General features: G+C 43.5%; 1 long non-coding RNA gene across 1 annotated transcript; it reads left to right on the forward strand.

Moving 5' to 3' along the window:
* The first annotated feature begins 493 nt into the window (after nt 1-493).
* On the forward strand, nt 494-59,971 carry LOC311246239. Its single transcript, XR_014620791.1, has 3 exons — nt 494-726; nt 3,139-3,279; nt 59,842-59,971. It is a non-coding gene; the product is annotated as an uncharacterized lncRNA (long non-coding RNA).
* Nucleotides 59,972-72,089: the final 12,118 nt, after the last annotated feature.

Raw genomic sequence — 72,089 nt, forward strand, 5'->3', positions numbered from 1 at the left:
GATCCCGCTGGCAGAGAAGAGGTGGGACCTCTGGCCAGAGACTGCAACACTGTATATACCATATACACTTATCTATATCAGTATGGATATATCTGCATATATACCTGTATACAATTCTGTACACTGTATATACATTATCTGTTACATTTACACTCTGGTTAGAACTTATTTTCATTCTACTGAACTTGTGCGGTATGATGATTATAAATCTGAATCTAATCTGATCTAGGACGTTTGTTGTGAGAGTCAGTGTGTCTGTTTAGAGAGAATAAAGCATATCCTCCAAAAATTACTTTGATTAGTCAGTGTTTTGTGCAAACCTCCCATTTGCTGCACTTCATTTTAGACTTACTGCACTTCGAGCGCCATCTGCTGGCCAAGTTAGAGATGGTCCCCGCCCCAGCGGAAATGACGTCAAGGCTTTGTGTAGCTTCTCCTCGTTGTATGTTGCTAACGGGCTAAAGCTAACTTGTGATTCTGAACAGATCTAGAATGTAGAGATCGTGTAAAGAACGGACTAATGCTAACTTGTGATTCTGAGCATAATATAATACATACACTATATATTATATAGAATGTAGAGATTGTGTAAAGAACGGACTAACTGCAGCTGCTGGAGAGATATGTGAAGTATTTGAATGGACTAAGGAGCAGTATGAACTAGAGTAGAGTTTGGTCGCCACCTTGAATGTTCTGACGTCTGAACGTGAGATGAAGAAACACCAAGTAAGTTTGTTAAATCACCAAAAGGTATTTTGGACTATATTCTTACACCACTTTTTAACAGGGATATGCTTTGAGGTTACATTATTTCACACTTTTCTACCATTTCTATTCTATTGTTAAGGGGATGCAGACCAGAGAAAGACGTTTGTCTTGTTTACATCAGGGTCCCCCATTTTCAATTCATAGTGACATTTATGACATACACAACATACAGGTATATAGTACTGTTACATTTGTGACATATCATATGTAAATATACAGTACTGTTACCCATAGATCCTGACAGATTATATACATATGATGGGGAGGAGACTGTACATTAGGGGGGGGGGGGGGTTGGACATTTACAGGGGCCAGTTTCGAATTAGCGGGTTTGAATGTGGGTAGTGATTCACATTCCTTTACAGCTGTGGGTAGGGCGTTCCACATTGATGTGGCATAATTGGGAAACGTGTTTAGTCCCTTGTTTGTGCCGAATCTGGGTTTAACATGATTTGTGGAACTCCCTCTGGTGTTGTGGTCGTGGTATTCACTGACAGGTTGTTACGACCCCTGTGAGTCTAAGGGTAAAGGGCTGTAACATATAGGGATGGGTACCTTCACATTTGAACCGATACCGGTACCTGTGAATCGATACCGGTACCTTTTTTCGGTACTTTAGTCTCAAGAAATTTAATTTACCTAACTCAGTCGTAAAAAAAAATCCTAACTTCAAATAACTACAATTTCGACAGTTTTCGGCTTGTCATTGCTCCGACTGCTTTGTTGTTGAATCAAGTCAAATCCTAGGTAAGCATATATTGTGCGTGTGAACGTTGACATGAAGAAAAAAGTTTAAAAAAAAAGTAATTTTTTTTTATTTTTTTTATTCGGTTTCTCACTTGATTCGATACTCTGTAGTACCGACGTGTTTCGGTTCGGTACCTCAAGTACCGAATTCGGTACCCATCCCTAGTAACATAAGTTGGTTGACAGAAAAGATGGACCACGTTTGTAAACAACAATGATATTTATTAATAGATGCAAAGGAAGCACATATAGCTCAAGGGTGAGCCCAGGCCAAAACAACAAACAAACAAACACCACTATACTCCAAATAAACCAATCTATGGTAAAAGAAATTACAGTACCTAAACTACCCTTACCTAACCAAAACAGGAGAAAACAATGTCCAAAGGAAATGGCAGCTCACCCCATCTGTGCTTCCTGAGAAAGAGAGAAAAACACATTAATGATACATACAACAAAGGCAGAATATACAAAAACAAGCTATAACTAACAATGCTCTCTCTGTGGCCATACACACACAAGGCAATTGCCACTAAGCACAAAGGCCAATAAACGAAATGCAATATTGTCAAGGTTACAAAATCACACTAGGCCTAGCCTCATGCCAGAGAGAGAGAAAGACTGAAGTGAGAAGCCATGTTTTAACAGGTGTGTGGTGATCCATGATTGGGTGGTGTTGATTGAGTGTTGGAGTCTGGAAAACCATCCACCAATCGGTGCTGTGTTGCTATAATGGAAGGGCAGGCCTGGCAGGGACCAATGGTGGAGGGAACAATGGCTGGAGGGAGGAAAACACACACACACATGGAGACACACTGGGGAATATATACATTGGGATGTAACACAGGTTGAATAGGTTGTCAAAGTGGTGTTGTGGTCGTGGTATTCACTGACCTTTGGGAAGTATTTTGACATGTACATGGGTACCTTAGTGGTGTAGTGTATCTTGTAGACCAGGCCCATTGCAAGTTGCTGTACTCTGTCGTCTACTCTAAGCCATCCTAGGTTGTCAAAGTGGTTAGGGGTGAGGTGGGTTCTAGGAGTAAGGTCAAGTAGTAGTCTGACCAGTTTGTTTTGTGATGTTTGTAATCTTGTTTTAGCGCCTTTGAGGTGCTTTGGTACCATGAGGTGCAAGCATAGTCGTAGTACCTTTGAATGAGTGCTCCTGCCAGAGTCTTCAGGGTATTCTTGTTTACCAGAGAGGAGATCCGGTACAAGAATCTAGTTAGTTGGTTGATTTTTTTTATTACCTTGGATGCCATGCCATGCTAAGGAGGCAGCGCTAGAAAGCAGTAGTTTGTTTACAAAGATGTGTAAGAGAGGAGCATAAAACGTATTCGAGGAATTCCTATAAAGGGAAGAGGAGAGACAGCAAACTGAAATTACCAGAATGGAGAGACATATCAGGAAAGTAAAGATGAAGATGCCCCCCCCCCCCACCTACAGAATCAAAACATGCATGTGGAAGAGACAAAAAGAGAGCGGAGAAACCTTAAACTTTGTTTACATACTTTATTAAATTATATATTACATTACTACATTTCTAGTGTACAATTGCTATATCCATACAGCCTAACTGAACATTTTCATCTGCTTTAAATTATGATCTTATGGACTTTACAGAGCCGTGTCCAGTGAAGATGTCCCAGGGAAAGAATGACCTCAGTGACGGCCCCAAGAAACATGCGAGAGCTGTTTCACCGGCTGCAGACAAGAAAGATGAGCACATACCCGGACCTAGCCAACACCATTATGCTCTCTGAGGTGGTATTATGCTTCAGTTGTTATGCTTATGGTTGGGCTATTATATCACTAGTGGATGAACAAAAAATCATGTGACCAGATCTTACTTAGGGTTGACGAGTGGATGAAAAAAAATACATCACATATCTTTCTTAGGTTTGACTGCAAGACTCCAGGGCCCTCATGCATCAACGTGTTCTACGCACAGATCTGTGCTTACCCTGTGCGTACGATCATTTCTAAGCAAAGAGTGGGATTCATCAATTTGAACTTGAACTTGACTTCGTGCTTACATCTACGCACAGTTCAGACCTGGCGTACCTAGCGCCCAGTGGTAGAATATATTATTACAACAAGGAAATGAGCTTCTGTGCATAATAACACTGGCACGTTCTGTACGAACCGTAGTTCATTATAGTTCATTGTAAAATAGCAACAGTAGTGTAATTATGGTCAAAACCCTATAAATAGCATTTGGAATAATAGATCTTTCTCTCAGAATGAATGCAGCATGGTTTATATAGCGTTATCGGAATATACGGGGTGTACTGACTGACTGCGCTCTGCGTAGCTTGATTGATTGATTGATTGAAAAGTTTATTAACAGAGTGCAGAATGGGTACAGTACAGTACAGCTCAGTACATACAATCGTTGATTGCGGATGCAGACCAACTTTCGTCTTGTTTACATCAGGGTCCCCCATTTTCAATTCATCATAAATCATAAAGCTCAACTCGTTATTATTCTGCGCAGACCGCAGAAACACGGGAACGTTTTGATTATATTTAAAAGGCTTTACGTTAAACGAAACAAGTGGAACTTCGAAGCTGTAAGCAGAATACAAGTCATATGAATATAGTGTTCTTCCCCCTTTTTACTGTATAAGAAAGAATAGAAAACGCATTGCAATGACACTATAGTGGACAGACTATGTATATGATGGGATTCAAGTTCGCGTTTTTGTTGCTCATAGGCATGCTGTCAGAGTATGATATCTTAATCAAACATTCTAGAACATTTGTCGTCACAGATCATGTCTTCTTCTTCTTCTTATTTGAATTTCCGGCAGTGTAGACGCATCGTGGCGTATTACTGCCCTCCACAATTCTTGCTTCGCCCACACTTGAGAAAGTTTACACTCCTCTTCTTCTTCTTCTCATCTTCAAAACACATTTCTATCGTCTCTGTCTCCTTCTTCTCTGCTCCTCTTGTCATACAATCACAATACAAACATCATCTCCTCTCTTGGAGGGCCCCCCCAAGAGGGGGAACCCTCCATCTCATCGCTGTTCATCTTCCCACACCCCACAGATCATGTCCTAATAGAACATAGGCTATGGCATGGATCGCGTGATATTGTGTGGACTGTTATTATTACTGTACCGGTACCACCCATTGTGACTACAGCCTTGTGAGTCCCGCACACAAACATGATGGAATTCAAGTTCATGTATTGAAAGGCAGGCTACATGCATGCAGTGAGATTCATTGTTCTTGTATATGCTCTCGTATTATTGTTTATATAGGCTACCCAATACTGACATCAAAATAGATTGTAGTATGCCTCTAGAAATCATATGCAGCAGGTAGAAAATTGACGGGAGATCCATCGCAATTTGGAATAAAATTGAGGAGAACTTTAATCCCTGGGGTATTAATCAAACAACACGGGAAAAGGCAGTCATATTCCAGCGCGGTCTTTATTAGCCGACAACGAAATAGATGCATCTAAAAATCATATAGCCAATCGAACACAACTAATAAAGGCATTCATATTACAGCACGGTTATAATGACACACAACCAACGCCAAACAGTGGTCAACGAACGGTCTTTATTAGTATTTTGAGCTGTCCAGGCAGAATTGCAGCAATGGTCTTAGGGAGCCGTTGATATCTGACATCACCGTTTACAAGTCCGCCTTTTATTATTTATCCCATAATACGCGATAGTGTCTTCTTGGTTCGACAGCAGTGAATTCTCCGTGGAGTTTCTAACGGGTCGGTCCATTATTTCACATCCCATGGGGGGTGTTTCCTCATTTTCATGACCATATATGGATAATCATGCACGAGCATTGACGGTAGAACAAAGTGGTATTCATCATGACAGGTGTGCGTAGAGCCTGCGTACGCAAGTGTGATGAATGCCGACTTCCCTGTGCGTGCGCTAGTTCTACATTCCGTGCTTACGTGTGGAAGTAGGTCAAGTTCTACGTCCACGTTGATGCATGAGGGCCCAGGACTCCAGGGTTGACTCCTCCACTCCAAATTTTTTTTTTAAATATTTTTTATTTAACCAGAAAAAGTCTCATTGAGATTAAACATATTTTACAAGAGTGTCCTGGCCAAGATAGGCAGCAGCACAGTTACAATTTCACATTTACAGATGAAAGCAATAAAATAAAAAAATAAAAACAATTAAAAAAAGCAATTAAAACATATAGCAATTAAAACAAAAAAAACAAGGACAATTCACAAGGACAATTCACAGAACCATTCATAGTCATTCAAAACATCTGCAGCCAGATGTGCTGGATTCCATATAACTTAGAAGTGTTTTTAAAAGCAACCAGTGAGAGCAGCTCATGCAAATTCAGGTGGTTTTGTAGCTGATTCCAGGTGGAGGGAGCTGCATACCTGAACGCCCTTTTTCCCAGTTCAGTATGGACCAGAGGGACAGTTAGTAAAAATAAGCCCTGGGAATGAAGACTATAACTGCCCACACTTTTTTGGAGAATGTACATCTGTAGGTAAGTTGGCAGCAGTCCAAGGATAGCCTTATAAATAAGGATATATGCCAATGGTTGATTCTGCGGGTGGACAGGGCAGACCATCCCACCCGAGAATACAAAGTACAGTGATGAGTAAGGACTTAAAAAATTTGTGATAAATCTCAGCGCTCCATGGTAGACAGAATCCAGCGAGTGTAGGCATTTTGAGGATGCATGCATCATGTATTTAACATCGCCATAGTCCAGCACAGACATAAAAGAGGCACCAACCAGCCTCTTTTTAGCCTCAAAGGAGAAACAAGCCTTGTTCCTAAAATAAAAACCCAGTTTAGACTTCAGTTTTTTAGCTAGTTGAGTGTGAGGCTTAAAAGAAAGAGAATCAATTATGAATCCTAGATACATATATTGAGATACAGTCTCAATCTCAAGGCCCTGAAAAGTGGCGATAGAGGGACGGTTCAGTGGCTTGGATTTAGCATTTAAAAACACCATAAGTTTAGTTTTGTCAGCGTTCAAAACAAGTTTTAAGTCACACAGGGTACATTGTACAATATTAAAAACAAGTTGTAGTTGACAAAGGGCCTGATGTAATGTAGACGCAGAGCAGTATATCAGAGTATCATTGGCATACAAATCTTAGTATTTGAGACATTTTTATCAAGACTGTTAAATATAAAATTAATAATAACAGTCCCATGACCGATCCCTGTGGCACGTCCTTGGATATAGCAATGATAGAAGTGGGCACATATTGGCCATTTTGGCTACAGAGCCACATCTGAGTTCACTTGTTTGGTCCAAGGAGCTTTCACACCACCCAAAACCAACCGGACTATCCGAGGAAACAAACCAGGGTTCGATTTAAAGCGGACCAAAGAGCTCAGGTGTGAAAGCGACCTTACATTTAGTCATTTAGCTGACGCTTTTATCCAAGTACGACAAGTCATCAGGAAGCGCACAACTCTATCAGCTGAGTAACAATGTTCATCAAAGTGTTGAGTGCTACAGTGTATGTAACTGAGGGGTACAATTCCCTGACTGTATTACTAGATATGATACTTACTACCACTACCTTTGTACTTAATATTCGGCCACCCAGTACTCGGCATAAATATATTATGATAAACACTCTCACGTAGATGAAACGGATCCAACACAAATGTACGAAGTCGAAGTATGTATTTATTCCTACACAGCAATGGTGTGTAGAGCAAGCACTTAATCACTTAATTACATTTATGAATTGAAATAGTATGCACTTTTATGGCAAAGAGTATTCGTCGGTATATCAATAGAGAATGTCCAATCTCTGATGGCGCAGGTGGTACATATACGACCTGGAATAGTTAAGGAATAACAGCAATGATACTTTAATGATTATAGAACTGGATACACTAGGGGGGAATTCCGGTCGCTTGTAAGACAACTGGAGAAGGGGGGGGGGGGGTAGAGTCTGGCTGTATCCGTCTGGCCGAGGGTATCCTGGGAGAACCCACGGTTGTGCGGCTCGGTGCCTCAGCGATCCTCGATCCACAGATGAAAGCAGTTGGACTCTCGGTGGGCCGGCTTCCTTCGGTCCACGATGGAGAGACGTGAAGCGACCTCGTCGTGTAGAGCGTCTCCTCACCTGTCGTCCTCTCCGGGGGGGGGGGGTTTCCAACACACGGCAGTGTTGGTCTTTATCCATAGAATAATCACTGTATACAAAGCATAATCCGTGCCTGGGAAGGCGGGCTGTCGTCGGTAGAATAATCCGGTATGCAGGTCCACTCGCTCGTCGGCTCTGGGGCTCCTCGGGTGCAGCCTCACATGGGGTCGGCCACCCTGGATAAGCAGCCAGTTCTCTGCCCGAAACGATGGGGTACTGACTACGATAGTATTCTCACCGCACGAAGCACTACATATGAATAGACTATTATTAGCTTAATAGACTACGTCCAACTCGACGATATAGTGCCAAATATGACTATTCAAATATTAATATACACGATGTCTCAATACCGATGGTAGGCCGAACTTGGCCTTACTCCCACACGTGGCGTCGCGGGGAGGCTTTACGTCTGTCACTCTATTGGAGGGTAAGAAACTGGACTAAAAAAGGAAGTCCTACTTTCGTAGCGCAGTATATATACGCACTATGAACAAATAGTACCGTTAGTGGTGCGGTAGCCAGATTCCTACGCGGAACTAGGACTTGTTCGTACATGTTGAGCGGTACGTTTGAACTGGGTCTGGGGGGTATGGCAGCCTGGCACCAAGGTCTCGACCAATCGTAGAATGGAGACTATTATGGGATGTTCAGTAGGCTAGAATGGATATTCAATGCATATTGTACAAGGAATATACAAGGGATATCAAGGAATATTAGAGAATATACAAATACAATTAAATATACATATATAATAAATATATATATTCGGTTTAATCTGGCCCTTCACAACAGCCACCCCCTGATTGGTCCCAGACCTAATCAGTTAAGCAGAGACAGATTAATCGCGTTGTCTATTTACACATAAGGGTTTGCTGTAGGGGTCAGTCAACTTCACAAAGTCATAGGGTTATAGGGTCATGGTCATCATCGATTGCTGACGACACAGTGGTGGTGGGCCTGATCTCTGCCAACGACGAGAGGGCCTACCTGGAAGAGGTCAAGGTCCTGGCGGGATGGTGCCAGGAAAACAGCCTCTCCCTGAACGTCAGCAAAACAAAGGAGATGATTGTGGACTTCAGGAGGTCGGGGGTCAAGGACTACAGCCCCCTCAGCATCGACGGGGCACCGGTTGAGAGAGTCAACAGCTTCAAGTACCTCGGAGCCCACATATCCGAGGACTTGACATGGACCATACACATTAACAGTGTGGTGAAGAAGGCACGACAACGCCTCTACTTCCTCAGGCGCCTAAGGAAGTTCCAAGTCAGCCAGAAGATCCTTAAGAACTTCTACTCATGTACAATAGAGAGCATCTTGACCGGCAACATCACCTCCTGGTTTGGGAATAGCACTGCAAAAGACCAAAGCAGACTACAAAGAGTGACACGTTCAGCCGAACGCACAATTGGAGGGGGGCTCCCCACCCTCCAGAACATTTACTACAAGCGTTGCAAGGGGAAGGCTAAGAGAATTATTAAGGACTCGAGCCACCCGAACAACTGCCTCTTTGAACTGCTGCCGTCAGGCAAGCGATACAGGAGTCTCAAGGCGAGCACAGAAAGACTCAGAAGTAGCTTCTATCCCCAGGCCATCAGGCTGCTAAACGAACAATGAATGAACACTACACAACAACAACCACCAAACACACATAGCACACACATCCACACGCACACACTCACTTTAAACAAACACACTGTAGCACCCACTACACACACTTATAGCACACACCCACTTTAAACAAACACACTGTAGCACCCACTCCCCACACTTTATATTTATGGATGAAGGATTGCACTACAACTCGTACACCTTACTGTAAATTGTACCTAAAATTGTACCTCATCCCATTTCTGCTTTGCACTAGATAGTACTGTACATTAGTACACTGCATAGTATTGTGTATTGTATATTATATGGTAACTCAGAACATTGTACATATGTCTATACCGAACAACTGTGACCTCATTTTCTTCTTCTAAATTCATGCTATATTATGTTATTATGTTATTTGATACTATCTTGTCTAGCACAGTCTCTGGAGCGTAACAGTAAGAAGCATTTTGTATGAAAGTATTCTGTACTTCTGTATGACAACTATTAAAGAACTTGAGAACTTGAGAACTTGAACTTGATTGTGTCTGGGAGTCGGGGCAGTTCTATGAGCCTCGCCACGGGACGGGTGTAAGTGCGACCCTGGACAAGCACTTCAGCTGCTCGGACCTTGCCGTCGGCACCGGTGATCACTTTGCTTACGCGGCCGGCCGGCCACATAGCTCTGGGCAGATCAATAATCATGACGACTGTTCCTTCTGTCAAATTGTCTCTCTCCTTTACCCACTTCTGGCGGGTCTGTAGAGACGGTAGGTAGTGCAGTAGGAAGGTCCTTTGTTGTGCACTCTCTATGGTAGTGCAATCATCTATGTTGGGGTCTGCGGAGATAACAGTGCTCAATCCACAGAACACAGGCTTCTTATTCTCAGCCTCCTCCTGACTGGCTTCCCTCGGGATAGGCGTGGGCCACTCTCCTTCCGGGAGCTTTAGGAATGCTGGGCCGTCACTGTAGACATTGCGACGGGTGAGGTCATCTAGGGGCATTCCCCGGGTGATGACGTCAGCTGGGTTCTGTTCTGTATCAACGTAGCGCCACTCTGTTTCTCCGGTTAACTCTTCGGTTAAGTCTTGAATCTCTGTGACTCTGACTCCCACGAAGACTTTGTACTTGCATGAGTCCGATTTGATCCAGGCGAGTACTGTCGTGGAATCTGACCACAGGATTGTTCTAGACACCGGTATGGTGAGCTCACGTTGGATGAGCGTGGCTAGGTGCGCTCCGGCTAGGGCTGCGCAGAGCTCTAGACGTGGGATAGATTGTTGCTTGCGTGGGGCTATTCTCGAGCGGGCGAGAACAAATGCTGTGTAGATCTCTCCCCCCTCTTCTTGGGCCCGCAAGTAGGCTACTGATCCGTATGCGACCTCTGAGGCGTCACTGAAGACGTGTAAGTCCATTTTACATGTCTCTGGCCTCACCGTGGGTGGGAAGTAGCTTCGGCGCATATTAACGCCTGGGAGTGAGTGGAGCTCCATCTCCCACTCTCTCCAGGTGGATGCAAGGTGTGCGGGAATGGGGTCGTCCCAGCCCTGGTCCTTGTCCCACAATGCTCGTACAATCATTTTTGCCCTGGTGGTGTACGGTAGAATACATCCTAGCGGGTCATATTGTCGGGCGAGTGTTGTGTACACACTCCGTCTGGTGGTCGGCGCCGCCGCCGGCCTTCCCTGCTCCGTAGTCAGGGGCTTGTGTCTGTAGTGAAGCGAATCTGTTTTGAATCGCCACACCAATCCCAGGGTCATCTCCTGGGCTTCTCCCGGGATTGTAGCCATCCAGGTCTCGCTGCTGGCTGCCTTGTCCTCGGAGGAGAGGCTGCGCAGTACTTGCTGATCGCTGCTGGCCCACTGCCTGAGATCAAAGCCGCCTTTGATCAATGAGGCGCGGAGTTTAATCAGGAGAGCCTCGGCTTCTTCCTGGGTTGAAAGGCTTTGTAGACAGTTGTCTACGTAGAAGCTGTTCTTTACGCTGTGTCGGACCTCTTCGTCCGCTGCTGGGTCCTCTGCTACATGTTTCTGTAGTGCAAATGTAGCACAGCAGGGGCTGCACGTCGTTCCGAAGGGGAGGACTTCCCATTGGTAGATGGCTGGGTGCTCATCTCCTGGCTTCTCTCTCCATAGGAACCGTAACAGGGGCTTGTCCTCCTCTACTAATCTCACCTGCAGGAACATTCCTTTAATGTCCCCGCTGATGGCCACCTTTTCCTGGCGGAAGCGGAGTAGAACGCCGAGTAGGGAGGGGCCGAGTGTGGGACCGGGCAGTAACTCTTTATTCAGATTTTGGGATCCGATCTGGTAGCTGCAGTTAAATACTATGCGGTCTTTACCGTTGTGATGGACCTTGTGGTGAGGCACGTACCACGATTCAGTGGTCTGGTCAGCCTCTTTAATGTCCATCTTTGTGACGTGTCCCGCTGTGATGAGCTTCTCAATCTCAGCGTGGTATACACTCTCTTGGGCGGGGTCTTGGCTAAGCGCCGCTCCGTGTTCAGCAGGTACCGTTCAGTGGCGTCTGTCTTGGCGTGGAAAGTAGGCATTCCTTCTCGCCGCAGGAGTGGCGTGGCGTGTCTCAACACGCCGTTGACCGGGACTCTCTTGGTCCCTATCTCGAGGAGGTGAATGGCGTAAATGTCATCTTTAGAGCGAATGTCTTTCTTTCCGTTCTTAAAGGGCATTTGTTCCAAGGTCCATAACCGCTCTACGTGTTGCAGGAGTGCGGTTTCTCCCTCTGTGACTCGGGAGTGGAGACATCTAGTGGCTGTACTTCGGTTGAGAGATTTGGCGAGCGGGCCTTGGAGAGTCCATCCCAAACGGGTCTCGACTGCTGCAGGACAGCCTCGGGGTCCGGTATGAACCCGGTCTATCGGGACAATGAGGTCTGCATGGTCGGAGCCTATCAACAGGGTCGGCATAGCATTGTCTATGAGCGGGATCGGTAACTTGCGCAGATGTGCATATTTCTCCATCAGCTTGGCGACGGGGTATGTGTACCGCGACAGTCCTATTTCTTGGCTGGTGAAAGCGTCTGTAATCTGGTACCGTCGCTCAGGCTGGCCGCTTGCTGCGATAGAGAAGAGACATTCTCGCCCTTTATCGTCTTCAAATCTCGTCTTATTGTCCGAATTGTCATTTGGGTTTCGCTTCCCCGCAGCCCTAGCTGGGCCGCAGCGGAGGCGAGCAGAAGGGTCTTCTCTGACCCGTCATCGAGGACGGCGTAAGTGTCCAGGACTTTATTCTGGTAGCTTAGTGTCACACGCACTACTTTTAGGAGTACTCGGGCTCCACTGCTGCTGGCGGGATCGATGTACATGACGCTCGCTTTGCTGCTGGATGGTGCGGGTGAAGGGCGCCGTCTGTTACTGTCGTGAAGTATGTCCAGATGGGCTCCATCGCACTTGGTGCACCTTTTCTTTAAGCGGCATTCGGCTGCCATGTGTGAGCGCGCACAGCGAAAACAGCGCTTGTTGGACTTTATCCATTGACTTGCTTCCTCCGCGTTCAGCTTGGGGAAGGAGTCACATTGCGCTAGCCAGTGTTCTTTCTCACAGTAGGGGCACACTATCTTCCACTTCTCCGTTCTGGAGGGGGTACTGTGGCTCCTGCTGCTCGGTACTGACTCCGATTGGTGCATCACAGTCACCGATCTTCTTCCATCATTTAGTCGTCTGGTTCCTTCTCTGGAGCCAGGGGTGCTCCGTCCGAATGTATCTAGCCGTAGGCTGCTGACTTCTCTCGCCAGGAAGTCTGCTAGATCGAGGAGGTTCGGTTCGGGGCCATTCGGGTCTCGGTGGTCTCTCTGCCGCCTAAAACGCTCCTGTCGAGCGGGCGGCAGCTTCTCCAAGATCCTTTCCACATTTGAGTTGGCGTAAAGTTCATGCCTCCCCTTCTCTCTCTGCGCTCCCAACATCCCTACCAGGGACTGCACTCTGATGGACAGGTCGTCCAGTGCTCGATTGTCTATTGCTGGGGGTAAGCGGTCGATGTGTCGGATCTCCTGGATCACGTAATCCCATATGCGCCCATACCTCTGGTCCAATGCTACCAGCGCTGCTGTGTATGGGGTGGGGAAGTCGCGTAGGCGAGCGCTATATTATGTGCGCGGGGTACCTTTAAGTGCTTCAGTAGGATGGCGTATTTATGGCATTCATCCAATACATCCACCAACATGGTCTCCAGACACATGCGGAGTTCTGTATACTGGGCCCGGTTCTCTTGGGTGAAGTCGGGTACCATAGGCGTGCCAATGTATGACGCTGACTGTGGATACATCGGCGAGCGTTGGGGGAGAGGCCTCCTAGGCGAGTCTCCTCCCGCTCCTTGGTATGGGCTGGTACCGGCAGTGTACCATGGCCCGCTTGTCCAGGTGCTGTTCCTCGGTGCGGGTCGTGCGTCATGCTCACCCGTGTATAGAGTCGGGGGTCTGTAGCGCAGCTCCGCGGGAGTATAGCCTGGGCTGTACCGGACCTCCTGGTCCGGTAGAGTACTGTGCTGTCGTCGGGCGTGGTTCTCCTCCTCTTCCTCTTCGTCTTCAGTTAGGTCATCCAGTGCTTGTAGTCTCTGGTTTAGCCTCTCCACAGGATATGCTGCTCCTTCCCGGTTGCTAGGTCTCGCTTGGACCGGTGGGGGGAGGTGGTCTGTGGGGGGTATAGACCTCGTCTGTTGGTCAAGTTCAGGGTTGTTTACTCGGCTAGGGGATGCCGCCCTGGAGGTGTGTCTAGACGAGTTCCTGGAGCCTCTGGCGGAGGGAGAGGGTGTTGTCCGTCTGATCAGCTGTTCTATTAGGGCCCTTTCTCACTCACTCTATTCGTTTCTATTTCGTTCCGTTCTTCCCGTACCGAGATCTGATCCGAACTCTCCCCCCCCCCTCTCCCCCCTCTAGTTTGTGTACACACTTCATTCTGGGTGCGCTCTGGGTTTTGTTTACGGTTTGCGTTTTGAGCTTGTAAGCTTGCCGTAGTCGATGATGTCACGCTCGAAATGTAAACACAGGAAGTGTTCACACGGAGACTGGAGAATGGATGTTGATATAAAGATACAAATAACTAATAAATATGAAGTTATATTTGAACCTCTGTTGTCAAGCCTTGTCAATATAACCCACGCCCATTTTCTCACGAATGGAACTCTGTTGTAGAGTCCGCTTTTGATCGTTTTGCAGCGTTAACAATAACGCTAAGCTAACGGCTAACGCTAACGTTACTGCAACATACTAGTAACTCGCATCGATTATATTGAATGTCATTGATCTACTGGTCGACCGAAAATGTAAACGGGAATGTCTTAACACGACTGCGGACTCTGGATGTTGATATAAAATGAACAAATTGCCAATAAATATGAAGTTATATTTTATCACGAATGGATGGTGTTGTAGAGTCCGCTTTTGAGCGATCTACTGGTCGACCACGGCCGACTTGTTGGGCACCACTGGTCTAATAGAAATAAATGCATTCGAACAATGTTATAGACATAGCAATGGCAAACAAAATTTATGACGTTATGTCAGCACCAGGCGCCACGCCCGTGAAAAGGTACAAGCTCGCAAAGCCACACCCCCCGTTCTCCCGGGACCGACCCCGAGACCACCTCTGCCAGCTGGTCCCATTCAGCGGGGGGTGAAACGATTCAGCGCCGTTTCGCACCCCAAAAGTGGTGAGTGAGAACACTGCCCCCCGTGCTCCGGGACGGTGATTCGGTACAAAAGGCTGAGTGTGAAAGCCCCCTTAGTTGCGCTTGCTGTCTGTCGCGCTCTGCGTCCCGTAATTGATGTAATTAATACACATGTCCAATTATAACGGAATTCGTTAGCTCATAAAAATGTGATTATAATAGACTGCTGTTTAAAACTCTGACCGGAATATCTCGAATATGTCCGGTGATAGAAATCTTGCAGGACACTCAGACCGGCACGAATATGTTCTAACGGAAACGCTTATATGCTCTTCTTCGCTCCGCTGCTGGATCTGCAGTCGGTCGCGTTCAGCAGCGGCGTTCAGGCTGATGAGGAAGGCCTGCTGTAGGGTCCTCTCTGCCTCGCTGGGAGAAGGCGGTTGTATAGGGGAGCCTTCCCTCGGGGTACTCCTTGCGGAGCCTTGGAGCTCTATCTCCACGGTGCTCTCCCCGTTTTCTTCCGTGCCGAGTTCTCTCTCGGTAGCGTTGTATTCCTCCCGGGACTCATCGGGGACTACTTCTTCAGTGCTGGCGGGGTGTGAAGTCATGTCTGGTTCCCACTGGTCCCCACCGTGAACTTGGTCAGTTACATTAGAACCCGTAGGGGCCTCTATGGTCGGGGTAGTCTGGGCGTTGGGGTTAGACATACCTTTACTTTCTAGTTTTACCGCGTTTACTGTTAGTAGAAGACTAGGTTGTTGACTGACAGCGTAAGCCTCTAAGTACTGAGGGAGCCGTCGTTCGCGCTGTGGGCGTTGGTTAGGAGGATCGTTTCGTGGAGTGTTCATCATAGGCCATTTCAATATTAATAACACTATATTAATATTACACTAATTACCCTCCGGCTCGAAGGACCAATTGTAACTGAGGGGTACAATTCCCTGACTGTATTACTAGATATGATACTTACTACCACTACCTTTGTACTTTATATTCGGCCACCCAGTACTCGGCATAAATATATTATGATAAACACTCTCACGTAGATGAAACGGATCCAACACAAATGTACGAAGTCGAAGTATGTATTTATTCCTACACAGCAATGGTGTGTAGAGCAAGCACTTAATCACTTAATTACATTTATGAATTGAAATAGTATGCACTTTTATGGCAAAGAGTATTCGTCGGTATATCAATAGAGAATGTCCAATCTCTGATGGCGCAGGTGGTACATATACGACCTGGAATAGTTAAGGAATAACAGCAATGATACTTTAATGATTATAGAACTGGATACACTAGGGGGGAATTCCGGTCGCTTGTAAGACAACTGGAGAAGGGGGGGGGGGGGTAGAGTCTGGCTGTATCCGTCTGGCCGAGGGTATCCTGGGAGAACCCACGGTTGTGCGGCTCGGTGCCTCAGCGATCCTCGATCCACAGATGAAAGCAGTTGGACTCTCGGTGGGCCGGCTTCCTTCGGTCCACGATGGAGAGACGTGAAGCGACCTCGTCGTGTAGAGCGTCTCCTCACCTGTCGTCCTCTCCGGGGGGGGGGGTTTCCAACACACGGCAGTGTTGGTCTTTATCCATAGAATAATCACTGTATACAAAGCATAATCCGTGCCTGGGAAGGCGGGCTGTCGTCGGTAGAATAATCCGGTATGCAGGTCCACTCGCTCGTCGGCTCTGGGGCTCCTCGGGTGCAGCCTCACATGGGGTCGGCCACCCTGGATAAGCAGCCAGTTCTCTGCCCGAAACGATGGGGTACTGACTACGATAGTATTCTCACCGCACGAAGCACTACATATGAATAGACTATTATTAGCTTAATAGACTACGTCCAACTCGACGATATAGTGCCAAATATGACTATTCAAATATTAATATACACGATGTCTCAATACCGATGGTAGGCCGAACTTGGCCTTACTCCCACACGTGGCGTCGCGGGGAGGCTTTACGTCTGTCACTCTATTGGAGGGTAAGAAACTGGACTAAAAAAGGAAGTCCTACTTTCGTAGCGCAGTATATATACGCACTATGAACAAATAGTACCGTTAGTGGTGCGGTAGCCAGATTCCTACGCGGAACTAGGACTTGTTCGTACATGTTGAGCGGTACGTTTGAACTGGGTCTGGGGGGTATGGCAGCCTGGCACCAAGGTCTCGACCAATCGTAGAATGGAGACTATTATGGGATGTTCAGTAGGCTAGAATGGATATTCAATGCATATTGTACAAGGAATATACAAGGGATATCAAGGAATATTAGAGAATATACAAATACAATTAAATATACATATATAATAAATATATATATTCGGTTTAATCTGGCCCTTCACAACAGTGTAGGTTAGTTTATTAGGACAAGTGCATGACAGTAAGGTTAGTTAGGGTTAGATTTATTTTTTATTTGAGATAATGGTTGAAGCAGTGCGTCTTTAGTTGACGGCGAAAGATTGGAAGGGTTTCGGCTGTCCTAACTGGGGTGGGTAGTTCATTCCACCATTGTGGGGCAAGGACTGAGAAAAGGCAGGTTCTCCTTAGACTGTAGGAGTTCAGGAATTTACTCTTTTTGGGTAGACTCTTTGCCAGTTTTGACATTATTATGGTATTGAGTTTTCCTTTTTTTATGACTTTTATGGTATTGAGTTTTCTTTTTTCTTTTTGCACACACAGCGCTTCAGGACAATACAAATGAATGATGACATATCTTGTGAATCAACATGGGTCGGTCCTGAAGGACAACACACACACCTAGACCACTAACATCCAGGCTACAATGACACCGCCCCACATGGGGGGAAGAAAAAAAGAAAGAAAAAAAAAAGAATTTCAAAAAAACGAAACCCAAAAATAGAATGAAAAGTACTAACAGAGCAAAAAGAAACAACACAAAACAAAAAAAATATATATAATACATAGAGCCAATCTTGTCGACATGTACATAATGCATTTGTCAGGTATTCTTTCACCTAAGTTTCTTTCTCCTGAACCTGAGCCGTACCCTCTACTCTCACTGGTCCAGTGTGATCCAAAGTATCTGTACCTTCCCCACCTTTACGCCTCCGAAGCCTATTTACTCACACTTGTATAGAGATACGAATAAGATAAGAATTTGTTCTTAATTGCTTGCCTGGATAAATAAAGGTTAAATAAAAAATAAATACTCATGTGCATCGTCGCTGTCTTAGGCAAGTGTGCCCCCCCTCCAGTTATGAGTGAAATTGCAGATATTTCCCCCATTTGCTAATATATTTTTCTCCTTTCTCTCCTAAACTAAAAGATATCTTCTCATAGGCAGCTACCCTACCCAGTTCTCCACTCCACTCTCGAAATGACGGGCTTTCTGGTGCCTTCCAGCCTCTCATTATGATCTATTTACCTTACCTATCATAATACTAGTCTGTATCCAATCAGCTAGGGGCTTTGCGATATGGCTAAGACTGCAGGGATCCCCCAGGATATATAAACCAGAGCAGAACTCATACTGCTTCCCTGTGACCTCTGTGATGTAGTCATGGATGTTACTCCAGAAATCTATGATTTTCGGACATGACCAAAGTGCATGGACTAGGTCCCCCTCCCCTGTCTGGCATTTCCAGCAATCTGGGGTCTCTTTCAGGCCCAGTCGATACATTGTAGAGGGGATCCAATAAATGCGGTGGAAGATCTTGAATTGTATTAGCCTTGTTCTAATATCCCTGGACACCTGTTTGTGGATCCCTGAGATTATGTCCCAGTCCTCCTCCTCAAATGTGACCCCTAAGTCCTTTTCCCACACTATTTTGAGAGCAGAGGAGATCCCCCTGCCCTCCCTGTCGATAAACATGGAATCTACTCTTTTTGGGTAGACTCTTTGCTAGTTTTGACATTATTATGGTATTGAGTTTTCCAATACCAGTTACAATGGGATATGACATCTTTTTGATATCGGTATCAAAATAATTTCCAAATGAACCGTTTTGAATATCTGGTTAATTTCAAATAAGTGGTTAGCTGGCAAACCAGTTATCTGTGCACACCCCTTATTACAATCCAAACAAAGTGTATACTCTTCAATACATTGGTTGAGCATAAGTGAATATGTTATGAACAAATTCAAAGTTTGACCTAGTGAACGATTGTCTTCCAGGGATGTATTACGGGCAGGGGAGGAAACTAACTTTTTGGCTTACCAGCCAACTGGCGAGTATCTGATTTTTTTTTTTTTACCAGACAAACTGATTTTTTACCAGCCAAAAAAAATCGCTAATTGTGATAATTACTTCTTTGTATGTCTTTGTCTAAATTGATTTTCAATCATAGTAAAAATCACACCGTGTCTCTACTCTTTAAAATATTTATTAGCATAAAACATTAATAACAGTCTCTACTCTTCACAATATTAGCATACAACATGTATTAATCACACTGTCTCTACTCTTCAAAATATTAGGATATCACATATTAACATGAAAGAGGGAACTATTCTGGACTGGGTTGGGCTGAACTAGGCAGTGAAAGATGCTGGACTGGACTAGGTTGGACTGGTCTAGGTTGGACTGAGTTGGGCAGTGAAAGAACCAAGCATTTCACTGTAATGTAATAGCTAAATAAAACAACTTGACTTGTTACATTTGCACTCTGGTTGTATGCCAAATGTATTCTGGTTGTACTGTACTTGTGCTGTATGATGACAATACATTGGAACCGAATCGACAACGCTAGGGGTTCAGCAGGTGTATTCTGAATGCCAAGTATGACAACATCACCGTTGTGAAGGGCATATGGGCGAGTGGTGATATGGGGGGAAACCCGGTAATAATAAAATGTCACTCGGCTGCATTTAAGCAAAGCCGCTCAGTATAGTCCACTATGTTGAACGCGCGTTATGGTAGCTTGTTACATGCTAGGTAGCTAGCCGGCTAATGCTGGTTGACTTGTCATTCTCATCCGACTCGAAGGAGACGCGTCGCGTGCTGTTGTTCGCCCCCATGTCAGACCGCACTGATATCCGAAAGCGACGACTCTACATGCAATTATTTTCATTCACTGATGTGTTTTTGTCTAAGTTTGTCTACGTTGTCAAGCCGGTGGCAGGAGTCTGTAGGTCCGCACGCAGTGATCTGTCCACTTCCCCTAGATGGGCGGCATCTTCTAGAAAATGAGTGTTCATTGGAGGAGCTTAGAGCGCATCTGTACAACGATGATGTTCATTGGTTATGGTTGGATTGAGGCGCAAATGGGAGGAATCAAGGGGGGAGTCAGAGTTCGGCTTGTGCCAGTGAGCGAATCAGCAGATTGCAGAATGATTTTTTTGTTTTGTTTTGTAATGACTAGTACTCGCCAGACTGGCGAGTGCTCTTCATGAATTACTCGCCAAACGTAAAAAATACTCGCATTTGGCGAGTAAAGTGGCCTAATTTCCTCCCCTGATTACGGGTATCGGGCCATGCCAGGCTAAAACAGGGTAACAGGATTGGGGGGATTTCCCCAAAGCTTAAAATCTGACACCAAGAGAGCATGTGATTTGATTAAACTCCAAGCAGCATAATACCCTGTTTGGCCCATCTTGTACCCCAGCATGTGGGGAAACTTGGCATGGCCAAACACTTGTCTGACTTGTGAGTTAAAGGGATAGTTTGGATTTTTGGACAGTAAGTGGTAAGAAATACTTGCTAGTAGTATAGTTGATGCAATGTCATTAGCTTAACTCACAGAGTACCGTGGTCGGAGTTCTGGCCTGCTTCTGAGTGAACCGGGAAGCTTCAGATAGGCAGCAAACAAGGTCATGAGACAAAAAAGTGTTATTCCACACAATAACCAGGCAAACGTTTGAATCATCCACAGCAGAAAACATGTCCTATGCTTCAGAGTGACATGATGTGTTAAACTAGTCTCAGTGTGACGTCACTAAATGCTTCAGAGTGACATGATGTGTTGAACTAGTCTCAGTGTGACGTCACTAAATGCTTCAGAGTGACATGATGTGTTGAACTAGTCTCAGTGTGACGTCACTAAATGCTTCAGAGTGACATGATGTGTTGAACTAGTCTCAGTGTGACGTCACTAAATGCTTCAGAGTGACATGATGTGTTGAACTAGTCTCAGTGTGACGTCACTAAATGCTTCAGAGTGACATGATGTGTTGAACTAGTCTCAGTGTGACGTCACTAAATGCTTCAGAGTGACATGATGTGTTGAACTAGTCTCAGCGTGACGTCACTAAATGCTTCAGAGTGACATGATGTGTTGAACTAGTCTGTGTGACGACACTAAATGCTTCAGAGTGACATGATGTGTTGAAATAGTCTCAGTGTGACGTCACTAAATGCTTCAGAGTAGGGGTGGACGGTATGGTATAAAATTTATATCACGGTATAATTTGAAGCATAGACGGTAACGGTATATATCACGGTATCAGTGTTTCCGTTCGAATATTTTTTTTGCCTGATAGGCAGGCTATATAAAGAATGACATCCTCAAGGCATGTAGATTTATAATATTTTAACTTAAAACTAGGTTACTTTTGCGTATAAAGTCATTATATTCCAAATAAAATAAGTCCCGAGTCCGTGCTGCTCCCATTGCAAACAGCGGGCTGGATGCTGGATTTTGCTAGGAGCATATGTAGCTGCAGAGCCGCAGAGCCAGCGGCGCTTTCAGGTCTGGTCACAGCTTTCAGCCGTTGGGTGGGGGGGGCGCTGTTGAGCGGGCCTGTGAGACCTGAAAGCGCCACTGGCTCTGCGGCTCTGCAGCTGCATGCTATTCGCAAATCCACTGCTGCAGCCGTCCTCCCGTCCTCTCGTTATCATAACACTACACGCATATCATAATGTTTACAGCAAACTGTAGTTGATCACCAGGTATGTTTTATTAACGTAGAATAATTCATATAAGAAAAACGATAGGGACATCTCTTACCTTTCTCCACTGGTTAAAAATGCCAGGAACTGAAATTGAAACTTGCTGTGCGCCGCGGTGATATGTGTTTATTATGAAATGACAATTGCGTGTTGACACGCCCACTGCGCGAAGCCTCCTAAATAACTTTTTCCAGTTTGCACATATCTATTATCTATGACTAATTTTATCTATTTTTAGGGGCAAATGCGATTGAAATAGTCGCGCTGTGGTTACATGACGTCATTGCTATTTTAGAGCTGCTCTACCGGTTACACGGTATAGTCAAAATCCATACCGTAGAGCAAATTAATACCGTTTATACCGTCCACCCCTACTTCAGAGTGACATGATGTGTTGAACTAGTCTCAGTGTGACGTCACTAAATGCTTCAGAGTGTCATGATATGTTGAACTAGTCTCAGTGTGACGTCACTAAATGCTTCAGTGTCATGATGTGTTGACCTAGTCTCAGTGTGACGTCACTAAATGCTTCAGACTGACATGATGTGTTGAACTAGTCTCAGTGTGACGTCACTAAATGCTTCAGAGTGACATGATGTGTTGAACTAGTCTCAGTGTGACATAGTCACTAAATGCTTCAGACTGACATGATGTGTTAAACTAGTCTCAGTGTGACGTCACTAAATGCTTCAGAGTGACATGATGTGTTGAACTAGTCTCAGGCCAAAATATTTCTTCGAATGTGCCTTTTGTTTATACGGCAACGGCGTTTTTGTGGGGAGACTCCGCAAAAAAGTGAGACCACCTTTCTGGGTGGAAATCCTAGAAACGATAAACCTTTGCGCTATCATCTGAACAGTCAAACCGCATAAAACTATGACGAAAGGGTTCTCAAGGCTCTCGTCGCGTACTGCTTACATCACAGGCATGCGCCAGACGCCAGTAGCCTAGAAGCATAAACAAAGCATGTCTGATTCTATCCATGGCGATCACCTGAACGCTACATTGGCAGTACTTTTAAATACACAAGAATCTGTCCCGCGGCTATCGCAACCATAGACGCAACTATTAGTGACTGGAGCCACTGTCTGTGAGTGACTCTGCTTTGGTCCAATCACATTCCCCCACCCACAGTCTGCGAATCAGAGGCAGAGTAGGGCGGGTCTTCACAGCACGTCTGGTTGTCTCAACGACCTGAGGCGATCTGATTGGCCACTGACGTTTCTGGTCATGTGACATCTGCGCCAATCGTGTGACAGCAGGGCTCCGTCGTCTCGAGTCTTTACAGCCTCGTCTGCACGCAGAATTCCATCCCAAAACACTAGTCTAAACGCAACATTTAAAGTGAGACCGCAAGACGACTTTTGCGGTTTCTGATCAGACTCTCTCCGTCTAAACATGGCCTCAGTGTGACGTCAGTAAATGCTTCAGAGTGACATGATGTGTTGAACTAGTCTCAGTGTGACATCACTAAATGCTTCAGAGTGACATGATGTGTTGAACTAGTCTCAGTGTGACGTAGTCACTAAATGCTGGGTCTTGAAACATAGAAAATGAGGCACGCTGTTTTCTGCTGTGGGTGATTAAAACTTCTGCCAGGTCAGAACTCCGACCACGAGACTCGGTGTGTAAACTGAGGGCACTGCATCAACTATACTACTATAGTATTTCATACCACTTGATGTCCACAACTCTGAACTATCCCTTTAACACTTTGGCTGCCATGGGTTAAATTCATTATCAACCGTAGGTTGCCGGCTCTATTTGTCTATAGAGAAAGTCCCCTTCTTTGCAAGGCTATAACTTTTTAAATTCTATTGCTACATTGCCATTATTAGGGCCCATTCAAAGTCCTATATGTATTGTTCATTGTGTAGCAACGTTAAACTTTTTCATTCACATATTCATAGTAAAGTATGGTCTAATGTATAAGTATGTTTTCATCTCTTTCTGCAGCTTTCTCCAGAACGTGATCTATAGCCCCAAATACATTATATTGATGATGCAATACAGTTTTATGGCAATCAGCGCGATATAAAAAATTCCAACTAGACGTACTTCTAGAAGTTACTACACGTCATCTGATGTTGACCGGATGGGCTAGGGGGCGTTTATAATTCCGTGGGCAGCGTTATACCAATCATCTAATGTGGGTCAAATGTTGATAATAGCAGTTAGTATCGAAGACGGTAATTTTACACGCTAAAACTCACCCCAGTCTCCGCGCGCCGTTGGGCGATCATCGTAGAGTAGAAATTTTACCATTATGGGATGTCGATTTACCCGGTCCATCTCCAGCTTGTATAATGGTATATACGTCCAAATCATGTTGTTTATCGAGTTATTGGCAATCGATCGCTATGTAGTGTGTCGAGATCGAGCCTCGGGACCTATAGCGAGTGCCCGGAAGTAATACGGCCGACCAGCACAACCTCTACGGCACTTCCTGTTAAGCGATTGCGCCGATCGGCCACCAGATGGCACTCCTGAACCGCCAGAGAGCTCAGTGGGTCCTCCTGGTGGATCTCAGGCCAGCGGAGGGGAAATATGAATCCGATCCCAGATTTTTGAAATATTGATATTAAAGACGCTGTAAAGCGTCTTCGGCAACTTGAGCATGGCCGGGAATGACGTGTTTAGGCGTTTTCCGGCAGCCAAAGTGTTAAGGTGACACTCTCATTATCAAGTACCAGTGACAAAGACATGTCTAACATAAAAAAACAACACTCACCCAAATATGTCAATCTACAATTACTCTGGGGAGAGTGAACGTTGTACTTTGCAAGACTCTTATTGTTACTGGTTTGTATCTGGTATTTTTAGGCCACAGCCCCATTGATATCCAGTACAGTGGAGGAGATGGCGTCTTGCAGTCACCTCTCTCTGTTGGTACTAAAGGAGCTGTCTGTCTGCTTGGTGGACTGCATTAAAACACCAGGACTTAAAGGATCGGTGAATGAAGGAGGAGGTAAGGCTCTAAAGCAGGGGTCAGCAACCTTTTTGACATGGAGTGCCTATTTGAAATATAGTTGTAACTAGTGTGCCTCAACAATATTCCATGCATCGTATTTTTTTTTCTCTCATAATCAGGTCTTTTTAATGATAATTCTTACATTATTACATCATTATTGTTATTGTTATTATTAACACTTTGACTGCCGGGACACGTCTTTTCACGTCTTTGCTGGCCATGCTAAAGTTGCCGGGGGACGCTGTACAGCGTCCTTATATCAATATTTCAAAAATCTGCGATCGGATTCATATTCCCCCTCCGCTGGCCTGAGATCCACCAGCAGGACCCACTGAGCTCTCTGGCGGTTCAGGAGCGCCATCTGGTGGCCGATCGGCGCAATCGCCACACAGGATATTGAATAGAGGTTGTCATGACGACCGTAGTACTTCCGGGCGCTCGCTATGGTTCATGGGACTCTGGCTCGTCACGCTACACGGTGATCGATTGGCAATAACTCGATAAACAACATGATTTGGACGTATATACCATTATACAAGCTGGAGATGGACCGGGTAAAAATATATCCCATAATGATAAAATTTCTACTCGACGATGATCGCCCAACGGCGCGCGGAGACTGGGGTGAGTTTTAGCGTGTAACGTTACCGTCTTAGATACTAACTGCTATTATCAACATTTGACCCACATTAGATGATTGGTATAACGCTGCCCACGGAATTATAAACGCCCCCTCGCCCATCCAGTCAACATCAGATGACGTGTAGTAACTTCTAGAAGTACGTCTAGTTGGAATTTTTTATATCGCGCTGATTGCCATCAAACTGTATTTCATCATCAATATAATGCATTTGGGGCTATATATCACGTTCTGGAGAAAGCTGCAGAAAGAGATGAAAACATACTTATACATTAGACCATACTTTACTATGAATATGTGAATGAAAAAGTTTAACGTTGCTACACAATGAACAATACATATAGGACTTTGAATGGGCCCTAATAATGGCAATGTAGCAATAGAATTTAAAAAGTTATAGCCCTGCAAAGAAGGGGACTTTCTCCATAGACAAATAGCGCTGGCAATCTATGGTATATCATTAATTTAACCCAAGGCAACCAAAGTGTTAACAATATTATTATGATGGTTGTATCAACCCTAAATCTGAGTTGGGGGGGGGGAATGCAATGCAGACAAACAGCTGCATACAGTGCGACCATTTCACTCACATTTGCCCATTCATTTTTGGACACATCACACACCATCGGTGTGTGTACCGTACGTATGCTGTCATAGCTCCACCTACAGGCCTAATGGAGAACTGTAAAAAAATAAATAATAATAAGTTACCCAAACTTAAAAATATTGAGTTCAGTTACTGTGCTCAGTTTTCAATCCATAATAAGTTAACAGAAAAATAAGTACACAACCACATTATTTCAACCTAATAAAACTATGTTTATTGTCATTGTTTTAAGAACACAAGTTGACTTGGTAATACTCACATTTTGAGTAAGAAAAATGGCTTTTAACATGTGCAATGTTCAATGAAATAATAGAAAAATAAATATTAAAATGTGTTGATTAAGCACTGGTCACAATGGTGACCGTAATAATGTTTTTGTTATAAGGCTCTGCAAATGTTACTGAATGATGTAGCAATGTATTTCCAGCTAAATTGAAATAATAAACAAATAAAGGGTCTCAATTAAATATGTGTACTATTGTCACATGACACAGCTCAGAAACTCAGAACACAGGACACCTCAGAACACAGCTTCATCTAACGAGGCGGCGCAAGGTTTAAGTTTAACTGAGGCTAACGTTAACTCTTTCAGTGCCACTCACGAGATTTCTCGTGTTTTTTTATAGGTGGTTGCTAGCCACTCACGAGATTTCTCGGAATTATTATTATTATTTTTTTTGCGATCTGAAAAATTATTGCATCACCCGAGCCTACCCGAGTATTGCCGAGCTGCGCCGGTGATCACTGTGGAAAAAAGCGCCCCCTGTCGTCTCCCAGATGACATAAGTGATTTTGGAATGGACTCAATGAAAATGAATGGGGAAAAAAATCCGGTACTCCACATTTTCCAGTTCACTGATCCAGCCGGGGTTACTAGAGTTCATTCTGGAGCCTCAGATCCCCGCGGATCATGGAGATCCACTGTGTCGCGTTGGATCCATACACGTATCGATTTTTTCGAATGGTGATCAGGAATTGGAATATACCAGTTGGATACCATCTGATGTCAGGTAAGGACTCTATGTTATCAGTGGTAGGATAATCAGAGTAAGTTTGATGAAGTTATAAGCTGTTTTGTGAAATGTCTTCTTTCGGTTTCAATGTAAAACTCCGAGAGGAAATCAACGAGGCGATTATCCGCGCGCGGCCGTAATGTGCGTGCGTGCACGTATAATATTGATCATCTAGCGTTTATTTGAAAACGATTCATAAAAAGGCAGACGAATATCAACGTTGTGGAATATTCCACTAAAAGACGATTTTCATAGAATGCTCCAGAATGAGCTGTTTTTTATATCAAAACGGGGGCTTTTCTAACTGCTCTGAAACGGCAACGACGCGATAAAAAAACAATCTGCCTTCACAGCACTGTCTGGAAAATAGTCTTTGATAATGCGATGGGCAGATTAGACACATAGCCATAATTTAAAACATAGATTAGGCGATATTAACGTTAACATTGGCGCGGATGGTGGCATTCAAGCGGTAAAATGGAAAACCAGGCGTGGCACTGAAAGAGTTAACATGATGGCACACACACAGCACACCCTCCTCCTCCTCCAATCTCAGAGAGAGAGAGAGAGAGAGAGAGAGAGAGAGAGAGAGAGAGAGAGAGAGAGAGAGAGAGAGAGAGAGAGAGAGAGAGAGAGAGAGAGAGAGAGAGAGAGAGAGAGAGAGAGAGAGAGAGAGAGAGAGAGAGAGAGAGAGAGAGAGAGAGAGAGAGAGAGAGAGAGAGAGAGAGAGAGAGAGAGAGAGAGAGAGAGAGAGAGAGAGAGAGAGAGAGAGAGAGAGAGAGAGAGAGATTCAGCACCACATGCACAGTGGACAGCTCCCCTAGCCCTACACATGCCGCGTAATAATAATATATGCGCGATTGTGCGTATGCTCTATTATGCGTAGAGCCCTGCATTATGCACGTTCAAGTTAACATGCAAACCGATGTATAGGAAAATAAACAGCAGCCTACCTGTCACGTCAGTGAGGTCGCTGGCCCTGTTTTGCCTGGCTGAGCTCCGTTATTTGGGGGGTGTAATTAGTCACTTTAAGCTGGACACATGCTTCGGAGTGGTCGGTTGTCAATCGACTCCGGGAGGGGTTGAGCACGTACTTCATGTGCGAAAAGATCTGCTCACAGAGGTATGTTGACCCGAAGACCGTCAGCAAAGCCATTGCAACGTTCCGTTGACATGGTGGGGATATCTTTTATCCTTGCTTTTATTGTCTCTTTATTTGGCAAGCCTTCAAACAAAACGTCTGAGTTACAGATAAAAGCCTCCTTAATATACGTCGCCATCCGTGAATGGCTTTCCACGTTTTGCAATGCAATGAGCAATGCGATAGCTTGCTTCAGTTGCGTGTTTTTTAGCACTTGTGAACACTTTGAGGGTGCTGGCTTGCTTCCCATACCTGGCGACGGCACGTTTAATGGATCCTGCCTTATCCGCCTGATCCTTGAAACTTGTTTTATGCTTAGTCTCGAAATGGCGTTTCACAGATGATGTTTGGCAAACTACATTTTCCAAACAGAAAGAACACATAGCACGGTCCTTCTGACGGTCCACAAACCCGTAATCGTCTGTCCACGAGGGCTGGAATGTGCGAATTTGCTTTGATTTCTTAGCGGGGGTTGCCATCATAACACTGCACAGAATGCAACCTCAGCACTGTGTGTTACCTGGCGCGAGTGAAGCGGGAGGCCGGCTACAGCGGAGCACCATGGGAACAGCTGATTGCTGTCATAGGGGTGTGCAGAACAGTCGACTTACAAAAAAGAACCTGTGGGAGGATTTCAACAAGAGATATGCGACAACAGTGCAAAATATGTCACTATAATATTTCAAAGCGAAGTAAACATTTTTATTTATTTTTTTTTTTTTATGCTGCCCCCCCCCCGCCCCCCCATGCCTATGAAAATGGTCCCGCGTGCCTAAGTAGGCACGCGTGCCTAGGGTTGCCGACGCCTGCTCTAAAGGGTACATCCATCTTCAGTGTTCATACAGACGCTTGAAATAAATCATGCAAAGACTAGACAAAACTAAATATATCACCATTCATTCTATCTATGCATGTTTTTGCATGATTCTCATTACCATCATTTTCAAGGTGACATAATACTGTGATGAATCTGAAGAAAATCTCCATATTCCAATAAATCTAACTTTATGTTAAACCTCACATGAAATGCAAAAAAAAATCTAAGATTTGCATTATATCACCAAAAGAAATGGCCCATCAGTCATTTCCAGCCACTTCAATTCCCAGGCATTTCCAATTCCCCATTACTACTAAATGGACCCTTGTCCTATTAAAACAACAACACAAAAATACATCTTAGAAATGTATGTCCTCCCATGATGCTTCAATGAAAAGATAAATTCAGGATATATATACAGTAATGTAAACTACTATGCTAAATCCTGATTATAAGAATAAAGAAATGGTCAAATAGGCTGTACAAAAAAAATGCTTTGATCATTTTTCCATAACAATTGTATTTTTAATTATTTTATAAATAATTAAAAACATTTTTTAAATGTACATACTTTATAAAACATATATACCCATCCTTAACACATTGGGTGCCACGCCCCTTTGACCAGATAACCCCTTGAGTGCCAGCGCTTTAGTCAATGGCAGGTCGGGGATATTTGCGAACGCTTAAACTATATCTTAAATTATGGCTATGGGTCTAAAACACCCCTCGCTTATCAATGACTTGCTTGCAGTCAACATGTACCAAACGGATTGTTTTTTCATTGGTACATTTCCGTTTTATACTGAATACAAGTATAGTTTCGGAGAGTTCTAGTAATTTCAGAGAAATTCCGCGATAATAGCCCTTTAGTGGAATACACAAAACACGTTGTCATTTTTCGGCTGATTTATGAATCGTTTTCAAATAAACGCTAGATTATCGATAGTATATGTGTACTTATGCACGCTAGAGAAGCTGGCTGAAAAATAGATTATTCATGCCACGCTTAGCGTTAACATTACGCACACACACACACACACACACACGTTGTGATCGCTGTGAAAAAAACATCTGATTAGCCCAAGACTGGTAACATAGAGTCCTTACCTCACATCAGATGTTCTGCAAAAAGATTAATCGAATAGACCTGTCTCAAACAACAAACAACAAAGTTTGTACAAGGAAGTCAGAGGTAAGCGACAGCTGTGATTGGAGGATCAAGAAAAGAGGGCAGGGTTTTGAGACAGGTCCATTCCTAATCGCCATTCCAAATATCGATCGCGTTTATTGATCCATCGTTATACTCCGAAACAGATAATCGACGCTTCTTCCAGTCCCCTCAGTCAATGCAATAGTTAAGCATTACATCACGCGCAGGAGTGGTTTGTGACCAATAAACCATGCCTAGGGGTGGTCGTTAGACCCCCCTAGGCATGGTTTATTGGTCACAAATCACGACTGCGCGTGATGTAAAGCTTTTATACAACTGCCAGATTCATCCAACCTTATTTCTATACAATAAACACACATTAATCGAAGATTTATTGAAAAAACCATCCGCCAGAAAAAGTAGTTCCCACAACTACAAAAAAGACAAGTTGCCTCCATGTGGAAGCAGCTTGAAGTGCATCCAACCAAACTAACACATCCAACTGTGTATTATTGGAATGATTGAGAGAAGTTGCCTCATGTGGAAGCAGCTTGAAGTGCATCCAACCAACTAACACATCCAACTGTGTATTATTGGAATGATTGATTGAAAATTTTATTACCAGATGCAGAATGGGTACAATACAGTACGGCTCAATACACACAATTGTTAAGGGAATGCAGACCTACTTTCCATAGAACTTCATTCTTAGATGCTTCTATATAAAGTAGGTAAAACAAATTAAAAAGTCTTCTTTGCCCTATAGGAAAAAAACGTTTTCTTCGCCCTATTCTTTTATTTATTTTTTTAAACCTACTGTAGAGGGCCTAAACTTAACCAGTTGGAAACCAAGCGTACAGTAATAAAATTAGCAATCAATCAATCAATCAATCAACTCAATAGGCCATGCTCACTTAGAACAGCGCAGCACCCAGCTCTCTGACTATCCCCCGCGTTGCAGGCAGAGTGTGTGTGTGTGTGTGCGTGCGTGTGCGTGCGTGTGTGTGTGTGCGTGTGTGTGTGTGTGTGTGTATGTGTGTGGGGGGGGGTGTGTGGCGGTGGGTGGAGACTAGAGCGAGCGCTGACAGTCGAAAGGAAAAATAAATTGAAAAAAAAATCGCAAATTAATCCATCAATCAATCCGCGATTTTTCTTTTGTTACAGAATGATTCAAGACCCATCAATTACATCATCCAACATTGTTTAAAGGACTAACACATTCCCCTTGACAGAATCGCTTCATATTTAGTCGTTTAGTCGTATCAACATATCCATTTGTAAAGATTATTGTGCACCTTCTTGTGATCCGGCGGAGTGATGTGATGTGGGTCGGTTGTGGGCGGGTCCTGAGCCCAGGACCGTGGATTGTTGCCAATAAAGACGTGTAAATGGCCAATCAGAATCGAGAAATTTGCATGCCGTTGTATAATATCCAGTAGAGATGTTCTGATACCATTTTTTCTAGGGATGCTCGATATTGGCTTTTTTACCTATACCGATATTGTCCAACTCTTAATTTCCGATACCGATATCAACCGATACCGATATATGCAGGGTCCCCCCCCCCCCCCCCAAAATGGAATAATTTCAGGTAATTAACATTACATATCTCTTGTTGTGGAATTAACACAACATTATGCATACTTTTGACAATAAATAAAATCTGAATTTGTTCTTACTTGCTTGCCTGGGTAAATAAAGGTTATAGAAATGTAAAACAAATAAAATAAAATAAATTGAAAACCGATACCGATATTTTCCGATATCACATTTTAATGCCGATGATATCGGATAGGGATGCTCGATATTGGCTTTTTTACCGATACCGATATTCAGATATTGTCCAACTCTTAATTTCCGATACCGATATCAACCGATATCAACCGATACCGATATATGCAGGGTTTCCCCGTCCAAAAAACTGAATAATTTCAGGTAACTAATAATTTCACTGGATATATATATAACAAATATTATTAAAGGAGCTCCCGTCTTATACGGAGCTACTGAGAAATCTTGATCCCCAGTTAGACTGGCTGACGCGCAGTTATATTCCTGGTCTCATACCAAACAGTCCTTGTCCCAATGACACAATGCAGGCAGCTTTCTTGGAAAATGATATTTATTTGCTTCACCGTGCAAACAGAATATCCTTGTTTTTGTTCCTTAAACTGATTAAACGATAATGAATATGATACCTAATTGGATACAAACATTTCGACCTGAGACCTGCGTCGTACGTGCGGTCAAAAACCATTGCATTTTCCGGGTCAAAACTCCTCCTCCTACAGGTGCACCCGACGCCCATACAAAAGAAGCGCCACCCCCTGGTCACACAAATCCACTGCACACCAAGTCCATCCTGGCCGTTACACACCGGCCCCTAATTGTTAAGGCAGGCAGACATAACAATTCAAAAAATAAACAAAACAAATAAGAGCCAAAACATGTCATGGATTAAGTGCATGGATCTACATTTTCATGAACCAAACACAGTTGTCACTGGCCTTACAATGGTGCTACTTGTTCGTCTGGAAAGACCTCCAGAACCCTGCCAAGTGGCCAGGACCCACGAAGAGCTGAAGAGTCCATGACGACTACAATATCTCCAGCTGCCAAACTAATTCTACTCCCATGTGTAGAATCCCATATGTCCCAGAGAAAGCACAGAAAATCACTGCCTTCCTCAGCGACCTTCACTTGGCGGAACATGGCTTGAATGTCACCCATGAATGCCACCGGTTCCTCTCTGAAGCGAGTTAGCACTCCTGGCTCCTCCTCCTTTCCTGGTTCTTCGACTTCCTGTTCCCCCTCCTTTCCTGTTTCCTCTTCCTTTATCCACCCCTGTGTTGGTAAAAGGTGGTAGGTCAGGAAGGATTCTGTCTGCTGGAAGATCCGCCATCTTTTGCTCCACTGCACTGTCACTGTAGTGTTTGCAAAAGCTGCATTCAGCGATGATCTTCTCAGCTGCATGGGCGTTGGTGAACCAACATTTCTTCCTCACTTTAGACATTGTGTGAGTCCTTCCACCATGTCTCCGATTCTGGTGTACATGCTTGAGAATGAGCATTGAAACATGCTGGTCCTTGGAGAGAATGAGTGGAGGTTTAGCTTCCTCTGGTGTTGATCCTCTGCTCAATGTTCCTACAACTCTCAAGAGTCCATCCTCAAACGCTGTATCCAGCCTAGTCACTCCCACATTGTTGGGCAGACAGACCTCCTTGTTAAAAGGTAATTTCAAGCAGTACCTCTCCTGCTGAAGCACTGCTGAACTTTCAAATTTTTCCAGATGGCTTAGGTCTTCTCTGGACACTTCCTTCTCCTTCACAGCTACTTCTTTGAAGTTGTGTTTGTCCTGATCGGCCAGCATTTCTTCCCGTCTGCACACAGAGATCCTGTTCACTGTAGCAGAGGGAAACTCTGACTCCACAACACCACTGTTTCCATTCAGTGGACCATTAACGACCCATCCCAGCACTGTCCTTATAGCATACGGGCCATTCCAGTGACTGTTGATGACCTCCCAAGGTTCCAATATCTTGGGAGTGTTGGTTCCAATCAACAGGTCGACATTTGCTTTTAGGCGTGGGATGTGTACGTTGGACAAATATGACCATTTAGACAGTTCTTCAGGTGTCACCATGTTCTCAGCCGTGACTGGCATTTTCTTCTGTGTGAGAACTTCCGGAAGAACATAAAAGTCATCGCTGTCCAAACCAGCTACCTCCAACCCAGTCAAGGAGTAAGCTGGAACACCCGTCTCTTGCCCCATGGTGCTCAGTAGGAAGGTGGTTCCTCTGCCTGTGATATTCAGCCTCTGCATTAGGCGTTCAGAGCAGAATGTGGCTGAGCTACCAGGGTCTAAGAAGGCGTATGTTTGTACTATGTTTCCGTTTGCTGCTTTCACATTCACAGGGAGAATGGCTAATACACACCGGTCCTTACCGGCCCCTGTATGTCCACATGTTTGCAGTGAAGTTGGTTGCTGTAACTGTTCTGGAGAAAATGGTTGCCTTTTGATGTGAAGCAGGGTGGGGTGAGTTTGACCACAGACTTTGCATACCAAGCGCCTTTCGCAATCTCTGCTCATGTGACCAACACATAAGCATGCAAAGCAAACTCCCTTTTCCCTCAGAAAGTACATTTTCTCCTTGTGCCTCTTCTCCTGCAGTTGTTTGCACTCCTCCAACGAGTGACTGCGAGCACAGCAAAGGCATCCAGCTCTCCTAGCATTCACTGTACCTGGTGTTGGTGATGTCAGCTCCTTGGCTCTCTCAGATATTACTGTGGTGGCGACAATGTTTCTTTTCACTCTGTTGGGATATGATTCAAACCTGGTGAGAGATGTTGTGCCAACCACACCAGAATTTGGATCCTGTATGTCACCAAACAGAGGGTCAGAAAGAATACTGACGCGTCGCTCCACAAACCTGATCATATCACCGAAGTGAGCTCTTTCCTGTGTATTTTCCATTATGCCATGAGCCGTACTCCTCCATTGCTCCCTCATCTTGAATGGCAATTTTGATATAATGGCCCTCATGTTGACAGGCATGTCCAACTCCTGCATGTACTGAAGCTCCTCCATTGCATTGCAGCAGCCACGCAAGAATAAGGAGTAGGCTTGAAGTGCCTTGACATCCTCAGATTTTATTGTTTGCCATGCCAAGGCCTTTTGCATGTAGGCACTTCCTATTTTGTACTGGTTTCCAAAGTGTTCTTTAAGAAGACCCTTTGCCACTGCGTAACCACGCTCAGGAGCCATATGCTGGCAGCTACGCACCAATTCCTGTGGCTGTCCCCTTGTGAACTGCTCCAGATAATACAAAGCATCAGCGTCTGTTGCCTTTTCCTCCACTCCTTGTTCAAATGCTTTGATGAATGTTCTGTATTGGAGAGGGTCACCTTCAAATGTTGGGATATTTCGTGGTGGCAGAGACCTGGAATGCTGTTGCTGCACCAGAGCAGCAGTTATCTCATTTTGCCTCTCCATGATGGTAAGCATGTTTGCAGGTTGGTTTGAATTGATTTGAACATTGTCAGTTGTTCCCATTCTGCTTTCCTGTTCCTTGTGGTTGTGATTATATTGGCGGTTAGCAGCAGTGCTATGCCATTGACCACGTTCCTTTGGTCTCACATCCACAGGCTTGTTTGGTGGTATTGACAATTGTGTCAATTTACTTCGTTGTGTTAATGTTCCAGGTTGGTATTCTCTTGCAACAGGATTTAGCTTGTGGTGTTCCCTTTCAAAATAGGAATTCATTGCATTTGAAGGTGCACGAGATGAACGCTTACTTTCAGAGGAGTGCAACACGGCCAACCTTGCAGTGCTTGCAGCCAATTCAGTGTCCACCTCTAGTTGTTCCTTTTTTCTTTTCAACTGATGCTCCTGCTCCTCCAAAGCATGTTTTTCTTTTAGAGAATCAGCACGAGCGAGAAGTGCAGCTCTATCGGCTTCAGCTAAAATCTTGGCAGATGACCTGCTACTTGTTTTAGAATATTTGCTCACAATGTTTGACACACTGTCATTTGGAGCAATACCATCATCCATTAAATGCAAATCACCTTCAGTTGTTTTACCATCATATACATTCGTTATACCTTCAATATTTGAAACCCACAGTTTTGCATTTGAAATACACTCATTGATTGACAACATTTTTGCTTTAAACCAGGTGTCTTGTTCTTCTTTTTCATCATGTAACGTATAACCCAACAGAAGATTGTCATGTATGCATTTCGCCTCATAACACACCTGATTCAAATCTGTAAGAGCATTCTCTACTTTTTCCTTCTCATTATTTAACATGAAACCAAGAATTGAATCTTTTATCTTGGCTGCCATGTTAAATTTACGTTTTCTGCTGGCAACCAATTTGCCACAATGTTCTGCAACAGCCTTGGCAGTCATTTTAACGACACGTTTCCCAGTGACGTCACCGCTAACAGCGGAGTGCGCTGTGGTCTCCATGGAAACGTTTGATGCCGTTTTGCGCGCCGCCATGTTATTAGATTGTCTGAATTAAAACGAGACGGTTGGTGACGAGTCGCGCAACATAGTCACTACAAAAAAGGTCCGCGTAGTCAAGTGTTATTCCTCTTCAGCAACCATGGATTTACGCTCAACCCCAAGTTATGTGTGCACACAATTTTACATGGCCATGTATTTATATAGCGCTATTCACATACCTCCTTGCGTTGGGTACCATGATGTCGCCTCACGGATCAGTACTCGCGGTCCAGTACTGATCCTCAGCCACTTCGGGTCAGCACCGGTGTCTTCCTCCTCCACGAACGGCTGCAGGCGGATCCGCGATGCAGCAGCAACAGTAGAATCCTCTTCCTCCACACAACAACAACAGCAGCTCCTCGCCTTCCTCCGGTGGAGATTCTCCGACGTCCCCTAACGCATCGAATCTTCCCCAGTCTCCAAGCAAGAGTCCAACTGGTGCGTGGTTTTTGACTAATATTAAAGGAGCTCCCGTCTTATACGGAGCTACTGAGAAATCTTGATCCCCAGTTAGACTGGCTGACGCGCAGTTATATTCCTGGTCTCATACCAAACAGTCCTTGTCCCAATGACACAATGCAGGCAGCTTTCTTGGAAAATGATATTTATTTGCTTCACCGTGCAAACAGAATATCCTTGTTTTTGTTCCTTAAACTGATTAAACGATAATGAATATGATACCTAATTGGATACAAACATTTCGACCTGAGACCTGCGTCGTACGTGCGGTCAAAAACCATTGCATTTTCCGGGTCAAAACTCCTCCTCCTACAGGTGCACCCGACGCCCATACAAAAGAAGCGCCACCCCCTGGTCACACAAATCCACTGCACACCAAGTCCATCCTGGCCGTTACAAATATTGTTATTGTTTTTTTTTGTTTTTAAACCGATACCGATATTTTCCGATATCACATTTTACTGCCGATATCGGCCGATAATATCGGTCGGCCGATAATATCGGACATCCCTAATATCGGACATCCCTAATTTTTTCCTTTCCGATGCCTGAGATTTGGGTATTGGCCGATACCGAGTACTGATCCGATACCAGTGCATAAAAATATATATATATATATTATATGAATTATAATAATAACTTTATTTGTATAGCACTTTTCATACAGAGGTTGCAGTTCAAAGTGCTTCACAACAGTAAAAAATACAGGCATAAGCGAGCATACAAATAATACATTTAAATACAAAAAGATAGAGAAGTAGCAAATCACAGTTCTTCAGTAATTATAAAACTTTTATTTAATTTTTTTTACAGATGCTGTTTTAGATATACTGTTTTTTTTTTAGTAATAATAACTAGAAAGTAATGGTATTTATTCAACAACAGGTGATTGTATAGATTTGTATCATTAATTGACAACTGTGCTCAATGAGTTAGGGCATTTGCCATGTTGTATGGCAAAACACATCATGGGAATACTATGACTAGCTTGTGGTGATTAGACATAATTCATCCATGGAACTGTTGTTGGGACATCCGGATTGTACAGTAGGTGGCGGTATGCGCCTTTCTGTGGTTGCGACCCGCCATTAATCCCCATAGAAGAAGAAGAAAAAGTTGTTGGGACATTGTACGTTGTTGCTATCCTGAAGGCACTGGTTCAGTTAGCTAGTAACGAGACGGGTGTATGTTGTGAATTTCGATGCACAATAAATATTCAACATTCTCTTTTGAGACTCCGCCTCAGACTCTTATCCTTTGGCACTTGGAACTTGCTGTACATTGCTTGCAGTTCTTCAGCCATTATTGCTGGATTATGAATAGCCCCAACTTTAGCCAAGGCACCGTTATCAAGCTAAGCTAGCTGACCTAGCTCGTCTTCCCCGCAAGGTTTTCACATTGATATTTGATAATGTTAGTCAGCTAACGCTAGTCAGTAGCTACTTGGCTTGAATATGATTCACCGTGGGTGCATTATTGTTGATAGACGGCCAGTGTCAGGTCCTGGAGAAAGGACAGGCGATCATCTGATTTGATGTAACGTTAAAGCGGATGTTGTTCCAACTAGCTAGCTTTTCAGCTAATGCTATAATAACACCGGCAAGCGAAACACATCGTTCTGTCGGGAGTATGGAATTTAAGAAAGTGTATCTGCTGTTTAAATGACAAACAGCATTGACACTTTCATTCACGGTCGATTAAAAAAAACTTTAATTTTATAATCCTCCCTCTCCGCAGGAGATAAATGATGTCATATGGGATCGGAGGCTAGACTTGACGCGTACTTGCCGATACCAGCATTTTAGGCTGTATTGGAGGCATTTCCGATACTGGTATCGGTATCGGAACAACTTTTTTTTTTCAAAACTTTGTTTATTGAAGTTTTTTCATTGCAATATGAGATCAGCACAAGGTCAAATTGTACACATATATGCCAGACGTATTGCACATATCTACATATAAGTAGTCAAAATATAGGTCTGTTGAATGTAGACAATATACATATTGCACAAAGGTACATATAGTTAGTAAAAATATAGGTCTGTTGGATAAACAATATACCTATTGCACAAAACTATGTATAAATAAACAAAATATAGGTCTGTTGAATGTAAATAATATACATGTTGCACATGGCTACGTATAAGTAGTCAAAGTATAGGTCTGCTGTTGAATATATAGACTAAAAAATAGTACACCACAAAATAAATATAGATATTGTTTCGGACATAGTCAATTAAACAGATATGTACACTAAGGACAAGCACTGTACAGCAGGAATAGAGGAATGGAACACATTTTCTTTTTTTTAAATGAGAAGGTAGACATCGGTTACATTTGCACAAGTAGATAGGTCACTCGACTGGACTGTGCTAGGTTAGGAGTGAGCATTATTTATGCGGGGGTCGATTGAGCATTGTTCCCCAACATAGGTAAAGAAACTGCCCCATGTTTTATAAAATCTAGCTGTAGAACCCCTTATGACACACCTTATTTTCTCCATCTTAAGGAAGTGCAAAATATCCCTGAGCCACATAGAGTGAGATGGAGGAGTGGGTGACTTCCAATGCAGTAAAATGAGACGTCTAGCCAGGAGAGTAACAAATGCCACCAGGTCAGCTTTATATCGTGGCAGAGACAGAGTAGTAGGGGAGATAGAGACACCAAAGCAAGCAGTCGGGCAGTCGGGCAGTCGGGCTGATTGGGATCTCAATACTATTTGAGATAGTTTCAAATATTTCAGACCAAAAGTTATGCAGGGAAGGGCAGGACCAAAACATGTGACTATGTGTAGCAGGGGCACGCTGGCATCTGTCACAGGTGGGATCAATGTTGCCATAGATCTTGGCTAGCCTGACTTTAGTAAAGTGTGAACGGTGAACAATTTTACATTGGATCAGTCCGTGCCTGGCACAAATTGAAGAGGAGTGGACCCGGTGTAGAATATCCTCCCACAGGTCTTCTGTGATGTCCTCACCCAGGTCCTCCTCCCAACTCCTCCTGATCTTTTCTAATGAGGTAGGGCGCAGTGAGGAAATCAAGCCATACAGGACAGATATAATACCCTTTGTGACCAGTGTAGGCTTTAGTAAAGTGTCAATAGGAGTGGCTTCTGGGAGTTTGGGGAACTGTGGGTTGATATTACGTACAAAACTGCGGACTTGCAAGTATCTGAAGAAATGTGACCTCGAAAGAGAGAACTTGTCAGACAGTTGTTCAAATGATGCAAAAATATTTTCTATATATAAATCACTGAACGTTCTAATACCAAGAGGGGACCAGGAGAGAAAAGCTCTATCCATCACAGAGGGGGGGAAAACAGGGTTAGCTGTAATTGGAGCTAGTAAAGAAAAAGATTGTAAACCAAAATGTCGTCTGAACTGGTTCCATATCCTGAGTGTTGATGTGACAATGATATTTTTAGAGTAGGGAGAGGTGGGAAAAGGTAGAGGTGCGTGAGCCAGAGCAGCCAGTGAGGCAGGGCTGGAAGAAGAGGATTCCAAAAGCAACCATACAGGGGATGAAGGTGTGTCTTCAAACCTTGCCCAATGTTGTAGTGCTCTAAAGTTGGCTGCCCAATAATAGAATTTAAAATTGGGTAGAGCCATCCCTCCCAGAGGCTTTGGTCTTTGTAGGAGGGCTTTACCGAGCCTAGGGACTCTCCTATTCCAGATGAACTGCGACACCAAACTGTCAATTTTCTGGAAGAATGCTTGTGTGAGAAAGATGGGTAAACATTGAAAAAGGTATGAGAATTTTGGCAGGGAGTTCATTTTAACTGAGTTGACTCGTGCCGTTAAGGACAGGGGTAATAGCGACCATCGTTCAAAGTCTTTATGCAGTTTGCTTAACAAAGGGGAGAAGTTAGATTTAAATAAATCCTTAAATTTGTCTGTGAAACGAATGCCAAGATATGTGAAGCCAAGTGGGGAAATTTTAAAGGGCAAAGTATGTAAGGGGTAATTTCGACCTTCAGCATTCAGAGGGAATAGCTCACTTTTATCTAAGTTTAGTTTATATCCTGATATTGCACCGAATGAACTGAAAACATCAAGGGCAGCTGGAATAGAGACAGAGAGATTCGATACATATAAAAGCAAGTCATCCGCATAAAGTGAAGTCTTCTGTTCGATGCCAAACCTATGAATACCAGTTATGTTAGGATTTGATCTGAGAGCAATGGCCAATGGTTCTATTGCGATATTAAATAATAAGGGACTCAAATTGCAGCCTTGCCGAGTAGAGCGAAAGAGAGGGAAATATTCAGAATGTGTGTTGTTGGTTCTGACTGAGGCTATAGGGGAGGTATAAAGCAGTTTCACCCAGGTGATAAATGTTTTACCCAAGCCAAATCTCTCCATGGTGTAGAATAGGTAGCTCCACTCCACCCGGTCAAAAGCCTTCTCGGCATCTAGTGAGATCACAGCTTCTGATATTGAGGAAGAAGAGGGATTATACATGATATTAAGAAGCCGTCTAGTGTTAAAAAAAGAGTACCGTTTTTTTATGAATCCAGTCTGATCTGGGGAAATAATAGAGGGTAGTACCGATTCTAAGCGCATAGATAGTAGTTTGGAAAGAAGCTTTAAATCCACGGATAGCAAACTTATAGGACGGTAGCTCCCACATAGGAGAGGGTCTCTGTTCTTCTTCAAGATTAAGGAAATTGTGGCCTGAGTGAGTGTATGGGGCAATTTAAAACAGCAGAAGGATTCATTGTACATATCAATAAGAAGTGGCGCCAATTTGCCAAAAAACTTCCTATAGAATTCGATTGGGTAACCATCGGGGCCTGGGCATTTACCTGCCTGCATGTTGTGAGCAGCCTCTTCAATCTCCTCTATTGTGATAGGCTCCTCCAGTTTCACCGCTGAGTCGGAGTCAATTTTAGGAATATCAAGAGAGTCAAAAAAAGTTGCTAAAGGCAGACGGGTCAGTGGGTTGTTCTGCAGCATAGAGAGATGAGTAGAAGTTTTTAAATTGTTCATTAATTTCTTTGGGATCTGTAGTTCTGCCTGTTGAAGTTTGGATTTGTGGTATTTAATGCGAAGCTGATGCCTGTCTTAATTGATGAGCTAATAGTTTATTCGCCTTATCTCCGTGTTCATAGTAATTGTATCTGGATTTGAATAGTAATTTTTCGGTATGGGTGGTAGTCAGAGTATCGAATTCTGCTTGTAACAATAGGCGTTCCTTATATAAATCAGGTGATGGAGCGATAGAGTAAACGTTGTCAATCTGAGTGATCTGTTTGGTTAAATTATCTAATTTCTTCTTTCTGGCTCTAGTCTCATAAGTGCAGTGAGAAATAATTTCCCCCCTTAAGTATGCCTTCAGTGTCTCCCATAGTAAGGAAGCTGAGATCCCAGGCGTCTTATTGATATCCAAAAAAAATCTATCTGCTTGGAAATAAAAGTAACAAAATCTTCGTTCGATAACAAACTAGTATTCAGTCGCCAGGGTGGTCGGGTGTTATCACATCCCCTAATTTGCAGTTCCATTAGAACTGGAGAGTGGTCCGATATGACAATAGCATCATATGAGCAAGATAATACTGATGAGATGAGCCGATTGTCGATCAAGAAATAATCAATACGAGTGAAGGTGTGATGAACATGAGAGAAGAATGAGTATGCTCTGCTAGATGGGTTGTGAAAACGCCAAGGGTCTGAAAGTGAAAACTCTTCCATAAAAGATTGAATGGTTTTAGCAGAGCTTGAAAGTACTGCATTTCTGGTAGATGAACGATCCAATGATGGATTAAGCCAGCAATTGAAGTCCCCTCCTAATATCAGATAATGTGTGGAGAGGTCAGGTATCGAAGAGAACACAGATCTAAAAAATGAGCTAATGTCCCAGTTAGGGCCGTAGATATTAAGCATAATCACTGGGGTGCCACAGAGCTTTCCAGTTACCAGCACAAATCTACCATTTGGGTCAGAGCAAATAAAATGTATTGATTTGTGGATTAAAATTGCCACACCTCTAGCTCTGCTCTGAAATGATGAGTGGTACACTTGGCCAACCCATCGTTTACGTAGTCTGGTATAATCAGATAGCTTGAAATGAGTTTCCTGAAGGAAAGCTATATGAACCCCCAAATTCTGAAGATGCCCCAGTACTTTACTACGTTTGATTGGCTGATTTAAGCCCTTACAATTCCAACTAGTAAATTTGACCACTCCTCCAATCTGCTGTGAGGTTTTAGGTTGAGTCATAGACTGGTGTTGAGTGTACAATGAGTAACATCGAAAAGTATGTCCTAATAGTATTTTTTATGTGCAGTGGCCAAGTCATAGAAAAAGCAACAACAGTATAAACATCGCACAAAAATAACTGTAAATGTAAACAAACCCTTCCCTCCCCCCTCCCCCTCCCTCCCATGCTGATGCGTCTCCTCAAATTGGACGCGCGCATAACCCACTATTACTAACTCTAAAGATAAACACCACCCCTTCCGTGGTTAAGTGACAAATGTTAATATTGTGAAATATCGTAGTCCCAAAATGAAATAGTCTGTATATGCTCATATGGACATGAATTATGAACTTGCCGTTCAGCTGATGGATACAGTCTGGGGAACCGCTTTTCTGAGTTTAGTGTTCAAACGTGTGCGTTGAACCACCCGGCAGAGTGATTTTCAGAACCGCAGGAAACATCAGCCCAAACTTGATACCAGGACAGGCATGGAGTTCACGTTTCACTCCTCCAAACGCAGCCCTCTTCTTGGAAACAGCGACGGTGTAATCAGGGAAAATAGAGAGCCTTTTGCCTTGGAAGAGTAGAGGGGTGTCACGGGAGGTCGCGCTGGCCCGACGTAGGATTTCGTTCCGGAGATGAAAGAAGTGGACCCTGATGATGAGCGGACGAGGCGTCTCTCCATCTTTGGGTTTAGCCCGCAAAGTGCGATGGGCTCTGTCGAGTAGGGGCTCATCATCCAGGCCCAGTAGGTTCTTGAGTAGGCGGCCGATGAATTCCGCTGGCCGCGGACCCTCCGAGCCCTCAGGTATCCCCACGAGTCGAAGGTTGTTCCTCCTCGATCTCCCCTCTAGGTCCTCACATTTGTCGGTTAGTAATTTCACCTGTGACGTGAGCTCCTTAACAGTGGAGTCAAGCGAGGAGAGCTGGTCACTGTGGTCGCTCGTCACACGTTCCAACTCGCAGATAGTTTGCCCGTGTTCATTTATTTTCAGCAGCAATGGTTCAAGGATTTCAGCTCTCAGGTTAGTTGCCGATGAGTCAATTCTGCCACAAATATCTTCCTTCAGCGAGTTCAGCATTGATTGTAAGGCCCCTAGATCAAAGGCGCTGCCGCTGGTCATGTTAGCAGCTGGCGCGTGCGGTGGGGGTGGCCCGGGTGGCTGATCAAAGATTGTTTGTTGTCCTGCACGCGTCGTCCTTAATTTGGGTTTAACAGGACCCATGGACGATTTAAAGTGTCGAAAAGTCTGCCTGACTGGTAGATGAACATACGTTGTCCAGTGTCCAAAGTCCAAAAAGAAAAAACGTAGTTAAAGGACTATTTATAATTGAAGTTTGTCACAAAACGGCGGAGCGGCGAAAAGCACGTCTTACATGCTCGGTGTCCTCACGCCCCTCTGATCCTATTTCTGAAGATCAGTCAAAAGTTGTTTTTTGTATCGGAACAACTCTAGTATCCACTATCCAGATGCATGCCCCAGAAGTAAACGTGGACCATGCACTTTTTCAGCCAATCCAATCCAATGATGTGCAATACCATCCGGGAGACGATAGGGGGCGGTATTTGCCCTTTTCGAGCTCAGAGCCATTCCCAATGATAACGTCAGGCTGGATGGATGAAAAATTTATTTATATTGCTAATAAAAGAAATAACGATAAAATAATGAGAACTCGTCATTGGCACTCAACGCATGGTGAGTTAAGATGAGAAATCTCGTCGTTGGCACTCAATGTGTTAACATTAAAAAAAATAACCTTTGTTTAAAAAAAATTTCTCACTGAGATTTTTTTTTTATAATAGACCCATTCACAGTAGATACAGTAAATGCAAATGATCATAGACTACCTTTAGAGAAGAGCATGAACTTTGTTTGGTTTGAGTACCATATATACCAATAGACAATAGTGTCATCCGCATAGAGATGATCCTGACGATATCAGAGACAATATCATTCATATAAATAGTAGGCGTCTATGGAGGTTCAAAGTGAGTCAGAAGATCTTAAAGAACTTCTACTCATGCACAATAGAGAGCATCCTGACTGGTAATATCACCTCCTGGTTTGGGAATAGCACCGCACACGACCGCAGCAGACTGCAGAGAGTGGCTTGATCAGCCAAACGCACAACTGGATGTGGGCTTCCCACTCTCCAGGACATTTACACCAGGCGTTGCAGCGCCAAGGCTAAGAGAATAGTCAAAGACTCTAGCCACCCAAACAACTGCCTCTTTGCACTGCTGTGGTCAGGCAAGCGCTATCGGAGTCTCATGGCCAGTATAGAGAGACTCAAAAGGAGCTTCTATCCCCAGGCCATCAGCATGCTCAATGACTCTATGCAACACTAATCCATCCATCTTCATTCATTGCACACACATCCACATGCACACACTAACTTCTTTTTTTATTGTTTTATTGTGGATCCACATTAGTCTACACCAAGGTGAGACTACTCTTCATGGGGTCCAAACAAACACTCACCTTTAACATTCACTTTAGACACTTTAAACACCATATTCTTATCTATTTATTACAAAATAAATGTATAATAATGTATATTCAGTGGATACCGTGATACTGTGAATAATGTATACTCAGTAGATAGTAAATTATAACACTACCTTATGCATACTGCACCTTATGTGGCACTGTGAATAATGTGAATATTTCTTCAGCTAGTCAGATAGTAAATTATATTGACCATATTGACCAAATTGTTTACACTGCCTGTGTTGTTTTTACTACCTGTACACTGTGTTGTTTTTACTACCTGTACCCCCCCCCTCCCCCCCATGCTGCTATGATGCCTGAATTTCCCCAAGGGGATCAATAAAGGAATATCTTATCTTAAAATGATTTGCATTTTCATACCTCATTCATGCATTTTGCATTTTTTTAAGTTTGCATTTTGTACCTCATTGTTTACATTTTGTACTTTAGGTTGTACTTTAGTTTGTATTTGGATCCTATTCTATTAACTTTTTTACTGTATGAAGCATATTATCAGGGGGCTCATACAGAAGCAAGCATTTTACTGTAATGTACATGTACTTTATATATGACAAATAAAACAACACTTGAAACTAAAGTAGTAAATGTAAAAGTATGCCTTTTGGATAAATAGCTTTGAAACCATTTGTAAGCAGATGTGTCAAAGCCAACATTCATTAACCTTTGCAATAGAAGAGAGTAGGGGTGTAACGTAGGGCTGCACGATTTTGGGAAATAATCGAATTGCGATTTTTCTGACAGATATTGTGATTGCGATTAAATTGGCTATTATAATTTTTTTTTCAGCAGCCCCACAGAGGTTTATTGTAAAATGCGGCTTGCATCTGGCCTACGCGGTGGGTCTTTTCAGGACACCGAGCCTGAAAATGTTTCTTTTTACCTGGGAATCGATACCGGTACCCAACGGTACCTTTTTGTCTGTACTTTACTCTCCCTCTCTGAAGTCTAAACTTCACAACACACAATCTAAAACCCCTTACCTCCCTCTCCCAAACCGATCTTGTATCTCAATGGGACTTCCTGGTTAAATAAATTAAAAAGTAAAAAAAAATTAAAATTAATCGTGCAGCCCTAGTGTAACGGTACACAAAAACCACGGTACGGTACGTACCTCGGTTTTGAAGTCAAGGTTCGGTACGGGTATTCGGTATAGTGGGGGAAGGTTGGCTTTCCATGTTCCACTCAGGGGTGAGGTAGTGTGCAGTAGCTAATTGTACTTGTAAGGCTGTCAATGAATATTCTATATTGAAATTAATAATCGACTTGTAATTAAATTTTTTTAATAATTATATTAGATTGTGAAAAAAATCAGCCCCGTGGGCAGTCATTAGTGGTTAACATACCGTTGTATTCATTCGGTACACTACACAGCTGTTCGGTACGGTATGGTAAACACTGAAACAGTTCGGTTCGGTATGGATACGTGTACCTTTACACCCCTAGAAGAGAGTGATGAACTGTGTCAATTGCTTTTGACAGATCTACAAAAAGGCAGCACAGTGTTTACTTCAGTCAAAGTCAGATACTATACCATTTACAACTAGAGTAGTGGCTGTTGCTCTAAACTCACATTGATGTGGGCTTAATATAGAGTGATCTGAGAGAAACAGATCTTTGCAAGACAAGATAGCTTGGATACTGGTCAATAGCTATTAACACATTCCCCGCCAAAAACGGCTTACGACGTGTTTGCCGGCCATGCGAATTCTGCCAGACCACGCTGTACGACGTAATTGAGATCATATTTAATTTTTTCGCCATGGCATTCATAATTCCGCCACCCAGCCTCTGGTGATACAGTGGGACCCTGCACAATAGTGCAACACCTCAATACCGCCGCCTGGTGGATGATCGGGCGAGTTACAACCGGAAGTGGCCATCGGTGCATCTGGGAAATCCGTCCGGCAGTCACATATCGTTGCGGGACTCTAGACATACACTGGCATGCATATGGATCGCTGCCATAACTCAATAATCTATATGATTTGGCCGTTTATTGCGCCATACAAACCGGAAATGGATCTAGTAGATCTACGTCAAATAAGTGGGATCTTTTCCTCCAATCTCATCGGCGAACGGTAAGAGGACAGTAACGTTATTTTCAAGCCGATTGTACATTTCTTTATTTACAAACCATCTGATCAATAAATCAACCCATACTACATAAAGCATTTACTGACGATCACGGAATTATAAACGACCCCCCCCCCCCGTTCATCCGCGCATGATGAGGCATAACGTATAGGATCATATACAGTTGAATTTGTTAATATAACGTGTATCGGGAATAAACGGCAATCGATAATCTATATATGCGTTTAGGCCTATAACTAGCGTTCTAGGAATTACTGCAGAAAACGATAAAAACATACTTATATTCTAGATGGTATTTTCGTATGAATGTTTAACTGAAAAAGTATAACGTTCCTACATCCTGAACGATAGATAATCGATGTTGAATGGGCCATAGTAATGTCAATTTAGCAATACAATTTAAAAAGTTATAGCCCTGCAAAGAAGGTGAACATCTCCATAGGCTTAGAGTGGGGGCAGAGAGTGGTATGAGACGGGCATACTGCGTGGCAGACAATGTGTTAAGATTACTTCTATCTCCACCTTTATGTAATGGAACAACATGAGCTATTTTCCAGATATTAGGAACTATACATGATGGCAATGAAAAATTTAATATGTTAGTTCTGTAATTACTGGAGCAGCTAACCTGAGGAGAAAAAAATAGTCTAACTTAACCTCTCCAGTTGATTTCCTGGTATCAATGGTCTAATACTTCAAAAACAACACAGGGAGAGAAGGGCTGCAAGGTCAACTGTGAGGCATGCCTCATAGCGTGCACCAGCTCATGATCACCAAGAGGTGGTAAATTATTATCAAACAAATGACCGGCTTCAGAAAATGTGCCTATTAACACATTGTCTGCCACGCCCCTTCCGGGAAGTGCATAGGCCTTGCCACCCATTAACCCCATGTAAGCGCTCACCTTGTTTGTAGAGCTAAACCTATATTTTATATTATAGCTATGGATCTAATAACGCTGTCGATTGTCAGTGGGTTTCTTCCGGCCAACGTGCAAAAAACAGATAATCTTTTCATCTATACATTTCCGTTTTATACCGTGGTGAATATGAGTATAGTTGTAGAGTGCTCCTGTGTCAGGCATTAAAGCGTTCCGTCTTGAGACGGATATCCGTCCATTTGATTAGGAGATTCCGTCATTTGATTCGGAGTCGTGACGGAATTTAACCTGAGCCAATCAGAGGCGTCAAATATCATTTTTTTTCTACCGCGGCCGTGCCAAGCAGTCATTTGCAAGCAATCGGCAAATTCTCAGGCAAATGCAACCAACCAGAAGACGAGATTGTTCTGAATTTACAGCGCTTTCACCCGCCTCCGTGTGCTCAGCACCAATGGGAAGCGCCCATATGCTTTTTGAGTTTCTGAAAGTCCGCCATTGCTCTCTAGCTCTACTCGAGAGTAAACTTGATTTAACAACATTGACATGCAGCAACTTTTCAGAGACGGTAAGTTCATTTGACTTATTCTAGTCTAAAGAAACATATATATTACTATTGCTATTGATAAATCTAGGTAACGTGAATGCCACAAAACAGGTGTGTTGTTGTTGTTGCGTGTGTGTGCTTGCGCCGCTCGATTTCCATGTATGATAAATGTTGATATATCTAGGTAACGTTAATGCCACAAAACGAATGCCTTTGTTAATCAGAACGTTATTTGCGTTATCAATTGTTTTTAAGCTCAATAAACTCTTGACCGGAATTTCTCCCATTTGTCCGGGAGATTGAAACAAGACGAACGTCTTTCTCTGGTCTGCATCCCCTTAACAATTGTGTATTGAGCCGTACTGTATTGTACCCATTCTGCAATCTGTTAAATATTGATTGATTGATTGTTATTAACAGATTGCAGAATGGGTACAATACAGTACAGCTCAATACACACAATTGTTAAGGGGATGCAGACCAGAGAAAGACTTTCGTCTTGTTTACATCAGGGTCCCCCATTTTCAATTCATAGTGACATTTATGACATACACAACATGCATGACATCATGCCATTTGTGACATACATGACTTACAGGTATATAGTACTGTTACATTTGTCACATATACAATATGCAAATATACAGTACTGTTACCCAGAGATCCTAACAGTAAATATATACATATGATGAGGAGGAGACTGTACATTAGGAGGGGGTGGGTGGTAAAAATATAATACAAATGGTGGGGAGGAGACTGTCCATTGTTGTTGTGGCATAATTGCTAAACGTGTTTAGTCCCTTGTTTGTATGATAACAAGCCGTTTAGTACAGTAGGCTCTACAAGTAGGCTCCCTTAAAACGCTAACGCTATTAAAAAAAAATACAGTGTGGAGGTTAAAATAAGAATATGACTTGGCCAGAAAAAAAGTTCAGTCAGGAGATTTTTTTTGCTTTAATCCCTGTCCTGTGTAATCCCAGGGAACTCCGTCAAACAGCCCTTTAGTGAAATCCACTTATCACGTTGCCATTTTTCGCCTGATTATCGAATCATCCTGAAATCAACGCTAGATTATCGGTATTATATGTCATCATACTTGCACGAAAGGTGCGGCCGGGTAGTGCAGCGGACTAAGCGTCTGTCTACCACCACAGAGACAGTGGGATCGAATCCAGCTGTGGTACCTCCGGCTTGGTCGACCGTCCATACTGACACAATTGGCAGTATTTTTGTATTTATTGGTTTAAAATACAGAGACAGTGCATATTAAGGAACATTTGACTGTAAATATGCCAGTTTAGCCAAGTTGGCTAATTTTCAACTGTAGTCTCTGGGGCAGGTGACATGAGCACAACAATAATTAAAACATAGTACAATAATTAAAACACAGTAGGAATCAATATAGGTTACAATACACTAAAATTCATACAAATAAATACATTAAAATAAAACCCCTCAGTTAAAAAACATAGTACAATAATTAAAACACAGTAGGAATCAGTATAGGTTACAATACACTAAAATACATAGAAATAAATACATTAAAATACAACCCCTCAGTTAAAATGGTCGCACACTTGACCATCTCTCAACCATGATTTTAAGTTAGTTTTAAATGAGATGTAACTTTGATACTCCCTGAGCCGTGTTGGCAGACTGTTCCAGGTGTGGGCTGCTCTCACGGAAAAGGCTGTCTGACTAAAAGCAGACCTCCTGTTTGGGACTACACAGTCCCCTCTGACTACAGACCTGGTATATCTATCAGCAGATGCTTTCTGTTTTATGAAAGTACAGAGGGGGGGAGGAGCCAAGCCATGTAGGATTTTATAGGTAAGGCAGGCATCTTTGAATTTGACAAGATTGTCCCAGCTCAGTAGGTTCTGGTTTGTTATGCTATGACAATGGTGGTGGCTGTTTGTTTTCCTGTCCAGAACTTTCACAGCCTGATGGTAAACTACCTGTACAGATCGTAATGTTGTACAGGAGGCTTGTGTCCAGCTAGTCAGACAGTATGTTAAGTGTGACATAATAATGGCATTAAAATACAGTGTCAGCGGGTGGGAAGCCAGTGAGGGTGGGTCCTGGTCGTTGTAAACAGCGACTCCTACAGTTCGGTCGGGGCGCCTGCACAGCGAGGAAAGGACCTGGAGGAGGTAGTGTGACCTTCCATACGTTACACTCTCCCAGTGAGAGTCCGTGCTGCCAGGTGAAAAGAAGCGGTTGATTGGCTACACATGTGTCGGAGGAAGCATGTGATAGTCTCCGCCCTCCCAGACCAACGGTAGGGGGTAGAGTGCGCAACGACCAGGAAGGGGATTGGGAATTGGCTAGGGCTGACCCATATTAGTCGAATAGTCGACTAATCGGTCGAAAGGAGCTGTAGTCGACTGCCAACCTCTTAGTCGAATACAACATTTTTTTTTAAATGTATAAATAATTATATATATATATATATCATAGCACCTGAGGAAGCAGAAGCTAAACGTGTTGTGCAAAAAAAAAAAAAAGCAAAAACCAGTCCTGAGGAGTGTGCGGCCCCTTCTTTCTTTTGAAGGTATTCAACTTTTAGTTTTTAAAGAAATATATATATTTATATTTTTTATCATTCTTTCCAAAAGAAAAGAGGCCTAGAAGCGTGGCTAACGCTAATGGCACGGATACCAGAGGCTAACTGCAGGCACTAACTAAAACAGGCACAGAGGCACTGAAAGAGGATTTCACCCATCTAATGAACACACTAGACAAATATCAAGATGTATCCATCAGTGGACCAATTGCATGCTTTTGCAGAGGACAAGAAGCCTTCAGTCAACTCCTTCAGACATTAAGCACCCCCACAGCCCAAATGGAATGATTAAAAAAATAAATAAAAAGATTATATATATTTTTTTTTTTGTCGACTAATAGTCGACTAACGACAAATTTGGGCCAATCATAGTCGACTATCCAAATCCTTAGTCGGGGACAGCCCTAGAATTGGCATAACGACTAACATTGGGATGGGAGAAAAACGGAAAAAGAAGGGGGAAAAAGATAATAAAAAAAAAAAAATACATGCACGAAAGGGGACGGGGGAAAACCGGCCCTCCGTGCGTCTATCGCAGCCAATGCCACACACACACACACACACACACACACACACACACACACACACACACACACGCTGCAATCGCGGGAAAAAAATTATCGGATCAATGCAAGATTGATAATATATAGTCCTTACCTTGTATATGATGTACTGCAAAAAGAATAATCCTATTATCTAATCGCCATTCCAAATACTGGTCACGGTAGTCTGTCCCACGTTTACCACCAAAGAAAATCAACGGGCGGGCGGTGGAGCCTAGTCGATGCATCGTTACCTTGCTGGAGTGTACAGACCCCGCACGCCGCAGCTCGGCCAGGAAAAGAAACCACATCGTTTCAAATGGAGTGCAATAGCGGCCGCAAGGCGTTAGGCGGCGGTATTGCACCGCTGCGGTCTCAGACAGAGTGCAACACAGTCCTACACCATAGCAGATGAATTATGAATGGAAATAGCGAATAAAATAAATAACAATCATAAAAACGAGTTTACATGGCGGTCGGATGGCGTAGCGGAGATTGCGCTCGTCACCAATGTAAGAGGCTGCGGTCTCGACTCCCGGAGTCAGCATTGCCTGCGGCTTGGGCCGATCGTCATACTAACTCATTTGGCTGAGTTAGCGGGAGGGAAGTCGTGGGTGGTAATCTGGCGCTGCTACAGGTCAGGTCTGGGCGCCTGCTCAGCGAAAGGCAGGAAATGGTGAAGGCAGCGTGACCTCCCACGCGTTACGCTTCACCAATGAGAGTCCTCGCTGCCAGGTGAAAAGAGAGCCACTGGCTGTCTCCACATGTGTCGGAGGAAGCATGTGGTAAACTTCGGGGTTCCCTTGTACCGACCAGTAGGAGGAACATGCGCACAACAACCAGGTAGGGGAGGGGGGGAATTGGCATAACGACTAAATTGGGATGGGGAGAAAAATAGAAAATCAGGCGGAGAAAAAGAGGATTAAAAAAAATCTAAAAAACTAGTTTACTCGTTGTTGGCGTTATTCGATTGGCGGGCTATAACGAGTTAACTCGTCATTGGCAATTAATGTGTTAAAGGCCAGACAAATCTTTCTGCTCAGATATTAGACAATTAAATTGAATTCACCACTTCAAAGAATTCTGGCCGTATAAAGCGATCTAAATATGAGCTGGTGATAAAATTCAAATAGTAGTTTGATTTGGCATTCACTACCTCAGATGCACATTTATTTCTAAATTGTCTAAATAATGACAGATGGGAAGGGTCTCCAGAGTGTCTGTGTGTGTTCCTTTCTCTAAATAAATCACATAGATCAGGTGAGAACCACAGGGTTAATCTATCTTTTATCCTCATTTATTTAAAAGGAGCATGTTTATTGATGACTGAGAGAGAGAACAACATCAGGGGTAGAGCTGCCGCGGTATTGATGTTTTCCTTACCGCACGGATTTGCAAAATATTTCCTACCGCCGCGGTTATTACCGCACGCACAAAAAAAAAAAAAAAAAAGTTTGAATGCATTTTTTTTTTTAGTAGTAGTAGTCTACTTTTTATAGCATATAGCCTGCCTCTAGTCTAAATGTCGATCTTTAGAGGATGACTTTGCAGCATGAATATTGTTTGGGTTTCGGCAAGCACGCATTAGTTATTGAAAGTGAAACACGGATTCCAAGTTTCCCCTCTGGTCGTGCGCCGTTCACTCGGTGTCGCGGGCAGGGGTGGTTACCCCCCCGACCCTTCCTTATTATTATTACTATAAAGTTACTACTTTATAATAAAGGCATTCGTTTTGTGGCATTACCATTATATAGTTATACGTTCAATAACATCAGCGTATTTACCGGACCATCTCAGTTCCTTTCTTTGCTCAGAGCGTGCTGAGTTGTCCCATTCTGCGGTCTGTTAATAAAGTTTTCAATCAGACAAGTGTATAGAACGAAGGGCTTTTATTATAACATTCGTTGCAGACAGTAAAATCATTATGTCTCGTTTAGTACTCCTGAGGAGCGATGGTAGTCCACTCCGGCGGGGAGCTAAAGCTAACGTTATTAGCCGTATTGTGATGAGCTCTGATCAATGGCTGACATTCAGGATGTAAAAAACTGCAGGACGCTCCCAACGTGTGACGCGTCTCTCTTCTGACCAATCAGTGGTCTGCAATGTTTCACGTGACTTTTCTGGTACCCAATAGGGTCGCTTGGAACCTCGATAGAGAAGTAGGGTATATCTGCAGAGCCGCAAGCCCAACGAGAGGAGAGGAGGGTACTTCATTATTATTATTATAAAAAACACCAGTGATATTCAGCCTACTCTGCGGTGGCCGTGATGTAACAGCGATACCGCGGTAATGCGGTAATCGCGGCAGCTCTAATCAGGGGTGTCTTTTGGAAATAGTGTGAGATTTTGATTTCTGTAGTCTGGAGTTTTTGATACATGCTGTGGGGCAGTGATCTCTGATTCCCAACTCAAATACTCTGCAAGCTGAATTATTACATCTATTTTAGAAAATCGGATCAATTGAGGTGGATTTAGCCATGTTTTTCAGGTTTAACCTGGTGGGTTCAGTAACCAGCTGGGGAAGATATAAATTACCACTAACCTCCTTAAAGTAGTTGGAGGCATTACTTAACCAATTAACATTAAAATCACCAAAGACAATCATCTCAATGTCTGAATAATGGGAGAGTAACTCTGATCAATGGAGCTGATGTCATGTGATTCAGTTAACTAAAATATCAGAATCAATCTGAGGGACCAGAATCTTCAGATGATCCATATTCTTGTTGTTTTACCAGACTCCTTACATTTAAATTAATTAGTCCCAAGCCTTTCCTATGTTTAAAAGAGTGTGGACTAATAAGGCTGAATCAGGTGATGACACAGTTGCATGAAGGAGAGGGAGGGGTCCGCGAGTAGGGTGTGGGATGTAAACAGTCAATCACGTGACTGGACAGCGTGCTGTAAGTTAGCCACTAGCATACGGCTGCTGTTTATCTGCGTTTATCTGATCATCTTCAATAATAAAAGGTAGAAGGTTGCCGGGAGGTTGCGACCCCCTCTGCGTGCCCCCCTGTCTCCGGAGGTCTCGTAGTGGTGACCGGAGTGCCGGATGTCGCGCGATGATGTCGGGGAGTTCGCGACCCTCTCTGCGCCGCCCCCTATCTACCTGTCTCCGGCTGTCCCTGAGCAATGACCGGAGTGTTGAATGTCCCGTGACTAAGACGGGGAGGACGTGACCCTCTTTGCGCCGCCCCTGTGCCTCAAATAGATCCGCTATCAGCTCTATCTTTAATCTTTCAAAATGTTCAGTTGCTATCGCTATTAGCTCTATCTTTAATCTTTCAAAATGTTCAGTTGCTATTGCATGCACTCATCTGTGTTTCACTACACACATGAGTGCATGCTTACCAACTATCCTTCTGCAACACTACTATCACCAACATCTAAGAAGGGAGATCCCCCCTTGAATGGCCCTTCTAAGGTTTCTCTCCTCCACAGTGCCTGTGGAGCTTTTTTCCGTATTGTTAGGTTTTAGTGAGTTTTTCCTTACCTTCGCGTGGGGTATGTCTGGGAGTGCTTGCATTCTTTCATTTATTTGCATTCATCTAAAAATGTTTGGACCTTATGGTGTTCTTGTTCTGTTCTTGACTTATTGTTATGTTTTCTTCTTGACTTGTTTAAAGAAGACCTGTACGGCCCATGGGGACATTAACGTGTGTTGTCGGGCCCTATAAATAAATAAATTTGATTTTGATTTAGAATTCATCTTTCAGAGGTTTATTCAAAAGTGAACAACAAACAGGAAAATAATACATTGCAATGGGAAAATTATACATTGCAATGGGCAGAATATACAGTAGCGTGGAGATGCCAAGACATTCTGCCCAGAACAGAGAAAACAAGCGTCTTATCGTCACTAAGCCAATGAAATGGCTTTTCAGAAAATAATATCGGACCAAACAAGGACGGGCTTTCTTTTAATTTTTTTTTATAGCAGACTTAAAAGAGGGTCTAGAATTTCAACAGTTCTTCGTTTTAGAACAGACTCATCTCCTGCCCAGGCATGCGTTGTTCATGGCACGGGGTACCACTCAGTGGTACCTCACTGAGTATTAAAGATTTGAGCAGAAGCGCGTGCACGCACATGCACGCGCTCGCGAGAACGCGCTGCGCTCGGCTCGGATCGTTGTGTTTACCTGCGGCGCTACCTCGCATTATCATAACAATAGCCGCTATAGGCTGGTGTCTTCAACCAGTCTGGGACTCTTTGTGATGTAAATATGGAACGTCCCAAGTTGCCGCTGCCCACAGAGTGCACCGCCGTCCAAAGGTGAACGACGGCGAACGAAGGGCCAAATCAAAACAGCCGTCAATTCCGAATTGACAACTGTTTTGATTCAACCCCCCCACCCACCACCACTCACCCCCGGACAACAACACACTCTGCAAACAGCAGCAACCCGGGACATTCCATATCTACATCACAAACTTCGGGACTGAGTAGATAATTAATTAATCTTCTCTTTATTTTTATTATTTATATTAAAACTGAATCAAACCATAAACAAGGTTGCCTGTTGGGATGTTAGATCCTAATGTGAAAAACTGATTTTATATGTCTGCACTTTATGTGCTCATTTTATGCCTGTCTTAATTCTGTTGTGAAGCACTTTGAGCTGCAGTTTCTGTATGAAAGGCTATACAAACAAAGTGTATTATTGTGCGCGAGGGAACATATGCGCATGCGCGCGGGGCCGCGCGTGCGTGTGCGCGCGTGCGCGCGGCGTCATTATCCTGCGTGGCGGCTCAGCCCATAATAACAACGCAACGCTGCTCCTGCCACAACTGTCCATATGAATTCGGTGACATTCCCTATTTGAGCACAAATAGAATTGCCTTTTGTTAGCAAAAGGAGCCAAAGTCTCACACTAGCCAGTCTGTTTGGATGGCCTCTGTCAGTTCTAAAAAGCGAGGTTCATTCCCAAAACAGATTCAAATGTCAATGAAAGCTATGTTCTGAGCACTGGAGCCAGGTGTGAAGACTGAGGATTCTACTCAACAGGCCAGTGTGGGAATGGGACCAGAGATAAAAACAGACTTTCCACGTTAACTTAAAAAGTTAAGAAGAACAATCTCTGGTCAGCTCAGACTGCTGGCGAGCTAGCATAGACTGTAAACATAACGAGCATAGACTGTAAAAGATGAGATACTCATGTACATGTCTTACTTTATAGCCTTATGTAATAGAAATGTCAAACCTTTGGCCAATATATCATCAAGTGGAATCAGATCCATTCTGGAGTAGGGCTGAACGATTAATCGATTTTAAATCGAAATAAATCAATCAAGTTACATGGAGGTCCCATGCTACTAGACTGGCAGAGCATGCGCAATCAGAGGTAGGGCTACCAGATCAGAAACCAGACTGGAGCACTGTATCAGATTGTTGTCCCTGCAGTTTATCGTCAGCATGTACTGTTCTTGGCCCATGACCACCCTTGGTCTGGACATTTGGGAGTCACTAAAACATACAACAGAATACTTCAACATTTCTTTTGGCCCGGTTTGAAGTCCGATGTAGCACAGTACTGTCGTACCTGTAGTACTTGTCAGATCACCGGAAAGCCAAACCAAGTAATTCCACCTGCTCCCCTCTGTCCCATACCAGCGGTCGGTGAACATGTCATAGTTGATTGTGTTGGGCCGTTGCCGAAGACTAAAGCCGGCAACCAGTTTTTGTTGACAATAACGTGTACTGCCACCCGTTTTCCTGAGGCTATACCTCTTCGCAAAATTACAGCTCCTGTAATAATTAAGGCTTTGACCAAGTTCTTCTCCACGTTTGGACTGCCTAAGGTAGTACAGACTGACCAAGGCACCAACTTTCTGTCTAGGTTATTTGAGCAAGTGTTGCAGTCCCTGGGTATCCGACATATAGTGTCCAGTGCCTACCACCCTGAAACTCAGGGGGCTCTAGAACGTTGGCATCAGACATTAAAGTCCATGTTGCGTAAATATTGCTTAGACACAGAGAAAGATTGGGATGAGGGTGTCCCCCTTGTTCTATTTTCTGCACGAGAGACTATGCAGGAGTCTCTTGGTTTCAGTCCTGCTGAGCTCGTTTTCGGGCACACTGTTAGAGGACCTCTGAAAGTTCTTAAAGAACGGTTCATGTCAAAGGGTGACAGCACACCCACTAATGTGATTTTGTTAGCCAGTTTTGAGAGCGACTGCATCAGGCGTGCTCTCTCGCAAAAGAGGCGCTCTCTTCTTCCCAGAGAACTATGAAGCGGCACTATGACGAGAAAGCTGTTTCTCGATCTTTCCAGCCAGGTGATAAGGTTCTAGTCCTGTTACCTATCCTTGGCTCTGCTCTTTCCGCTAGTTTTGCCGGACCTTATGCAATAGACAAGAAAATAAGTGATACTGACTATGTAGTTCGCACCCCTGATCGTAAACGTCACTCTCGTGTTTGCCACATCAATATGCTTAAACCATATTTCTCCAGAGATAGTCTGCAGGTGAAGACCTCAGACCAGACAGCAGGACTAGCCGTCTCTGCTGTTGCCTCAACTCCTATAGTTCCGGACTCTCCTGACATTAGTGGTGAGGATGTAGATGGCTTAGAGTTGCGCAATGCAGCACATCAGTGTGCTAGATTGTCCAACACTGAGATGTTATTGAACCTGCCCACTCACTTAGCACACTTACCTGAGGAGCAGCGAGAGGACATCACAACTTTGATTCAGGCCTACATGGCTCTGTTTGGTGATGTTCCCTCCTGTACTTCTGTATTGGCCCATGATATTAATGTTAACAATGCTGTGCCTATCAAGCAACATGCATACCGTGTTAACATCACCAAGAGAGCCATGATGCAACAGGAGGTTGACTATTTGTTGAAACATGGTTTAGCCAAGCCAAATTGCAGTCCCTGGAGTTCACCTTGCTTGTTGGCTCCCAAATCGGATGGAACTCCTAGATTTTATACTGATTTCCGAAAGGTAAATGCTGTCACCGTGCCTGATTCCTTCCCACTGCCCCGCATGGAAGATTGTATTGACAACCTTGGATCTGCCACCTATGTTAGCAAACTAGATTTGTTAAAGGGTTACTGGCAGGTCCCTTTGACCCCCCCCCGTGCCTCGGAAATCTCTGCGTTTGTTACTCCTGACAATTTTTTGCAATATACTGTGATGCCTTTTGATGTAATCGCAATCGCAATATCTGTCCAAAAAATCGCAATTCGATTATTTCCCAAAATCGTGCAGCCCTATTCTGGAGGAAAGCTGGGAACTTTTTCCTTCTCCTCTGTTACTGGAGGAGAAAGCTTTATGACAACTTGGTAATAGATCTGACCAACTGTAGTCGATACAGATCAATCAAATGTAGCTAGTATTAGGGCTGCACGATTTTGGGAAATAATCTAATTGTGATTTTTCTGAGGGATATTGCGATTGCGATAAAATTTGCGATTATACTTTTTTTTTTTAAGCAGCCCCACAGAGGTTTATTGTAAAATGCGGCTTGCATCTGGCCTACGTGGTGGGTCTGTTCGGGACACCGAGCCTGAAAATATTTCTTTTTACCTGGGAATCGATACCGGTACCCAACGGTACCTTTTTTTCTGTACTTTACTCTCCCTCTCTGAAGACTAAACTTCACAACACACAATCTAAAACCCCTTATCTCCCTCTCCCAAACCGTTCTACAACAATAACAACAACCTGCAAAGGAGATCTTGTATCTCAATGGGATTTCCTGGTTAACATTTTTTTTAATAAAAAATACGTTTTTTTGCGATTTTTTTTTGTTGTGATTTGCTAATTGCATAATTTCAAATCGCGATTTTGATTTAAAATCGCTTAATCGTTCAGCCCTAGCTAGTATCACCCTGATAGCGATATTGGGTATATGATCTGTGCATCCCTATATAGGCCTATTCGTTCAACATGTTACCTTCCTGGCAAGAGTGTAGTGTTTGTTACTTTCAAAAGTAATGGTTACAACAAATTACATTTAACATGCATTCTTCTTTCTAGACTCCGTTGCCTTACAACTGTGTATCTGTGAAGAGGAGGTTCCCCCTGAGCAGCAAGAGAGGAGCCCCAGTCTGGACCAGGAGGAGCCAGAGCCCCTACAGATGAAAGAGGAACAGGAGGAACTCTGGAGTAGTCAGGAGGGAGAGCAGCTCCAAGGTCTACAGGAGGCTGATATCATGAAGGTCACATTCAATCCTGTCTCTGTGAAGAGTGAACATGATGAAGAGAAACCTCAGTCCTCGTGGTTTAACCAAATCCAGGACCCAGATCCCCTACAGATTAAAGAGGAACAGGAGGAACTATGTCAAGATCTAGAGGAGTCTGATAGGTGCAAGATGATCTTACATCCTGTGAAATATGAGAACTATAGTGAGAATACTCTGTCCTCACAACTCAGCCAAACCCAGGACCCAGAGCTCCTACAGATTAAAGTTGAACTACATCCAGGGCTGGAAGAAGCTGATCACTACAAGATCACAGTAGACCCAGTGAAATGTGAAGATGGTGAAAAGAATGATCAGCCTCTTCAAACCCAAAGGGAGAGAAACAGAGAAGCATACTCTTTACCCAGCACTTCAACTGAACAGATGAAAACAGAACCTGATGCTGAGGACTGTGGAGTATCAGAACCAGCCAGTAACCTAGATCCAGCTGGTGATTTAGAACCAACTAGAGATGGCCAGCTCCTCTCTTCAGACTGTTCGGGAAATGAGACTGATGACAGTGATGACAGTTCTGAAACTGAGACTGATGACGGTGATAATGACAGTTCTGAAACTGAGACCAATGACGGTGATGAATGGAAGGAGACTGCAGGGCCAGGTTTGATGACTCTGAAACCAAAGAGTTTGTCTAACAGCAGTCCTGGGTTCAGAAAGAAGGGAGATCTGAAGATACACATAAATAAGCATATTGGAGAGAAACCATTTAGTTGTTCAGTTTGTGGGAAAGGGTTCGGTAGGAAAGAGAATATTAAGACACACATGATGACTCATACTGGAGAGAAACCATTTAATTGTTCAGTTTGTGGGAAAGGGTTCAATAGGAATCAACATCTGAAGGAACACGCAATGACTCATACTGGAGAGAAACCATTTAGTTGTTCAGTTTGTGGGAAAGGATTCAGTACGAAGGGATATCTGAAGAAACACATGATGAGTCATACAGGAGAGAAACCATTAAGTTGTTCAGTTTGTGGTAAAGGATTCAGTACGAAGGGAGATCTGAAGAGACACATGATGAGTCATACAGGAGAGAAACCATTTAATTGTTCAGTTTGTGGAAAAGGGTTCAGTTCAAAAGGATATCTGAAGGGACACGCAATAGGATTCAGTACGAAGGGAGATCTGAAGAAACACATGATGAGTCATACAGGAGAGAAACCATTTAGTTGTTCAGTTTGTGGAAAAGGGTTCAATAGGAAGGGACATCTGAAGGAACACATGAGAACTCATACAGGAGAGAAACCATTTAGTTGTTCAGTTTGTGGAAAAGGGTCCAGTAGTAAGGGAGGTCTGAAGAGACACATGAGAACTCATACAGGAGAGAAACCATTTAGTTGTTCAGTTTGTGGAAAGGGGTCCAGTAGGAAGGGAGATCTGAAGAAACACATGAGAACTCATACAGGAGAGAAACCATTTAACTGTTCAGTTTGTGGTAAACTATTCTGTCAGAAAGGAAATCTGAAGAAACACATGAGAACTCATACTTGAGAGAAACCATTTAGTTGTTCAGTCCAAGCTCGGAGTAGACTGGAAAAGAAGAGAGAACAGGTCCCAAACACAATTTGCAGTATAAACAATAGGAACCCCCATATACTTTGTTTTATGTCACTCCAACACAACGTGCTGTACAAGTCACATATTTACACAGATATAAAAAGATGTCACATAAAAAGGCAGGTCTCTCAAGCAAAGATAAAGGTGTTTTGATGATTTAAACACCTGCAGAGTGGGGGCCTGCCTAACATGCAGAGGCAGCTCGTTCCTGAATTTTGGGGCTGCCACTGCGAGAGCACGGCCCCCCTAAGCTTCAGCCTGGACTTAGGAACAGCCAGTAGGAGCTGATCTGAGGGACCTTGAAGGAACATAAGGTTCCAGCAGGTCCGAGAGGTAGACCGGTGCCAAGCCGTTCAGACACTTAGCCAACAGTAAAATCTTAATTTTTATCCTAAAACGCACAGGAAGCCAGTGGAGGGAAGCCAGTACAGGGGAAATGTGCTCTCGCTTACGTGTTCCAGTTGGCAGACGAGCAGCAGCGTTCTGGACTAACTGCAAGCGAGAGAGGGAGGCCTGACTGACACCAACATACAAGGCATTACAATAATCAAGACCAGAGGTCATAAAAGCATGTATAACATTTTCAAAAACAGAGATAAAAAAGGTTCGACCTTGGACGGCCTCCTAAGCTGGAAAAAGCTCTTTCCCACTACAACACGTATGTTTGTCCATCTTAAGGTCACAGTCGATCTTCATATACTGATTATCCTGTGTATGTTATACTGTAGGTTTCACTTTCTACTGTTGTCTCAGCTACGGAATTCTGCTTTTCAGGCTGACCTCTGACCCTGTGTTTCATATTAACCACCTCCCTATTGACCAGAGGGGTTCAGGCTGACCTCTGACCCTGTGTTTCATATTAACCACCTCCCTATTGACCAGAGGGGTTCAGGCTGACCTCTGACCCTGTGTTTCATATTAACCACCTCCCTATTGACCAGAGGGGTTCAGGCTGACCTCTGACCCTGTGTTTCATATTAACCAACTCCCTATTGACCAGAGGGTTTCAGGCTGACCTCTGACCCTGTGTTTCATATTAACCACCTCCCTATTGACCAGAGGGTTTCAGGCTGACCTCTGACCCTGTGTTTCATATTAACCACCTCCCTATTGACCAGAGGGTTTCAGGCTGACCTCTGACCCTGTGTTTCATATTAACCCTTTAATCGCCGTTGACGCTTTCCAGCGTCATTCCCCGCCATGCTTATTCTGCCGATGACGCTGTACAGCGTCATTGATATCAATATTTCAAAAATCTGTGATCGAAATCATATTTCTCCCCCGGAGACATTATATGTACTGGTGAGCCCCTGTCAACTCTCTAACGGTTCAAGAGCGCCATCTGGTGGCCGATCGGCAGATCGCCCAGGACATAAACAGGGAAGTGGACGCTGGTGCTCATTTCAATTTGGTCCGATCACTCGCTATAGGTCCCGGGACTCGAGCTCGACACAATGGATATCGATCCGTTGCCAATAACCATGCCAGAGCCGGGATGCTGTGAGGGGAGCTGTTGGCTAGTAAAGACACAATAATATTTCCCCTAATATTACTGTACTTGAATGACATTTCATGATGAGAGACGATACCAACACACTGAGTCAAAGTGACTTTATAAAATGTTTTGCCACGAGGCTTCTTTGTTTGCTACATATCAATGTGTTTGCTTCAGACACACATCCACGCAGGCTAGATGGTAGGTTAGCCAAAGGATGCTACGTGCCGACTAAATTATGCTAGTTTCTTTTGTTACTTCTGCTCTTTGATTGCTTTTAAATACAGTACATATGGTACTAGGTCACAGCATTACTTAGCTATAGATACACTGCATGTATAAAATGAGCTTGGCAAAACTGCTTTTAAATATTATACCCCAGACTAGGGCTGGGCGATAAAACGATAACTATCGCGATAAATTATTTCCTCGAAATAAACATGAAACGTGGTCGCAAAGTTTCGATATATCGATTTTCCAAGCTTGGATATGAGCACACGCACTAACAACCAATCAGTGAAGGAGATGGCCAAGAGCGAAGGAGACCCGGAAGGAGACCCAGAGGTAGGACTCACTTAACAACAAGGCTTGCTAGGCTAATTAGCTTGCACGGCGCTGTTTTATATATTTACGTGCCGAGTATGTGTGTGGCGTGAATTCTGAGGCCACATTTATAGTAGTGTGGGGTATACAGTGGACGTCGTTTCAATATATTGTGGCGGAAGAGAGTATTTTAGTGTCATATTTAGCACATTGTCATGGAATACACCGCTTAGAAACAACAGGCTGGCTAGGATAACTAGCTTGCACGGCGCTGTTTTATATATTTACGTGCCGAGTATGTGTGTGGCGTGAATTCTGAAGCCACGTTTATAGTAGTGTGGGGTATACAGTGGACGTCGTTTCAATATATTGTGGCGGAAGAGAGTATTTTAGTGTCATATTTAGCACATTGTCATGGAATACACCGCTTAGAAACAACAGGCTGGCTAGGATAACTAGCTTGCACGGTGCTGTTTTATATATTTACGTGCAGAGTATGTGTGTGGCGTGAATTCTGAGGCCACGTTTATAGTAGTGTGGGGTATACAGTGGACGTCGTTTCAATATATTGTGGCGGAAGAGAGTATTTTAGTGTCATATTTATTACATTGTCATGAGATACTCCGCTTGTCGGCTAACTGCTAACGTGCGCGGACTGATGACGACATCAACTCGACTCGAGACATTCGCAGCAGCATAAGAAGTTAATTAAACTTGACAGACATTATATCGACGATAATTATCGATATCGAGTTATATGAAAATAATTTTATAATATTATCGCGATAACGTTTTTGGTCATATCGCCCAGCCCTACCCCAGACAAATGGAATGAACTTTAACACATGCAATGCACCTTGAAGTTAGAACATTTCATTCTGTTAGAAGATCAAACATTTTTGAACTCTTGATATTTTAGTTGTTTGTATTTGTTTCATTTGATAAATTGATTTGATCAACATTTGATTGTTGATGTTCAACAGAATATTTGTCGGAACTGTACTTTTCTGTCCAATGTGTTTTTTTTCTATGTCTTGTAAACAGGCAGCTCATGAAAAAAAAGATAGAAAGTCTCAGTGCTTTACCTGTACAAATAAAGGACAAATGCATAAATAAAATAAAAATATATGCCTCAACTTGTACTGATGAAACCCCCATTCACCTGTGAATGATCTTCTATTACAACATGTAGGAGTGAATGACTGTTCATGTGTATAGCACCACCTTGATTTATACAGTCCACATAATACAATATTAAAAGATTTTAGCGAGTAATGGTGTCCAATGTTGATCATTAAATAATTATGAAATATATAAATCAATTAGAAATATGAGCAATAGGTTCAGTAATTGAATCAGCTACAAGCTTTGAAAGATGAGGATCCAGGTTGTTGGGTCCAGATGACTTCATCAATAGCTTTCAGAACTTTACTGATCTCCACTGGAAATGGGTCTAAAACAAAGGGGTCTCTAGGTTGGTCTCTACAGGATGGAGGTTCACACAACTAATTAGAGCTTAGAGACCCTGCTGCATATATATTAAAAACAGATCCAGCTGATATGAAATGCTCATTAAAGCGCCCAACAATATCATCCTTGCTCTTCATTTAAGTTGAGTCACTAAAGTGCCTTCAGGAAGGACTGAAGTGGAACTGGAACAATGATTTGATCTGTTTCCAAAATAGATTTGAAATAATATTCTGACTCTGATACCCTAGTCCGGATTGTGCATTTATAGCGCTAATGCAGTCCAGTCTGCAGGGGAGTTAGTGTGTCTAGCTATGGTCCAGAAATGCAGAAATCCTTCAAATAATTTAAAATTAAAAGAAAATGTTAAAGATGTATTTTTAGCGTTTTTCCAGCTTTATTGGTCAGACATGACCGACAGAGGAGAGGGAGAACGGGAGAAGATGTGGGAGAGGACATGACCGACAGAGGAGAGGGAGAACGGGAGAAGATGTGGGGGAGGACATGACCGACAGAGGAGAGGGAGAACGGGAGAACATGTGGGGGAGGACATGACCGACAGAGGAGAGGGAGAACGGGAGAAGATGTGGGGGAGGACATGACCGACAGAGAAGAGGGAGAACGGGAGAAGATGTGGGGGAGGACATGACCGACAGAGGAGAGGGAGAACGGGAGGAGATGTGGGGGAGGACATGACCGACAGAGGAGAGGGAGAACGGGAGAAGGTGTGGGGGAGGACATGACCGACAGAGAAGAGGGAGAACGGGAGAAGATGTGGGGGAGGACATGACCGACAGAGGAAAGGGAGAACGGGAGAAGATGTGGGGGAGGACATGACCGACAGAGGAGAGGGAGAACGGGAGAACATGTGGGGGAGGACATGACCGACAGAGGAGAGGGAGAACGGAGAAGATGTGGGGGAGGACAGAAGTGCGTCCGGGAGCGGGAGGCAGTATGCGGTGCACCACTGGGGCGCCAATTTAAAATACATCTAAAAGAACACAACAAGGTTTGAACTTGGGTCATTTTGAGACATGCACAGGCAATAGCACAATGATCACTGACATCATGACAGAATACTGCAGTAGAGGTAAACTAGTTGTGGGTGAGAATGGGATCTAATGTAGGTTTAACATTTGCTTAAATCTTTTGGGTTGGGTCTAGTAAGAGCATTAATAAATTGCATGAGATTTAAGGAATCGCCCAATTCCTTGATGCAATCCGAGGCAGAGGAAAGACAATCCCAATTTAGATCACCCATGAGAATGACTTCAGAGTCATTAAAACTGTAAGGCATCGAAAAGAGAGGAAATGTTTTCTTTCTGTAACAACAGTAAAGTGAGTATCCTTGGATTTACATTTACATTGTCATTTAGCTGAAACACTTTTATCCAAAGCGACTCACAAGTTGTGTAAGACAAGTGATCAGGAAGGCACAACTCAGATGAGCTGAATAACTGTTCATCAAAGTGTTGATTCACTGAAGAGTCATGCATCCTGTGTTACAGGTCGAGGACCTGGACTAGGTCTTTAAATTCCCAACACAGTAACACAGCAGGAAACGATAGATAAGGTGTAATAGAGGTCAATCTTTATTTGGAAATAATATGTGGGGAGACAGCTAGGGAGGGGGGAGAATGAAAAAATAATAATAACCTGAATAATAGCCCCGCCCCCTGCTATAGGGAGGTGTGGGCTCACGTCACATGGTTGTTCCACCGTAGAGGGATTTATCTTTGGGAAAATGGATTATCGGCTATTGTAACAATTCTGCCTCATGAATATTGAAAAGCTTTCCATTTTTGCACAAAACAAGTTCTCTTCTATCACTAACATTATTGTTTAAGCATTTTTGGTTGAAATAAAATTCAGCGTTTTTTTTTAACGATTAACTGCGAATATTTTCATGTTGAGCTATAGATTGTGGATGAATATGCACAGAAAAGGTACACCATGCAAATGTTAATACTTTATTTGTTTTAAACTAGACGATTTAGAAATGGTCAATGGGAAATTACATTGCGTTTTCAAGATGGTGGACCGGCCGTAAACAGCAATAACGTAACCACTACACCTCCTATAGAGCCCAAACCACATGGGGTTGTTGGTCCAACAAGACACAGCACACCGGGCGGAGGCCAGACACACTATCGGAGACTTCCGTCCAGGAATGGTTTACCATCTTGACTGTGGCTCACTTTATAAAGCCCAGGTGTGTCTCCATGACCTCATCATGTACCTACGGGAAACTGAAAGAGAAGTCGGGGAGGCGCCTGAGAGGTTGGTTGTCACCCAATCCTCAGGTCCGCTTCTGACACCAATCGTTTGTCCACAGCACCACGGTCCACGGCACCCAATCACATATCAATTAGTCAATAATGTCCAAATGTTCTGGGCACAGCTGTGGGAGAGACAGCATGCAACACATAGTGCAAGAGGGTCATAGTTGCGTCTGTTACGCAGTAATCCAAGGCACATATTTACGTTATTTCAACAGTTATTATAATCCATGGGGTATATTCCAACAGTCCTGCTATTTTAAGGTGTAGCAGTCACCAAAATAAAAGCGATGCCATGAGGAACGTTACAGTATTACAGGCAGGGAGAGGGGGTCGAATGAGGAGCAGTGTCCTGTCAACCTGTGACACCCGCTTAACCAGAACACGATTTAGAGGAAATCCACCTGGACTCGTCTCCACAGGTTCCCAACACAGAAACACAGCAGGACAACAGATGAAGGTATAACAGAGGTATATGTTTATTTGGAAATGTATTACAGTGCAGAAAACCACAATAATATGGGTATGGGGTAGGAAATCTCCTTTCTACAATCCACTTGCCAGCAGGCGAATTGATTGATTGATTGAAAACTTTATTAACAGATTGCAGAATGGGTACAATACAGTACGTAAAAAAAAAAATACTTTAGTCTAGTTTACATCAGGGTCCTCCATTTTCAATTCATCAAGACATTTATGACATACATTCTGGCGAGGGAGGGTGAGCCAGGACGTGGTGTTAAGACTGATGGTGGACACCGGTGCGACTCATGCGCATATAATCACCGACCTGGCCAAGTTCAAAGTGTTCGATGACGGATTCCAGGCCGAGTCGCACTGCGTGGAGTTGGCTGACGGCACGAGGAGCAACGGGGTCGCAGAGCGCAGAGGGGATGCGGAGGTGTGCTTGATGGACAGCCGAAGGAGGCGACTGACTACAACAGTGAGAGGGGCGCTGTACATCCCCTCATTCCTGCAGGACATCTTCTCTGTGAGAGCAGCCACCACTGACACTGGAGCAACTGTGATCTTCAGCCAAGGAGAAGACGTCCTACAGCACAGAGATGGTACTGCATTTCACATCCATGAGCATAATGGGCTATGTAACTGAGGGGTACAATTCCCTGACTGTATTGATAAGTATGGTATCATTAAACCACTACCGCTTTATGTACTTTAATTACTGGCCATACAGTACATGATATCTAAATATAATGAACACTTCCCACAATGAATCGGTTCCACACAAATGTGTAATCAAGTATTTATTGCAGCAAAAGGTACATAATATACTTCTCTATTATACTTTGGATGCGCTTATAAGGCAAAGGAATGTGCGTAGGCAAATCAATAATGAATGTCCATTCTCTGGTTACGCAGGAGGTAATTATACAACCTGAATCTTAGGGAATTATATCTATGGTACACTAGTAATATATAGCGGGAGATACTGGAAGGGTCCCCCCGGTTGTAAGCCAGCAGGGGTAGAGGATCTGTCGGTAGTAGAGAGTCTGGTCAACGATGACTAAGGAGACTCCAAGTACAGGAGACGGTGCAATAGTCTCTTGATCCACAGACGAATACAGCTGTTCTCCGTAGACTGTAGCTCCACAGTGAAGAAAGCTAGCCGGCCTCAGGCTCTCTGAGGCGCCGACTCGACCTGGCTCCTCACAGGGTAAATCCCACACGTGTAGGCGTCTGCGATTCTCCGCTCCATAAATCACAGGACCAAAACAAATATAATCCAGCCGCAAAGGGCTATGTAGTCGTCGGGTAGATTAATCCAGTGTACATGTCCACACGGTTCTCGTCTAGGTCTCCTCGGGTGAAAGCGCCATGAAAGCAGCCCAGCCTGGATAAGCACTCTAGCTGATACGAGGAAGCGTTGGTGATGCTGGTCACTGTAGAACGTTAACCGCACGATACACTATACACAAATAGACTATTACTGACTTAATAGAAATATGTCGCACTCGACGGTATAGCGCCAAACTCTGACAATTCAGTTATTAATTCGCACGCGGTCTCAATGCTCTATTTGGGGCCAAACAGGCCATACTTCACTGCACGTTGTATCGTGGGTGAGGCTTCAACTTATTGGGTAACTCTACTTCTGTATTCACCTGCGCCATAATTATATGCACGGCGAACAAACTAGTGCCAACCTCATTTCTGTCTCGTATTCCTGGGCAAGGCCGGGCATGCACAGACATGTCCCGACGGTGGCCCCGAACCTGACTCTGGAGGCATGGCTCTGGCGCCTGTGGACCGCTGTCCAATAGGAGAACGAAACATCATGGTCCGTACTAGGCTAAAGGGATATTCCGTGTATATGTACAAGGAATATACAAGGGATATCAAACGATATACAAATACTATGCAATATATATCAATCAATAAATATATATATTCGGTTTAATCTGATCCTTTGTAACAGGCTATATTATACCACCATTTCAGCCTGTGCACAGTATTCAGTGCCATTAAACCCTCTGTAGCATGCTCCAGTCTGCTCCCATTGACTTTTCAATTGCAAATCAATTAGGAGGAGTGTATCCCACTGCTATACAAATGCTTATTACGTTATGCCGGGCCAACTAACAACTCTGTTTAGAGACAGGGGCCCTCATTTATCAACGTTGCGTACGCACAGATATGTGCGTAACCCGTGCGTACGATCATTTCTAAGCAAAGTGTGGGACTTATCAATTTGAACTTGTGCTTATATCTACGCACAGCTCGGAGAATGCTTACCTGGCGCCCGGTGGTAGAATATGAATATTACAATGCGGAAATAAGCTTCCGTGCATTAGTTTCAACACTGGCGTGTTCTGTATGGCCCGTAATTCATTATAGTTCATTGTAAAATAGCAACAGTAGTGTAATTATGGTCAAAACCCTATAAATAGCATTTGGAATAATAGGTCTTTCTCCGAATGAATGCAGCATGGTTTATATATAGCGTTATCGGAATATACGGGGTGTACTGACTGCGCTCCGCTTAACTCAACTCATTATTATTTTGCGCACAGACCGCAGAAACACGGGAACGTTTTGATTATATTTAAAAGGCTTTGCCATAACGTTAAACGAAACAAGTGGAACCCCCGAAGGTGTAAGCAGAATACAAGTCATATGAACGCGCACAATATAGCGTTCTTCCCCCTTCCTACTGTATAAGAAATAATTAAAAACGCATTGCAACGAGAACAGAGGTTATTTGTTGAGTTTATGTGTATTACAAAACCCTTGCAATAAATGTGTCTTAAATGAATGAAAATCATACATGCTCTGGAGGATACAGGTAGTATATCGTGTGGGTGATATGACTTGTATTCTGCTTACAGAACTTCGAAACTCCACCCACCCGTCCCACAATGTCAAAGCCTTTTAAATATAAATCAAAACGTTCCCGCACTTCTGCAATCCATGCGCAAAACAATAACGAGTTGAGTTCTAACAAAGAACGTATTACATGCTGGGTAGGCTGATAGAGTAAACTGTAAATAAAATAGCCTATAACATTATAAAGGATAATGGCTATAGCAGGCGTTCCCAACCTTTATTCCCCAGAGCCCCACGATTCCTGGGAGACAATGGAATATGATATGATATATTATATATGCGCAAGTTACTGTTGCATAATAGCTTCATTTTATATAGCGCCTTTCAAGAGACCCAAGGTCGCTTTACATAGATGGGGGGGGGGATAACAAAGTAACAAACAAACAAACAAAACAAAATAGTGGACTGACACAACATATAAATATGATGATGGAATTCATTCAAGTCATCTCCACCTCCATCGTGATATTGGAGATGGATCAAGCAATAGACTGTTACTGTAGCTGTCAAAGCTCCATCACAAATGCAGTTATGTGAATAGAAAGGGATTCCACTCAGTCAATGTTGCGATGCGCATTTACCTGATACATGTCGTTGCTGCCGGGAGGAAAGGCATGCTGCATGTTTTCAATTCATTAAATAAAACGGATACTTTTTGCAAGGGTTTACTGACTGTCATACAAATAATCAAGCAACTACATACTGTAACTTTTCAGTGCATGTTCTCATTTACATTGTGACAACAGCCTTGTGAGCTCCGGCAGACCCGCACACAGACATGATGGAATTCAAGTTCAAGTTTGTATTGATCACATATAGGCAGGCTACACATGGCGTAGGCTACATCATACATGGCAGTGAGATTCATTGTTCTTGTATATGCTCTCGTATTATTGTTTATATAGGCTACCCAATACCGACATCAAAATAGATTGTATGCCTCTACAAATCATATGCAGCAGGTCGAAAATTTACGGGAAATCCGTCGCGATTTGGAATAAAATTGAGGAGAACTTTAATCCCTGGGTATTAATCGAACGAAACGGAAAAAGGTAGTCATATTCCAGCATGGTCTTTATTAGTTAATATGGTCTTTAAGTTAATAGATATCATATCCGACATCACCATGTACATGTCTGTCAGCCTGTCACGTATTTCTCCCATAACACGCTTCGCTCGGCTTAGTCCATTTTTTCACATTTCATGGGGGTGTTTCATGACCGTATATGGTTAATTACGGGCGGGGCTATATGCAAATACTTAAAATTGTGCACAAGCGTGGAGCGTAGAACTTAATGGTATTTATCAACATGGAGGAGTGTAGGACTTGTGTACGCACGG

The sequence above is a fragment of the Notolepis coatsorum genome (genome assembly GCF_963971535.1).
Source record: "Notolepis coatsorum genome assembly, contig: SUPER_1_unloc_1, whole genome shotgun sequence".
NCBI classification, from domain to species: domain Eukaryota; kingdom Metazoa; phylum Chordata; class Actinopteri; order Aulopiformes; family Paralepididae; genus Notolepis; species Notolepis coatsorum.